A 69,505-nucleotide genomic window follows, 5' to 3' on the forward strand; every position below is an offset into this window, starting at 1 on the left:
TTAATTTTGATCAGTAAAAGATACTCTCTCTGTCCCTAAATAAGTGTTCGGCGAGCAAAACTAAGCTTTACAAAACATGTATATTTTTTATTAAAAATTTTACTTTTTTTTCATAATCTAATAGAACTCATTACTATCTATTGATTTGTGAAAAAAATTGATTTTTTTAACGAAACAAATGCATCTTTTTGAAGGCTGTAGACACCCCAATCTGGGCTTCCAGATTAGTTTACTTACGGTATTTGATTCCCCGATGATGAAACGGATCAAGAACACCCCGGGAATGTCGAATGTTTGAGCTTTAAGTGTTTGCAAAACCCTTGAACCTAACCTAGCCTAAGCCACTTCAAAAAACCAAAAACTCTACTGATGCGCGCCAGGGCGCACCATCCCGTGCCAAGGCGCAACCATCGCGCGCCAGGGCGCACCATCGCGCGACGGACTGACACCATCGCGCGATGGTCAAACTACCATGTGGTGGTCAACAGTCAAAGCTTGATCGTTGACCATCGCGCGCCAGACTGACTCCATCGCGCGATGGTCAAAGCTGTCCCCATCACCTTTATCAGCTGGGATGCTTAGCCACCAAGCAAACCTCAGCAGGCCTCGTGGATTGGCTGAACTCCTCTGCTTTCACCAACCAGATTCACCTCCATCCTTCTCTATATATATCCCCCTTTGTTTCTCTTTCAAAGGGTTCAAGAATTTCAAAAGAGTACACTTTGGGTCACCATCCTCCATTTTCACACCTCAACCTTTCAAGAACAAAGCTTGTTCTTTACTTCTACCACCCAAACTCCTCAATCAAGCCTTCAAACATCAAAGTTCAAACACCTTTCAAACTCAAAACCGAAGGTATAGCTTACCTTTGTTCTGTTTTCTGTTCTGATCTCTGAGGGGGGCTGGCAGGGCCAAGGCTGGTAATCAATACCAGTTCTGGTCCTAAAGCTGGCAAGGTTTCAAAAACCGTCATGGTAGGAACCAGCGCGCGATGGTCCCACTCTCTCGCGCGACACTCCGGTGCTGCATGCGATGGACCGCGTGGGGATTGGTGTCCTACTGTTTTATGCTTTATTTTGTGTATAGATCACTCTGTTGAGCATGTTAATAACCAGTTTACTGCTTTCCTTTGTTAGAAATTGCTAGCCGTAGTTCAATTTGCATGTCTTCTGTTTTGGAGTACTCCTGGGATCATTCTGGACCTGTCCCAGAACCCAGAAATGTGTAAACCAAACACTGGTCCGCGCCAGGGCGCACCATCGCGCGCCAGACTCACTTCGTCGCGCGACAGAGCGCCAGGGCGCATCCTCGCGCGCCAGAGTGACTACATCGCGTGATAGTATGCCTCTGACCAGTGAGTGGCCTTGCACGGGTAGCTTAGTTTTAGGTCATTATTTTGTCCCCACACTGTTTATGGGGTGTTTTATTAATTTGTAAGGCTTTACAGCCTTTAAACTGTATATTATGCTGCCTATAAACTGCGTGGTTTGTCCTGGGTGTGCACTGGTCCTTCCAGAGCCCAGATGGTTTGAGAATAAGGGCTGTGGGTTTAAGCTCACCGGCGCGCGCGTGTCTTGGAGTTGTGCGCGCAGGAGTGAACAGCATGTAGTGACTTATTCAGTGCATGCTGGTTTCTTCCTGTGCACGTCACTCCAAAACAGGGGCCTCGCAGTTTGTTTAAACTCCCACAGCAGTCTGTTCTCATCCTATACTAACTGCTCACTAATCTATGCCATATCTATCACATCCTGCAAACTGTTACAGTTTTAATCCCCGATTAACTGTTCCCTTGCCCTAATTGGCTAAAAATTGATTAATCAAACAGAATCGCAAACAAACATTTTCGCAAATGCCTAAGTAGAGACCGATCTCCGGATTGGGCGAGAGGGGTGCCATAAAACCCTTCCCCTCTCGTAACCTGGCTCCCGAATCCAGATATGGTTATGACGGACTGGTTCCTTAACTTTTTCAAACCAAACAGCGCGGCAAGTGCTTCGAAATACGGTTCCTTGGGTGTCGGACCTTCAAACCCGAGTAGCGACTCTGTATTTTCGCTCGTGCTTGCTTCCCCGCTCGCGCTCCCTCGATCTGGGCCCTTGCGTTTCGGAATCCGGAAATTCCGAAGGGCACGCTGCCCACAAAGGCTTAGTTTTCCGCGCCAGACACTTATTTAGGGACAGAGGGAGTAACAAACATATTTGAACCATTGATTGTTGAGATAAACGGTCCGAATCTATCATGTAGTGTGCACTGCAGGGAGTGCAACATAGGATTTCCAATTCCATTTTACCTTACCATGCGCATTCTGCCGATCATCCTTCGAAACAAAACGTATGATACTTCCGTGGAAGTGGAATTTACTTACAATGCTACAGTACACCCCTCCGTACTATATGCACCCTTATGACCAAATCAATAAAAATCGTAACTAAACCACTGAGGGGTGTAACCAATCCATTGAAAGGCGTAACGAAACTATTGAAAGACATAACAATTGAAGAAAGTGTTTGGTTACGTCTCTCCATGGTTTGGTTACGTCTTTTAATGGTTTGATTATGTCTTTCAATAGTTTGGTTACGTCCTTCAATGGTTTAATTACGACTTTCAATAGTTTAGTTATAAGAGTGCATATAATATGAAGTGTGTACCATAGCATTTCTAAATTACTTTAATCGATTTAGAGGGTGTTTGGTAAGGCCATTTTTGTATTTTCACATTCCTATTTTTTCATTTTGGCTATTTGGTTATTCATTTTCATTCTCCCAAAACTCATTCACACATTTTCACAAAAGAAGCGAGAATGGAAAAGGAGTTCAGGAGGTCCTTTTCCCATTTCATTCTAGCTAATCACCAGTTTTGCCCTCCCTTTATTTCCCAGATCTACACCACCTCTCACAGAATCTGCTTTTGGTTCTAGCTAACCACGGTTCTTCGATACTTGACCGAACTGCTTTTAGGTGTGAAGCTTGAAAAAGGCCATTAGTTTCGTGTTTGTGTTGAGAATAAACCAAAACAGTTCTTATATGAAACATTTGAAAAAGGTCTTCAATTTCGTGTTCAGAGTTTATTGGCCTTTGACAATAAAAACAATAATAAAGGTCAAGTGCAATTTGGTAAAAAATTAATTTATAATTTATTTTCATCAATCATTTATCAAATACTATTATTATTTTTAAATACATTTTGCATATATTTTCTAAATATTCCTACCATACTCAAAACACTTTCTGACTATAATCCAAAAAGCTAATGCTATGTTTGGTTTGATTTTCGAAATTTTTTTGAAAAATAATAGGGGTAATAAGTAGAGAGAGATAGATAGAGAAATGTTGAAAATAGAGAGAATCTAGGAAGAATTTTTTTTAAAATTCTTTTAAAAAAAAAAAAACAAAGCATAAAAAATTAAAAATTAAAAAGTAGGTTTCCAAACACCCCTTAAACCGCTACGGTAACATTGAAAGTGAAAGTACAATTTTGACCTAAAAGGTCGTTGCTGACACTAGTGCGGACCCCATGTAAACCGCGTTAGAAAAGATCCCCTCCGCGTACAAAACGCGTACAATTCAATTCCATGACATTTTCTTTCCTTTTGCTTTACGCCAACTTCACTGATTACCTTTTCTGTTTTATACGTAGTAAGTTTGGTCAAAAAGCAACATCACATGTGTTTTTTCCTTCGAATTCATCGGACTAAAAAAGAGTAAATTGCAGTTTCAGAAACCACATGCTATTTGTTAACTAGCACCATAAAGCAAATAAATGTTTGTTTTTTCATAAAATTTCATGTTTATGAAGATCAGATTTGCCAAAATTTTAGGCATTTGGAAAACTTCTCCGGTCTTTATCTTCAAAAACTCTGAAATTATTTGAGTTGCACGCATATTAATTCAGATCCGATTACATAAAAAATTGCATAGATTATTCGTTCTCTTCCCGCAAGAATAAACAACCGAGTGTTAATCCTGTTCCGCGAACTTTTTAAACCTTATTTTTTCAAAAAAAAAGTAATTTCAAGCTCAAAAATTATGTGTCAACGCAAATAATTTTTCTATTAATATGGATATTTTTTGATAGATCTCATTGAAATTTTGTAAATGGTACCAAAAAAAATCAAAACATTATTTTTTATTTTCATTATATTTAAATTTGAAATTATCTTATTTAAAAAAAAAGAGAAGGTATACAAAGTTAGGGGAACAGGCTTTGTCGCTCCCACCAAGAGTTTTCAAATAAATTCGGATCTCCACTCTTCGTCCATCCATCTCTCTCTCTCTTCTCGCTCTCTCTCTCCTTCCCTTTAATTAGGTTTTGTTGCTTTAGCCGAATTTGTAGCTGTTGAAGAGAAACCTACTCCAATTCGAAGCTTTCCAAGAGCTTTCACTTTTTCTGTGTTTGGTGGGAAAGAAGCGTGGGGGGTCCACACAAAATTACTCCTGTGTTCCACAGTGTTCCATTTCAAATTCGACGAACGTCCCATTGAACCTTCTTCTTCTCCATCTTCTTTTCCCGGCTGCTTTCATTAAACTTCCCAGCAGTTTCTCTCTCTTTTCTTTTGTATATCAATGAGCGGGGCGTAACGGCTCTTTCATTGTTTAACTGGAAATATTACTACGACGAGAATTAATAAGTTGATTTTTCGAACATGGAGAGCTTGCTAGATGAGAACTTTGGGGCTGTGAAGGCGAAGCACTCGTCGGAGGAGGCGTTGCAGAGATGGAGGGGCGTTGTTGGTTTGGTCAAGAACCCCAAGCGCAGGTTCCGTTTCACTGCCAATCTCTCCAAGCGTTACGAGGCCGCCGCCATGCGCCAATCTAATCAGGTTTCTCTCCTCTCGCTCTCCCTTGACAAGTCAATCGCAATCATGTACAAGCCTACAAAGGAATCCACTTCGTTAAATAGAAAGATAGGAAAACTAAACAGGATAGACAATTTACGTCAAAATAAGATAATCTCTATAATCGAGACATAGTCACATAGGCACAAACTGCAAAGGAGAGCCAACACACGGAGTTTGACCAGTAGAACCTGTCAACGACACAGAAATCAAGCCACCTAAGGGGGCAGAGATTCGTATCAACGCATAACAACTCGGCACCGTGATATAAATGCCGAAAATTAAAGAAATCATCGAAAGCACTCACACACAAGAACATATTGAGTTCATGTTGTTCATACAAGGTGGACAGTGGCTACAACCGATTCACCACGATGAGGAAGAATAAGAAATACATGAAATTGTCGTATCCCTAGATTATACAGCTCTGGTATACTGATATACCAATAGTACCTTATGCTTGAATTGGGGCTATGTTTCATGGAGTTTTTCAAATGAATAAAGTACTTCTATTAGATGCCAAAACATCGGATAAGGATCCGTGTCCTGCAGATTCAATTCGACATTCGACTAGCAAGCATGTTTTGGGATTAGATATGACTATGAACACAAGAATCTTACATTATGCATAAAATGCCTAAGGCATCTTTCAAACCATATTTGCCTCAGGATTTGAAAGTAAAGTACTTGAACCCATATCCTTGAGATAGCTTAGACACATCAGCACTTGAAGCCCATACTTGAGGCCATGGAATATGAATTCGGTGTGAAGTACTATCAAGCTCTACAGTCCCTAACCCACTCCCTCTCTTTTTTCCTCTTGTGCGTTGGGCGGGCGATTAGGATGCTGGTGGTTCTGTTGAACTTTTAACTTGTGTGCAAAGTTTGTATGTATTGATGTAAGGGATTTCAATTTCAAAGGAAAGATCGGTATAATGTTAGGTGAATTTTCTTGCTGTTTATTTGTCAATTTACGGATTCAAGTCATTGTAATTACTTCCCAATTAAATACCATGAAGCGAGAAAGACTTAAATATACCCTTCATGTTCCTCCATCTTGCTCTTTCACCCTAATTACTTTAGTTTGGATATCCAGTCTATTCTGAAATCTCCCGAGTATATGGTTTAGACATTGATAGATAGAAGAAAAAATATGTAAACCAGACTCTCAGTGGAATTCTTAATTTTTGTAAACATTTCGTTCCAGGATTTGTTCACTGGCGAGGTGGTTTTCACACTTCCCTTGCGTTGATGGACCCTCTCTTTTGTGTCTTTATTGATGTGACTTTACTGCATTTTCTCTCATGCGTGAGAAGTAAATTAAGTGGCAGAGGGCAGTTTTGAAATTTCACATCGTAAAGTCACAAAATTAAGAGAGTGCATTATTCCCATTTGAATACTTGAGCCTAGTAAAGCTTCATCTTTTGTTTCCTATAACATTGTTTGCTCACTTGGGGAGAAAAAAGAGAAAGAAAACATTGTGCGCACTTGACTCTTAGTTCCTTTTTGAGTTCCGTTGTTACAACAGAAATGTTGAAATTACTGTGCTGTTACACTAGTATTTTGACACTTCTAGACAATTGGGTAGTCCGTGTCTGACTTTCGACTTGTGTAACTATAGGAGAAATTGAGAGTTGCAGTTCTGGTTTCCAAAGCCGCAATTCAGTTCCTAAAAGGTGAGTTTATTCCACTTACTGCTAAAACTTGCCTGTAATGAAAGGTTTCTTGGAATTAACTGTCTTCTGGTCTATTTGCAGGTGTACAGCCAAGCGATTATGTTGTACCTGAGGAAGTTAAAGCTGCTGGTTTTGACATTTGTGGTGATGAACTGGGATCCCTTGTTGAAGGCCATGACCTAAAAAAGCTGGAATATCATGGTGGCGTAACTGGCATTGCGGATAAACTCTCCACATCAACCACCACTGGTCTTGCTACCGATGGTGACTTGCTGAATCGCAGACAGGAGATTTTTGGGATCAATAAATTCACTGAAAGTCAACAGCGCAGTTTCTGGGTATATGTTTGGGAAGCACTTCAAGACATGACTCTCATGATCCTGGGCGTGTGTGCATTCGTCTCTTTGATTGTTGGCTTAGCAACGGAAGGATGGCCTAAGGGGGCTCACGATGGTCTTGGAATCGTTGCAAGCATTCTGTTGGTTGTGTTTGTCACGGCAATAAGTGATTATCGCCAATCCCTACAGTTCAGAGATTTGGACAAAGAAAAGAAGAAGATTTCGATTCAAGTTACAAGGAATGGATATCGGCAGAAGATGTCGATATACGATTTGTTGCCTGGTGATATTGTACATCTCTCCATTGGTGACCAAGTCCCTGCGGATGGGCTGTTTGTTTCAGGATTTTCCGTGGTTATTGATGAATCGAGTTTGACCGGAGAGAGTGAGCCAGTGATGGTGACCGCTGAACATCCGTTTCTTCTATCAGGAACGAAGGTCCAAGATGGATCATGCAAGATGATGATAACCACTGTTGGAATGAGAACCCAATGGGGTAAGTTGATGGCAACACTCAGCGAAGGAGGAGATGATGAGACCCCACTGCAGGTTAAGCTAAATGGTGTGGCAACAATTATCGGTAAGATAGGACTTTTCTTTGCTATTGTGACTTTTGCAGTTTTGGTGCAAAAGATGTTTTCGCGCAAGCTGCTGGAGGGGACCCAATGGAGCTGGTGTGGTGATGACGCATTGGAAATGTTGGAATACTTTGCTATTGCTGTCACCATAGTTGTTGTTGCAGTTCCTGAGGGGCTTCCTCTTGCTGTGACATTGAGCCTTGCCTTTGCCATGAAGAAAATGATGAATGATAAGGCTCTGGTCCGCCACTTGGCTGCTTGTGAGACAATGGGGTCCGCCACTACTATTTGCAGTGACAAAACTGGGACACTGACTACAAACCACATGACAGTTGTGAAAGCTTGCATTTGTATGAATATCAAGGAAGTGAGCAAATCAGGTAATACTTCTAGTCTGTGCTCTGAAATCCCAGATGCCACTGTAAAACTTCTTTTACAGTCCATATTTAATAATACTGGTGGGGAAGTTGTGGTAAACAAAGAGGGAAAACGTGAGATATTGGGATCACCGACTGAGACTGCTTTGTTGGAGTTTGGATTGTCGTTGGGTGGTGATTTTCATACTGAGAGAAATGCAGCTAAACTTGTCAAAGTTGAGCCATTCAACTCTACCAAGAAACGAATGGGGGTTGTGTTGCAGCTTCCAAATGGAGGTCTGAGAGCCCATTGCAAAGGTGCTTCTGAAATAATATTAGCTGCCTGTGACAAGGTGGTAAATTCAGATGGCGAGGTTGTTCCCCTTGATGAAGCTTCTGTTAACCATCTGAAGGTTACAATAGATCAGTTTGCTAGTGAAGCTCTGAGGACTCTGTGTCTCGCTTATGTGGAACTGGAAAATGGGTTCTCTGCAGATAGTCCTATTCCACTTTCAGGATATACTTGCATAGGTATTGTGGGTATCAAGGATCCTGTTCGACCTGGTGTGAAGGAGTCGGTTGCACTTTGTCGCTCGGCTGGGGTTACTGTTCGTATGGTTACTGGGGACAATATAAATACTGCAAAAGCTATTGCTAGGGAATGTGGGATACTTACCGATGGGGGTATTGCCATTGAAGGTCCAGATTTTCGAGAGAAGAGTCTAGAGGAGTTGCATGAATTGATCCCCAAAATTCAGGTATTTTTTGGTTTTTAGTTTTGCATAATGTAGGAGTAAAGGAAAGGATTCCTTTGGCATGTGGCTGATAATTTTTGTAACTTTTGTAGGTAATGGCTCGATCTTCACCTCTAGACAAACATACCTTGGTAAAGCACTTGCGAACCACATTTGGTGAAGTTGTTGCAGTGACGGGAGATGGAACAAATGATGCCCCAGCACTTCACGAAGCAGATATTGGACTTGCAATGGGCATAGCTGGAACCGAGGTGAGCTATTAATATGATCACACTGTGTCTCAGTGATTACTGATTATACTAGCAATTCAACATAAAATGATGAATTACCTCATCGGTCCATATACTTTCATCTAAGTCGACCAAATAGTTTCTTACCTTTGGCATTAGGAGACTTATTTGCATTCGGCTCACCTCATGTGAGTATAAATGGATGTCCCTTCTGGTATTAGTTGCTTTTCACATTTTTGCGTAGCCTTTTTAGCCCACATAACCTAATTTGCCACGAGAGCTGCATATGGCTGCATGGAGTAACTCCATTTAAGTTTCAGAAATGATTTCTACAAACTGATTATTCATTTTATACTGTAATTGTTGACACATTACAATGCAACAAGAAGTGTGCAAAACGGCAAACAGCCGAATGTAAATCTTCTTTTGTGGTCATTATTGAGATCTTTTGAACGGTGCCAAAAAAAACAAAAAATTATTTGCGTAAATTATTTTTTAGTTTAAAAATGTGAAATAAGTACTTATTTTTTAAGAATGCAATGCGGAACGGGTACTCTATTAAAGATTATTGGGCTCATGATCAATCTCATCCACTTACCTGGATAGAAACCTCGATTCTCGACCTCAATTTTGTCTGTGTTCCATGGCTTTTGGCTAAGATCTTTGCACACTTTGAATAATGAAAGTTGATTTTTCAGAATAGAAGGCATAGAATAAGTACATGTATTTGAAGTTTGGCATTTTTGTCCAAAGACTCCAAACCACATAGTGATTGACCTTTACTATTTTCATTCCTACATATTGTGTCCGTAGAGGAGAAATTTGTGCAACTCATAGTTTGGCATATGTTGGAAAACTATGGTTACAAATTGGGAGAACAACCAGGATTGATGACCAAGAGATGCCACATAAGCCAAAAACTCTATGGGGAGAAGGGGAGGTTGGGTTTGTTGTTCAAATAACAAGGGCCTTAAAATTAGCGATTGAGCCAGGTTTCATTTGTGATAGAAATATTTTAGAAAAGTAGATGATGCAGACTAGCCATGCTTTCTAGTTGAATTCTAAGCAATCAAATAGCGGGAAATAAACAAAACTACGGAAACTCTTGACAGAAAATCAATGGATGCATTGTAGGACCATCAAGATAGTATTCGAAGTGAACTGATTAAACTGCATCAAGTGAAATCAAGACAGGAAATTTTGGGTCGTGGAGTTTTGGTAATTCCCAATGGATATAGTTGTGTTTCCTTAGAGATGGTCGCAAGCTTCGAGCTATATGAACAGAAAAGCAAAGACAAAGAGTACAAAGACAAATAGAGTGAGAAAACATATCGTAAGTGTTAAGATATATAGAACAATACTAGGCCTAGAGAGACCAGGATTACAAAATAATAATCTATACTGACATGATTTTCTTTATGCCTACTTCTTCAACTGTTGTGAGAAAAATGCCAAATATTTTACTAGTTTTAGTTCCTTTTATCAGGTGGCTAAGGAGAGTGCTGATGTCATAATTCTGGATGACAATTTCTCCACCATTGTGACCGTGGCCAAATGGGGTCGCTCAGTCTACGTGAACATTCAGAAATTTGTACAGTTCCAGTTGACTGTTAATGTGGTTGCGCTAATTGTTAACTTCTCTTCAGCTTGTCTAACAGGTAAGAAAGCATGCATACTTTTGACTGCTTGGTCCTTTTAGAAAAGAAAAAGGAACAGAAATCACGTTTCCATATATGCTTACATTTTGATGTCAACTGTGCTTTAGGGAGTGCCCCTCTCACGGCTGTTCAGCTCTTGTGGGTTAATATGATCATGGACACACTAGGAGCACTTGCCCTAGCAACTGAGCCACCCAATGATGAGTTAATGAAGCGACAACCCGTTGGAAGGAGAGGAAATTTCATTAGTAATGTTATGTGGAGGAATATCTTAGGGCAGTCCCTGTATCAGTTCCTGGTTATATGGTTTCTTCAGTCAAGCGGGAAAGCAATTTTTGGCCTTGATGGCAGCGGTTCCGATTTGGTCCTTAACACCCTTATTTTCAACTCGTTTGTCTTCTGTCAGGTAACTTCATAAGAACATAACTCTTTTTCCTTAAGGGCCCATTCGGTTTCCTTGTTTATTTGTCTATGTTCTTAAGAATAAGCAATCAGCAAAGATAAGAAAGTTTTTGGTGCACACTCTAGTTGCTAATTGCTTGTTTAATGGAAACCAACAACCGTGATGGAAAACGCAAAATATGGGACTTGTGATTTTTCTTGTACTTGCTTATTTATAACTTATAAGATATATAAGCTACAGGAAATAAACGGACCTAAATGTGTTTACTGGGATATCAAACTTACTAACCTGTTCTGATTTTGTTGTGAAGGTGTTTAACGAAATTAGTTCCCGAGAGATGGAGAAGATAAATGTTTTTGAAGGCATACTGGACAATTATGTTTTTGTGTGCGTTATCAGTGCAACGGTATTTTTCCAGATCATAATCGTTGAGTACTTGGGTGCATTTGCAAATACAACACCGCTCACGTTGGCACAATGGTTCCTTAGCATACTCGTTGGATTCTTAGGGATGCCAGTTGCAGCAGGCTTGAAGATGATACCTGTGAATACATGACTCCTAAACTTTTAGGAAAATAAGTTGGTTTTGTCCTTATTTGATTTTTTTTTTGGATTTGTTAGTTTTGCGCCAAACTCACAAAAGTTTGGCGCAAAACTAACAAATGCAACAAAAAAAAAAGAAGAAAAACTCAAATGAGGACAAAACCAACTTATTTTCTTAAAAGTTTAGGAGAACTCAGAGTGCTACTTTTTCAAATTAAAGCACAATCCTCAGTGACTGAACGTTCATGTATAGTTAGGTTGCAGAAGTAAAATCTGGTATTTGTTGATGTATTATAGTAGTCTAGGCCCCATGATGCTCCCTGTAGAAGTGGAGGAGACAAACTTCTTCTGCGTTTTCTTTTATTGAATTTTGTGATTAATTCATTTGTTTTATTCCTGTTGTTTGAATTCGTTTCCATGACGCTCCCTGTAGAAGTGGCGGAGACAAACTTCTTGATCTACTTTCTGCGTTTCTGATAGAGAATTTTGGGATTAATTCATTTGTTTTATTCCTGTTGTTTCAATTCGTTTTATTGTGGGTAAATGGTTCCACTGTAAGAGTTAAAACTATGTTTTAACCTGAGTTCATTGATTTGGCCAATCTGGACAATCGTGCTGTCTGAATATATACATTCCATTTTAATGTGGTTGGAATTTGGATACCAACTGGCCAGAATACCTGCAGCCTCACTAGGAAGTCAACTGTCTCTTGATCTCAGGTAGTGCTAAGCAGATGCTATAAAGTTTTGTGGTGTTATTCGATTTTATCTTAAAATCTCAGTTTTTTAAGGTTCAATTTGGATGTAACATAATCGAAGTTATATTAAGATGTGCAGGAGAGTTCAAGTGGTGGGTCAAGAACTGTGTTTCGGTAACCATGAGTAATATTTGGGTTTCGTAGATTCTCTTCGTATGTAGACTTCAGGGCCTTCTTGTTTACAGTTAATGCAAGTAGAAGCTTTTGGAGATCCGATTATGTGTAGGGCATTTTTGCCTACCAAGGGAAGGTACAAAATGGAGATTTTTGGTGAGAAATTCCAAGAGAACAAATAGCATACCAGGAGCGCCATTCTTTCCATTAGAACCAACACAAGGACGATCCCAGTTCCTCAAAGGAGTGGCTTATGAAGAAAATGTGTCGCGCAGTTGCAAACCGTCCTTTCAAGATACCCAACGGCTGATCTACGCTGTCTCCTTTTGAAATTTTGAAGCAAAGAATCCAAAATGGTCCTTTCAGAAGCTTGTAATGTTGAATGGGTGAAAGAGTGATGCTTGTGCTTATCAGCAGCCAAAAGTAGTAAAAAAGTAGTTGTCTGGAATTTTCTTAAAAGTGCGGCTGCTTGGCAAACTGTGGATTCTGTATTTGTTTTGACATGTCCGGAAGGACAAGCTAAGGAAAAGGTTATAATACGAGTAGTAAATGTGTGGGCCATGTTAGTTATACTATAAGTAGTAAATGTATTAGTGTGAGACATGTAATTTCGTAAATGTGAGTAGGAATCATGTGACGTAATAAATAGCGAGATATAGTAAATGTAGTTGAGATAAGTCATGTGATCTACTAATATCCCGAAGAGTTCTAGAAGCCTCCACGAGGCCTATAGATGAGGGATTTTGGGGCAAGAGACACATCTCTTCCCTCCCCATTCTAATCATTTTCTTCAGTAACATCAAGTCCTCTTTGTGTAAACCTTTCTTTCCTTGTTCTAGCAACTGTATTAGGCTCGTGTCTAGTACTATCTTGATCTTGTTTTCCTGCTTCGAGGCTGTACCTCCTTCGTGGTTGTCTTATAGAACTTATGACTTGGGATGAACTTTCTACAAGATTCTTTTTCATTCTCTAAAGGTAAAAAATGGTTTGGCTAATGGACATTGGTGTTTGTCAAAGAAAACACAGAAAATCGTCATTCTTTCCTTTTTGGTCTCCAATCACAGAACATAGCACAAAATGGCGCCTGTTTTAATGGGATTCCCTCATAAATGGACACATCCTTTAAAATATAGACACATCCTTGAGCAAAATATAATTTGGCATAGTGGTTATAATGACTTGAAATTATCACAAAACCCTCAAAAGGACCACAAAAACTCTTAATCACGTGTGTTTCCAAGACGAACATAAAAAAAAAAAGAAAAAAAAGAAAAGTATTTGATTGTTTTCCCTAGTGAAGTTCACTCGGACCCACTAGAGCCGACTGGTTCATTATTAAAATCTGGTTCGAAAACTTAATAAGCTTAACAAGTTTAACTTGTTTATTAGGCGAGTCGATCACTTTTTAATCATGTCAATCACAAGTTGAAATCGACCAACCTGAAAATTTTAAAACAGTATAAGCTGAACAGTGGAATAGTAGTTAGTTCGAGTTTGGTTAAAAAACGAAACGAACTTGTACTCGATTATAGCGTAATCCTCTCCCTCCGCCATTGGAGTAGAGTTTTCAGAGCTTGGCTACGAGAATTGCTCAGTGGTAGTGACCCTTTTGCTTCCAATACGCAAGGAACGTAAAGCCAATTTTCCAAGCCCTAAAATCATTAGAGGCGTTGCAAAAAAACGAGATCGACTATCTATGGCAGAATTCAGATATATCAGAAAAGGATCTCAGCTCACTCTTCGGTATGCCTCCACAACTGACTACCCATTTTTACTGTGACATTTGAATGAACTTTTACTGCGACATTTGAGCAGTCATGTGGCGTTCATCACTCTGCATATAGGAGATTTTTTATCTCTATTTCTTTCAGTCCGTTCTGGGAGCATCAGTGGTTGAAGGCAGGTTATATAGTTTTAGCATGGATAAACATAACATGGTATTTTGTTTTGGATAGTCCCATCATCATGATTTGCGTAACTTAATGGCTTTCCTGTTCGCTTGATGCAGGCCCTTTATTAATAATCCACTATTAGATAAACATGGACTTTGAAGCATGAAAAAACAAATTCTATAATACCGAGAGTAAAGAGATTTGCTGATAATCAATGTCAATATGAACAGAAAGGAAAGCTATAGCCTTATACGGCATCGGAACAATATATTCTCCTGAAAATGTATTTGAAACAAAACATACTGTTTTATCTGTGGTAATTTCTGTCAGAGTGCAAAAACCGAAGTTGTATTTTTCCTGATTGGCGATCCATGCTGGCTTGCTTTGTGTTGAAGCTCGACTACATTTGAGTCTCTTTCACGCGGTTGGATGGAACTATGCAGAGAATTGTTCTCATTTGTGTTTCTATTCGACACGAAGCCCTTAGTTCTATTCTGTCCCTTCATCCTTTTCTTCATTGGAAGCCAGACTTTTCTAAGGATGCTTATCCTTGTTTGGTGACAATGTGAGGCTCCTCTTTTAGCTATTTGCACTTCCTTACAACCCTACTCCTTTGATTAAGCTATAAATAAAAGAATGTAAACTAGCCATGAGACTGCATCAACGAAAATCCTTCTGAAACTGTGGGAATACGGAGTATATCTCTAGCAACACGACTATCCACGCGAGAAATTTGAGCTCTTCATATTGGCTTATTCTCATGGAGACGAGCTTTCCTCATCCGAACTGCTATAGCGTCTCACATTGTGTCTGTTTAGGACAGGCAATGATGCATTTGCAGGTATCCGAAAGGACCTACTGGCCCCGACTACTGTATGATCCTGCAGCCTCCCTACTTCCTTGCACACATTATCCAATATGGAGAGAAAGTCTCTCACAATCATAAAGATCCTAAGAGGATGGGCCTCTTCTTTAGCAGTATTGCCATGGAAATACTCAGTGACCTCTTTCACTAAGGATAAGGTCTTTTTTTCCTCTGCCTTTATCCTTGTAATTCCCTCATCAGCCTCTTTAAGAAACGTTTTCATCGATTGGAAGAATTTCCCTTGCATATTTGGCTTCTCATATTGCAAAACCACTCTTACTTTTTCAAGCCCATTTTCAAGCTTCGACAAGTAGCTGCTCAAAACCGCTGAATCCATCCCTGCTGCTTTTTTGACATTTCCCAGTTCCCTGCTTAAACCAGAAACAACTTGCAATCCTTGCTTCTTAAAATCGTCCTCCTTCGTTTTGGAATTGATTTTATTTGGGAGGTCTTCAGTTGTAGGATCAGAACCTCCACCTTCTGATCTGATAATCTCCTGGACCACAAAGTGGAGTAAAGTCGTTTTCCCATCTGTCCCCTTAATATCTGCTAGTTTTAAAAGTGTTTCGAGCTTGAAGGCTTTAGCATCACCACGGTTGGTGCCAACATTCATTCTGTTTCCTGTCCTGAGAACTGCTTCCAGGAGTTTTAGGAATAGCCTACTGCTCTTCAATTCCGCACATGCTTCCTGTCAAGTGTCATATATCATGAGCTACATATAAGGGAAAATTCCTACAGCACAATAAAATATCACGTTTACAAGTTTGTCTTTATTAGAGATTGCAGAATAACATAAACAACCAGTTTCTGGGAAAACATAGAGTGAAAGAAACAAGGCACTTTGATCGCAGAAACCTTATTAGTTTTCTGATTTCAGCAAAAGAATTTCGATGCAAAAGTACCTCTAGTGTTTGAAAGGTCTTCCTCAAGTACTTGATTTCTGTATCAAAGTTTGCTCTGTATAGCATGGCTTCAACTCTTTTAAAGGCAAATGGTATGTCAAGTATTGTCTTTAGAAATTTCTCTGCAGACCCTAATTTTGTGATGTCACCTTTGTATTCTCTCAGTTTTATCTCTTCTTCTTTGGTTGGAGCCATCTTCACCAATGTTTCCAAAAGCTCAGCTCCCAAGCCTTCTGGAGTGCCTGTTGCAAGCATATACAGCATTTGAGGATCATAATTCAAATTTCATGAGCAGATATTTTCTTCTACTGCTGCTTTTACATTCTTATTTGGGCTGGTTAAATATCTATGTATTGGCAGCAGTCATAATTTGTATACTGTGTCTGGAAGTGCTGATGACATTGGTAGCTGTTTTTTGAAGAGTGCGACTGCACTATGCCGGTTTATTAGCACAATTTATTTCTGGATTAGTTTCTTACAGTTTATAGAAGAGCATCGTTGTTGCTGTCTGCTTCTATGCAGAATGCTTTACTCCATTTGTAAAACGAAGAAGTATCACATAGATAGCAACTAAGATGAAAACATACAAAACATCCTCTATGCTATGTGTACTATGGGTCTGTAGGATTAATGACATTAGCAAGAATAATTCGAATTGAGGGATTGAATGCGTGTAACGTATAAGTTTAGCGAATACCTGAAAATAGCAGAAGGGAAATAATTGAAACAACAGTAAACGAGGAAATACAAGTAATTGAGGGATAGGTCTACTCACAAAGTCACATTCATTGTTACTAGTTCCAGCTGGATACAAAAGTGCACATTGTGCCAGTGTGAAACTAATCTGACTTGGATTTGAGAATCCCTTTGAAAAAATATATGTAGCTAGAACATTGTCCAACTTCTTTTTTTTTTTTTTTCAGTAACTGTACTTTTCATTGAACGCCCAAACAAAGAATACAAAACTCATCCACAAAGGAAATCCTACACTACTAGGTCAGGCAAGACCAAAAGCAGAACCAAAAAGGACTTTAAAACACCAGCAATTACAAATGAGGGGATCTCTAATTAAACAACTGATTCTTAACAGTTTTCCAATTACATGTTTCCAGAATGTACTTCTATTATGCTTGAAAGCATCTAGTTTAGGATCATAATGGTCATTTCTGTTTTGCATCTGAAAGAAGTAGGATCTAAGTTTGGAACAACATTGTGGATAATTTTTTAAGGGTATTTTGCCTATTTAAGTTCCAAATTTTTTTCCAGGTTTTGGCACCCAGGACCATGCATACTTCATAGATGAACATCACCAGAAGCTAGGGTGCCTTTATGCACTGCCAAGGAGCCTATCTGGTTAAGCCGCTATTCTGAGGGAAGCAAATGTATTGTTGCATCAAATGCTGATTGTCGAGGTCATGCCTCGGTTCCAAGTTTAAGACCCATGGATTCAGCAGATACCATGTAGCACTTCACCAGGTACATGATAGTGAATATAGGGCAAAAAATTAACTTGGAAAGGCTGAAGGGAATATAAACACCAAATAGTTTTTAGGCACACGAGGAGAAGAGAAGGACAACTGTTAGGGCTATAGACTAAAGAGAACAATAAGAGTGTCCAAGGTGCAATGATATGGTCCAACACTAATTCGACACAATGAAGTGAGGAACTTTGGACTTCTTCTCCTTCATGAAATGGCTGGTTCATGGGGAACTCATTGATCGATCCAATACCTCATGATGTGAACATGTATTTGACATGGAATCTGCTTTTAGTGAGAGAATGAAGCATTACAACAGTATGTAGCTGGGAGAAGAATGTAATTCCTAAATTGATATTCTAACATGAGATGATGAGAAGATAAGGCGCAAAATAACCTGTATGTTATAGTGTGATGACTCATTAACGAAGAGAGTGAATCACTGAATGAAAGTCGGTCTCTTATACTCTCTTTTAAGGATGATAAGCTATATATTTCTAAAGGCCCTGGGGTCCCTCAATGTTTTGAAAATGAAGACTTCTGGTTAACAGGGGCACCACACAACTGAAATTTTGTTGTCGTCGTTCAATTTGTCTTGTCTATTTAAGTCCAAGTTCTTCTATTTTCACGAGAACTGGACATGCAGAAACGCGGATCAAGGCTAATTTAATATTCTGAAACGCTTCAATTCCAATGTATGCAAGGCAAAACCCCTTGACGATTCATTAGGATGCTATGCTGAGATATTCTGGGGTCGAACTGATAGTCTACCATTGACATCTCTCGTAGTAATCTAAACACACTAACCTGCAAATACTACCCGTGCCAAAACAAAAGAAGCTATGCTACAAGTTAGGAACTAAAGACTCTTAACCTTGTGTTTCCCTCTACCCAAATCCCTTGCATCAAGAAGAAAGGAACTTGTTCTACTTTGCTTATTGCTCTCTCTCCTTTTGTTTCTAATGGTGATCAATCCTCCTACAAAACAGGACTCTGCATTACAACTCAGGCATGGGAAAGTAACAACGTACCGTCTAGAAGTGCTTCAGACACCTCATCTCTCGTCACATTCAGTGCTCGCAATAGAATAGCAATGTTCTGCGACTTCTTTGGGTCTAACACTCTGTTTTCATGCTCAACAGGAGGGAATACTGATCTTCTAGTCAACTCTTTCGGAGCTGAATTCACCGAATTACATCCAAAAAGACTCTCCATCATGTCCTCATTCAATCTACAAACATTCCAACAATTGTCTCTAAGAAAACAGGCAGCAGTGGTACACCACAGTTAGAACTTGTTATAAAGATGTAACACTAGTGGACTTACTGAAAGGAGCTCGACTTCAGCTGGTCCCACACCGTTGCTCGGCCGGAGGTGGCCCGGACTTTGTCCCAATGCAGAGGCTTCAACTTGGGTCTCGATCCCTCAGCATCAGCATCATCACCATCACCTCTCTCCAAAGAACCGGCACCTTCACTCTTACCAACTTCTTCAACAGGTCTTGTTTTCTCAACGCCATAATTCTCTTTCGAGTTTTGAATCCTCGATAATGACTTTCTCAATTCTTGCAGATGTACCAAGGGTACACCTGTTTCCGACCCTCCTACTTTCCGCTGCGTAGAGAGTGGAATCCGAGGCGGCGGTGGCGGTGGAGGCGGAGGCGGTGGTGGGATTTTAGAAGTTTGCCCAGATTGGGTTGTGATCGCCTGGAGACGTGCCATGTTAGGTGGCGGTGGCGGCGGAGCGAATTTCGGTCTTTTGGGAGAAAATGAAGTTGGTGTACCGTACGTGATTTGGGTCAATGGCTGAGCAGGCCGCGCTGGTGGCAGCGGTGGCGGAGGGGTAGGCTGCGGCGAGGACGATTGAAAAAGCCTCGACTTGGGTGAAGTTCTCTTAGAGTGAGGAACAACACAATTAGTATTAGTGTTGTTGCTCTTATAGCTCCACCGTGAACCGGACGTGAAAGACCCTTCGTCGTTGCTCACGACGGAGACGGAGGAGCCATGCGGCGTGTAAAACACCGTCTCCTCCTGACTCTCCTCATCCGATGATGATGACGACATCGGAGGAGGAGAGTGCAACGTCGGGAGAAGAGGAGGCTGTTTTGGCAACGGCGGAAGTGGCTGGAGGTCAGGACTCGGCCTATACCAATCCGATGATCTCTTCACTGACCTCAACTTCCTGTACGGCGACGACACGTTTTCTCCGTCTTTCTCCTCACTCAACGCCGTCCGGTTCGACGGCTCAACCGTCCCGATGTAGAGAAAAGTCGACGGCGGCGGGGTTGATGAATCTTCAACCCTCTGCGAATTGTCTCCCACAAGCTTTCGCGATTCATCGTGGGTTTTCGCTTTGTGCTTGTATACGAAGAATGCCAATGCCGACACCATCCCAAGCGTGACGATCCCAACTGATATCGCAATGGCAACTTTCTTGGTGGGCTTTGTGGGTTGTGCGGCAATTGAGCTTGCCGAGGCATTGGCGGCGGGCGGTGGCGGCGACGGCGGCTGTTGGGTTGGAGCCGGGTCTGACCCGTTGGGTAACTCGGGGAAGAATGGCTCGTCGGGGTTGGGGAATTCGGGCGCGGCCGGTGGGGGGGGTGGTGGTGGTGGATCGGCGGCCGTAGGTGGTGCGGTGCTGTCTGGAAAGAGAGGTTGGTGGAGAATTCTTCTGGGATTGTTTTGTTGTTGACCAGTGAAATCTTGAAGTGTTGTGGGGGTTGGAGAGGCTGTGGTGGGGTGTGGTGGGACTACTGTGAAGGACACGAGCAATGAAAGGAGAATGAAAAAGTGGTTCATATGATGAAGAGCTCTCATGGTTTTTCTGTCTGGGTTTTTGATCTTGTGTTTCTTTCTTTCACCCAATTCATCTCTGGGTTTTTGTTGGTCTGCAGAGTTCTCCAATTCTCCTCTCCTGCGAGAGACATAGAGAGAGAGAGAGTCTAGTGAGATAAAGGAAGCTTCTTTCTGCTGCAAGATCTGGATGCTCTGGTGGATGACATCAGCAGGAGCCGCATTTCCTTTTTCTTTTGTTTTAAGGGAAAATGATATTGTGGGAGCTTCTTTTATAAGTTCTTTAATTCGTTCTTCTTTGGATAATTATACTCCTCTATCTCAATTAATTTATCCAATTTCGATGTACAATTTTTCCAAATATTATTTATATTTACAATTGACTATTATTTTTTTACTCCCTTTGAACCGCCAAGATGGTCCAAAGATGTGCAATTTTGCAGATAGAAAAATAAACTATTTTTGTGCTTAACATGTTAAGTTTTTTACACCAAATTAAAGATCCACTTTTATGTCAAGAGATAATTTAAAAAATTATGCTCGGCAATGTTTTATTTTTAATTTAAAAACTACACCTCTTTACGTAGTTTCTTTGCAAGACGGGAGGAATATGAGTTTAAAGATTGTTTTGTATATAACTAATTGAGACTTGTCAAATAAGGTCCTTATTGCATATAAAAACTATTATCAATTGAAAAATATCACAATTTTTTAAGATGTCCGAAATAGTTAAGTGTCCAAAACACATGTTTAAATATTTAAATAACGGGGCGGTCCAAGAGACACCAAAAAAATACCTAAAAAAATACCTCATAGTTTTGGATCAAATTTTTATGATCCGAGCCGCTCAATGTGATCAGAATGTGATTTTAAAGGTACCGCCAAGAAATCAGCAAAAAAAATGACTCGGAATGGCTTGATCTGAGCAGCTTTTAGCTCAGATTTGATGAACGGTTCAATTAAAAACTATACAAAACAAGCACTTTCCGGTCATATTCTTTTCTAATTTCTCGCGAACACCCTTAAAATCACATTCTGCACACATTGAACGGTTCGGATCATAAAATTTTGATCAGAAATTATGAGATTGATATTTGTGATTTTTTTTAAGTGTTTTTTTATATTTTTTGGCTATTGCTTGAACTCATCCCCACGTGTTCTCTCTCTCTCTCCCCAACCCCCCCTATTCTCTCTCACACGCACACACACATTTGTACAGAATATTGATTGATACCCAAATACGGTAACCGTTTATTTTCGATCCTTAACGTTTTTTTTATGAAAAGAAGAAATCCAGCCACATAACCCCTGGTAACCTTGTCTTTTTTTCCTTTAGCACAGTATTGATCTAGGAAAGGCTAACTTGGCAGTGAGCATCTACTTTTCACCGGTGCTTTTAAGGAGAAGTGCACAATCATGACAAGGCAAGTGGCAAGCATTGCAAGACCACGTTCATGTCCTTTTTCGTCCAATTATTTTGATAAGTTTTTGGGTGCAAATAGGGTTTAAAAATGTACGAGCACGCATCCGAACCGTCCAAATGTACTTTGAGTAGTCAGAATTTTAGAGAGATAGAGAAATAGGAGAGAGAGTCGGCTAAGACGGAGAGAGAGTGTTCGGATCTTAACCATCCAATACACGTTTGAACGACTCTAATACGGACCGGATATCGCCACGTGGTACCCAATTTGAACCCAAAAAACTTCTCAATTATCTTACGCAAGTACTCTTACACAAGTAAATAGCTAGAAAGACTTCCGTTGCAACCAATGGTTTCGGTTGCGGATAAAAAAAAAACCAATGGTTTCGGTTGTGGCCTGCGGGGGACCATTACCAATATCATATTCAGTGCCGTCACCCAATTCTTGTATTTATTCTTAATCAGCGCGGAATAATTGTCCTTTTTGGTAGAAGCAGCACAATTTTGATTATTTTTTTTTCCCAATGGCTCAACATCTATAATATGAGAAGCTAAGCTTGTCAAAATGGTATTTTTATTTGCTTTCTTAGTGGAGGCGTGAGTTTGAGCCCCACGGGAGAAGCGATTGGTATCTAAGGCTATAGATAGCCTCTGAACTCTTTGTGAACTAACATTTTAACTATTAACTGCTCCAGATCATATGATGTATAAAGATGAATAAAAAAAATCTATAATATAATGGATGTATGATATGATATGATAAGATTAAACATATATAGTCATTTTTGTTGAGTGCATGAAAGCTTGTTTGAATTACGCTTCACTAACTATCAAGGATTTGAAGTTTCCAATCTTGTCGGAGGAGTGTAGGAGTAGCGCTCAAGACACGGGTTCGAGGACAGTGTCCTGAAACTGAGATAGAAGTGTAACTGATGATGATGAAACCCTAGGTTAGAAATATTTATCATAACATGGCGGCCGAGATAACTCTTGTACTCTCTTAATTCAATTCATAGTAAAAACTAATGACATGATCGTCACACACACGCACACGATTTACGAGTATAAAATAATAAAGAATCAACACAGAGATATACGTGATTCCCCAATACCAGGTACGTCCATGGGAGCGAGAGCGGCTGCTGTTCTTTTATTATCACAGTATGAAATAGGGTTTATAACATAGAGTATTTATACCGACTCTATTATAATCCTAATCTGGTATTTGGTCTGTATCCCAAAAATACCCCTGTACGAACTGTACAGTACCGCGGGGGCGTAACCCCCCACACCCCCCAATTACGGAACGCCTAGGCCTTCGGCCTATTCTACTTTCACTGGATCATTGGCGATGGGCTAGATGCCATCGCTCCGCTACGCTCCACTCGTTGCGCTTCGCTCCACTCGTTTTGCTCCACTCCGACATCTGGTCTTCTTTCTAAAACTCTTTAGTATCTCTTCATACTTTAACGTATGAGCCATAATTTTAACAATTAATGTGAATTGTGAATGTACAGGCATAGTTTTCAAAAAGTGCTGAAAGTACTAGGCCCCGTTCCAGAAACCTTCTTAAAAAATAAGTAGCTTATTTCACATTTTCAAACTAAAAAATAAAGTAAATAAAAAATAATTTTTCAATTTTTTTTGCATCGTATAAAAGATCTCATCGAGATCTTCCAAACAAGATCCATATTGCATATTTTTAGATTTCAATAAACCCATAATTTTTGAGCTTGAAATTGCCTTCTTAAAAAATAAGAACTTATTTTCGGTTCTGGAACGGAGCCAAATGAGTTTTTTTTCTTTTGTATTGTGTGAAGGAAAAAAAAAATTATTTAGTACTTTTAGCTCATTTGTAAAATTATGGCTCAATTACACAGTTACAAAATCATGCAAAATCTCCGTGTCTTGCGTTCTTTTTTGTTTTATATTCATCAAGCGTGGTGCTTTTTATTGGTTTGATCAATTTCTCAACCGTCAGCACCCTCATCATCAGACAATCCTCTGCACGACGCCAAATTCTTCAAAAAATGAAGAAGGGTCGGGCTGAATTGGGAAGAGAGGAAGATAATACTTACAGCCACAGGGATTAATGGAAAATGGAGAAAAACAGCTCCATACCTATTTAAGAAGGCAACGTCTGCAGGGTACCAGTTTCGTCCAATAGAAAAACGTCCAAACAAAATTAATTAAAGTTGATAGCAAACCGTTAACCACTTTGGTCGAAAGACTATTTCAGGCATAACTAGACGGTGCTTGACAAAACAAAAGTGTTTCGATTAAGTCGTTGTAGTTGTTCGATCAACTTAAACTTTTTCGTGTTTCTATATGAAAAGTCTTACAGTATGAACGACTCGGGTCATGAAAAGGTGGTGGCCCCGTAGTAGAAAAATTGCTAATGGATACAGCAGATAAGCTCCTGTCGTTGAATGATCACAAGGGGGAGTGTCAAAATGCAAGGGAATAAACAATCTACAGTAAGTTCATCCATACTACTTGCCTCACCATAGGCGCCAGAGCCATGACTTCAATGGCGGGTGAAGAGATAAATTTTTATTGGAATAAACATGCTCTTTATAGTAGTAGATTTTCTATTCCATTATATATGAGAAATTTTTCGGCGCAGGGTGGATACATTTCACGTGGTACCCGCTCGGCACATCCGGGCAGTTCAATACACTTTTGGACGGCTCGGATTGAAATCATCTCTCTCCTCTCTCCTCTCAACCCAAAACTCTCTCTCTCCAAATCTTAACTGTCCAAAAATGCAATACACGACTCGGATGCGCCAAGCGAGCACTACGTGGTACCCACTCGGCACTAAAAAAATTTACATGTAGATTCTATTGGAGTGGAGATGCTCCAATGGGGTTTTTGGGGGTGGAGATGCTCAAAAGCTCCTAAAACTATAAATAGTGCAATGAGTTTTGGTTTTAGTACACATAACCATTACTTTTAAAGAGGAGTTAATGACAAAAAAATAGCTATATATAACCCAAAAATACGTACCTAAAGAGGAACTTTCCAATATGCAAATCGCATGAAAGTTTTGCCGGGATACAAAACTAAAAAAAAAATTTCAAGGCAACATGAGGTTGATATATGCAATAAGAAGTATTTGAAGGAAATAAATTAAACTTAGGACGATGAAGCGGTCAACATATTTGAGATTATGTAGTCCTTTCGACTAAAGAATTTAAAAAGAATAAAACTGCAAACAGAAGTTAAAATAAAATCACATAAAAAACATGAAAGACAAATTAGTTTGAATTATTTTCTTCTTTAGTTTGAGATAAGACACTTCACTCCATTTAAGACAAATATAATAAGCTCTAAATACTCATTTTTCTTGCCTGCATCCACTTGTCGGTGGTTGGTACGCATTCTTAATTTCTTTCTTTTTTTTTGGTAATATAAAGTGTCCGAGTTAGCTTGCACGTATTTCGGGTTAATCCCTACAGCCCCTCTCGCAGCCATTTACAGCCCCTCCCACAAACATTTCATACACTTAAGCGTGTGAAAATAAGGCGACTCTAAGAATTATTAATAAGAAGAATCGAACCTGATATCTTAATTATTGGTACTCATTCATATTCTTGTAAATTTAGTAAAGAAAAAAGAAAATGTGGCCATTGTCAAACTTTAACGTTTTCCACTTATGTTTTCTTTCTCTTTGGTGGGATCTACCGACACCCCTCCCTCTCCCTCTCTCTCTCTCTCTCTCCCTCCTTGTCCTTGACGGGGACAAACGCACGTCCACCAGCAGCATATTTTAACAGGGGAGAAAGAAGGTTCTTGTTTCTTTGCAATTCATTAGACGCCCCGTGTAATTTGCATTATATGAGCCCTCATTTTGTCCTTCTGGTCCTGATAGCTCTAAAATGTTGATTTCATAAGATTTAATGAAAAATCAGATCATATTTAACTTTTCAAAAAATGATTGATCAGTACACTGATCAAGCCTGATCAATCATTTTTTCCCCCCTTCAAACAAGTGTGGCTCTATTGGAGGGCTATCTACATTTCTTTATAGTTGATCTTTAGGAAAAGTTTAGATCAATTCGTCAAATTGGGATCGTGGAAAACCCACATTTAAGAATTTTATGATCGCAGAGACAAGCTGTATGTATTTTGAAAGAACAACCCTGTTACAAGGGACAGAATATTGTGATTGTGGTCATTGTCATACTAATCATAACCTTACATGATTTAAGCAACTTGTTTGACTAATTAACAAAAGCTACGGTTCAACAGATTAAAAGAAAGTAACAAAAAAAAAAAAAAGGAAAAGGAAAAGGTGGCGTTCCGCTTTCTTTTTAAACCTTCTTTTTAAAAAACAAGATAATTTTAAGCTCAAATATAATGAAAATGAAAAATAATTTTTCAATTTTTTTTGCACCGTTTAAAATATCTCAATGAAATCTATCAAATAAGATCCATATTGGTAGAAAAATTATTTGCATAAACACATGTTTCTAAGTTTGAAATTACCTTTCTTTTCTGAAAGTTGTACAATTATATATATTGCATATATATAACTCACCAAACAAGTCTTGTCAGAAGGTACTACTAAATAAGTATATTCAAAAGGGCTGTGCTACGTGCACAAACTGCTGTGCACAGCAGCTGTGTACAGCAGCCTTTTCCTCCCGCCCCGGGTCGCACAAAGATGATCGGAGCCGCTCATTTTGTTCAAAATATGTCGTTTAAGGTCTCTGTAAAAAATGAGCTTCGTTCGATATCGTTAGAGGCGTTAACAAAACACCTAAAATCACTTCAGAATTTAGCCTAAATTCTAAAGTGATTTTGGGAATTCTGAAGTGATTTTGGGTGTTTTGTTAACGCCTCTAACGATATCGAACGAAGCTCATTTTTTACAGAGACCTTAAACGACATATTTTGAACAAAATGAGCGGCTCCGATCATCTTTGTGCGACCCGGGGCGGAAGGAAAAGACTGCTGTGCACAACAGTCTGTGCACGAATCATTTCTGTATTCAAAAATACTCTTGTGGCTAATTCCTAAGTTTAGAGTGCGTTTACTCTCGTACCACATGTCAAGTTATTTTCACTAATTAATAATTTGTTGATTAATGTGAATAACTTGTGAGTTGTGGCATTTACAGTATTTTACTAAGTTGTTAAAAAATGTTAGTGAAAACATGGCCATCAGAGAAAATTTATTGATTGTGTTAATAAATCTATAGTTTTTAAGATATTTTAAGAGAACACTAATGATTTAGCAAAATTATATTTTGGGGCACAAGTTCAGATATAGTTGTAGGTTCATTTTTGAGCAAGTACACCAATGATAGGTAAAATAACTAGTGAATAATATAACTTTTATACTTTAGATAGTCCCTTTTTCTTGTACCAACGCAGCAACGTAACTATCCATATCTCTATCATGCATGCCACATTTGAAAAGTCAAGTGAGAGACAGAATAACGTGGGGACAGATGAGTGATAAGATGGGTCCAGGGATTAAAAGTATTTGTTTACTCTTTGACTTGTGAACAGATGTTCGCCACAAGTACCGAAGGAGGGAAGCGAAATGTATAATAGATACCCAAGTACCTAATCTACTGCAGAAGATTTTCTACGATTTGCTTAGTTACTTTACCGAAATTCTCATTTTACCTACGCTGATGTTGTTGCTCTTAAATACTACTACTACTAGAATAAAGGTGAATTTGGTCAGTACAAGCGATCCTCCAGCTTTTTCCAAGTAATTCGATGCTAAACCTTGAACGCATCATTGCTCAAGTGCCTTCTTTTTATGTTTATTATTCTTCAGGAGAGAAACTTTTATGTAGCAGTTGCTCTTTACGGAGCTGAGCGATTTCAGCCGTCCGTTTCGTCATTGGACGGTCCGGATTAAAAATAATCCATTAACGGTAATAGATTATCTATTGCCGTTAATAGATTGTTTTTAATTCGGATCGTTCAAAATACTTTTGGACGCTCCGTAAACACTTGTTTATAGCTACTCTGTAAACAAGATTTTATGAGTCATCAAATAGTTGTATGTCTTTAGGGTCAACAGTGAGTTTCATTTGAGGGGAAAGTCTTTCCCTTCATTTAAAGGTGGATATGCCTTAGTCGTGCCTAAAAGTTGGGGATCTTAACGGTAGAATAATCAAGAAGCTATCAACAATTTACAATTTTAATTCATGTATTCCAGGCCAGCAAGTTAAGCATCTACTGGTTACCTTGCTTGAAGACCATGCATCCAATTCCAACCTTACCAAACAATTCTCATGCCCCAAAAAGTTATGAAACTGGTGCCATTCTGCAAAGCAACCTAGATTCCCAGCTGCTTCATCTTCTCCAGCTTAATTGTTCTTATTCCATTACTTTCGCACCATTGTGCTGGCCAGGGCTAGAAATTACTTGTAATATTTAACGCAGCCGTGATGTAATCTTACATGTTGCTCCATCTAATAATCAACTTTGGTGGACATTTGTTGATCCAATCTGTGTAGGTTTTCGATGTTTATGGATACCGTTAACCGGTATTTACCATTATAATCACTGCTTAATTACTCTTTGTTTGAATATGTTAATCCTATTCACTAACTTTAAGCTGCCTTTTATGGGTCTTTTTTTTTTTTTTTTCCTTCCATTGGAAGACATTTTGAGGTTGCACGGACTACTCTTTGAAGTCTAAAATCCGGACTGCAATAGAGCCGTACTCCCCGCCCCTCCAACAAAAAAAAAAGGGAAAAAGAAAAAAGAGAGTAAGTAACAGGAGCAATTAGAAGAGCTCCCATGATCGTTAAAGCATGCGATTATTATTACAAGTTATCATCAAAGATTAAAATTGTTTAATACTTTATGTTATTTAATTTAGTCGATGCCTTTAGCTATAAGGCTGGCAGCAAGAATATCAACGCAAATTATCGAGTTTCATCATCACATATATATTACAAGCAAATAGAATACGAAATAATTTGTAAATTGATTTCTACACTCCATTTTTTGATATTCACACTCCATTTTTTTTTGTTTTTTAGCAAAAATTCTACATACACTTTGAGCACTAAAATCTAAAAGAAAGAGTGTAGTTATCAAAAAAGAGAGTATAAAAATCAATTTCCAATCATTTTAAGCAATATTGTCACTTAATCTTAAACGCTACTACCAAACAGAATAATAAAAAGAAGAAGTCGGAATGAACAAATTGCTTTGCTATTCATGTCCTTTGTACCACCACGCTTGGCGTAAATGTTTTATAGTGGTTTGACGTTCGAGCGTAACAAAATTAATCAATACTACTCCCTTCCTCCGTCTCAAAATATTTGTCCGGTAGGCAAAACAGAGTCTTAAAAATAATTCATTTTTTGCCAGAAAAATTCAAATTTTTTTCAACAACTTTCTAGAAATCAATGAGTTTTGAATTTGTGAAAAAGTTCGAATTTTTTAAAATTCTTAAAAAAATTATACTATCATTTTTAAGATATCGGACTGGGCAAATATTTTGGTAAAAGCTAAGGTGTACTATTTTTAGGTAGGGAGTACCTAAAACGTGCAGTTGGGTCCAGCTAGCTAGCAATAATGTTTACTTACTTTCTGTACTACTCCGGAGTATAAATTTCCAAAGCCGAAACGACAAAGACTTGGGCCTAATGATGGGCCTTTGTTTACTGGACTAAGCCCATTTAATCGATAAAAAAACTAGTGACCGTTGTCAAACCTGCCAAAGGGCCCATGAGACCACAGAGAAGGTGAAACTAGGGCTGCAAACGAGCCGAGCCGAGCCGAGCCGAGCCGAGCCGAGTTTTAGAGTGTTCGAGCTCGGCTCGGCAAAAATTTAGTTGGTTCGAGCTCGGCTCGAGCTCGTGACGAGCTGCAGGACTCGATCTCGGTTCGATATGTATTTACGGAGCTCGAGCTCGGCTCGTTCGGCTCGTTTATGAAACAAATATATATAAATATATATATAAATAAATATAATATATGTAAAAAAAATATATATATAAATATATATATAAATATATTATATAATCGAGCTCGCGAGCCAATTCGAGCCGAGTTTCGACTAGCTCGAGCTCAGCTCGTTTATGAAACGAGCCCAGGACTCGAGCTCGAGCTCGGCTCGTTTTTGTCTTGAACCGAGCCGAGCCGAGCCGTTATCGAGCCGAGCTCCGAGCCGCTCGCGAGCGGCTCGGATCGTTTGCAGCCCTAGGTGAAACCAGAAAATTTGGTCTCCCCCAGCTTCCTCAATTTTAGTTACCACTACTTAAAGTTGTTAAAATGACACTCTTTTTTTCTTTTTTACACCCCAATACTTTGATGGCAGAGTTTGGAAATGACCGGACTTATCGATTAATTTATTAATGCGTGATTACTGTCAACTTTCCTTTTTCTCACCCAAGGAAATCCTAAATCATCATCATGTTCTTTAAACATATAGCACATACTTTGTCCCTTTATTCCACCATATTCATACATCCTGGAGTCCAAATACACCGGTGCTACGCCCTCACCATTCGTGTCGGTTATTAATGGTTTAGATTTTAAAAAAACTTTTTTAGGGAGAGTCTCTGAAAAAGTTTTTTTTTTTAAATTCGTACCGTCCAAATTATTATTCGACGGTAAAATTGAAAACGGTGGAAAGAGCAGTGACTGTTGAGCAGCGGACCTATACTTTTTGGTCCAAATAAAACAATATAAGGGGGGGGGGGGGGGGGGGGTGGGGGGCGCGTCCCTCTTTGGTTGGTTAGGGACAACCAAATCAAGTTTACTACTGTCACGGAAACCTTAAACCCACACAAATGGGTATCAACCTGGTTTTCTGTTTCTAATGGGTCCACAAGGCGGTTCAAGATCCGCCAGCACAAAGCATAAGTGGTCCCCAAGCAACCAAAGCTGATTTTTGTCGGCCCTCTTATTTGAAAACCTACAGCAATTTCTCCGTGGGCCCCAACGTCCTTTCTCTTTATTGGGCCTGGTGTTATTTACCGTTTCCACTCTCACCTGCTACCAAATGCAATTGGGAATTGACCAACTCATGGCCTTACTCTGGTCCAAGCAGAGAAAAACCAGCTGGACTTAACGGTGCAAAATTAACGTTAGGGTTCGTATCCTCTCCGATCCCGACCTCACATTTGGTATAATCAACGGTTCAGATTTATTTAAAAAAATTCATGGAGGAGGTTCATAAAAGTGTTTTTTAATAAATCTCAACTATTTATTGCAGAAATAGACGGTCCATGCATGGACTGTCTCGTCGAGTCCAAACCTTTAGACCGGAGAGGATTCATCTCTTTACCGCTATGCTTCTCCCTAGTCTTTGACCATGTTTTGCTTAACTTTTCGTACTTTTTGGAGGTTTTGTCCTTAACTATTCAAAAAAAAAAAAAACGCGTTTGTTAATTTTGCGTTAAACTTTTGTGGATTGTTGATAACGAAAGAAATCGAAAAAGTAAAAACAATTTACTTTTACCCCTAAAGTTTTTGAAATATCTAATTTTAAGCCAAAAAGCCAACTTTTTTGAAATTTTTTTTTTGAAAAGTGGTTATTTCGCAAAAAAATTATGTAAAAGTCATAATTTTTACTTTTCCGATTCTTCTTGAATTGAAAAACTAAAAAAGTGAGATGCAAAACTAACAAAAATAAATAAGGACAAAATAATAACAAAGTCCAAAAATTTCTTAGTGGAACAACACCTTCACTCCATTCTGTCATTCGTGGGGTAATTTACATTTGGCCCATCAAAGGTCTCCTTATATTAGAAATTTTGAGCCGTTATAGTGTTTTTTCCCGAATTTAGGGCCTATTTGAAACTTGAGAAAAAAAAAGGAAAGAAAATGAGAGTGTGGAGGGAGATTTATTCTCTATTTTGTTATTTTTTTTCTTGTTTTCTCCCAAACCAAATGAGGAAAAATTATTTTCCTTTCATTTCATTTCATTTCTTTTTCATAAGTTCCACACAAACCCTCAAGTATCGAATTGGGATGAACACGTGTCAATTTCAAAAGGTTGTCCATTTGATGAATGAAAAAGGCCCCAGGTAAGATTACTGCTCGCTCTACTTTATTTATTTTGGCAGGCAATATTCGTTTGCACGGGTTAGTGGAAGGATGTTAGAGTTAGCAATGAGAGTTCAGAAGCTATTCCTAGTCTTGGCCTCCAAAGGGCCTGCCCCTTATGGCCCTCGAATCTAAGACTTGTCACAAAGGGGAGACAAAGACTTACTAACTGCACAAAGCAGTGGTTGTCAGCTCGTTCTACTTGACACACCCAAGACAATTGGAGGAGAAAATTTTGTAAACTAAAATATCGTACTATTATTATAAAATCATGTAAATTATATCATGGTCCTTAAATCAGCCTTCACTTAAGTTTACATCCATGACAAATTGACAATATCCTGGGTCAAGTTCTTATTCTATAATTGTAAGAATATCCTACTTTACCCTTGTCTTTTTTTTGGTAAATATTTACCCAAAAAGTGTACTAACTGTGATAAAGTTATTACTACTTCCGAATTAATAGAGGTTTTCAATATTAATAGGGGTTTATGGAGTGCAAGTATATGAAACTCTGGCCTCCCATGTTTCCCTTTCCTATGATATTTCTGCTTCTCCTTATCGAGTCTTCCTTTAAATGTGAGAATCATAAAAACCCATTTCGGGGTTTTCTTAATTCCACCAGTTCTCCTACAAGAATCCCAGTTTCTTGAATTATTAGGATCGGGTGCAAGTAAGGAATAACTTTACAACTGAGGTGTAAAAAGAAGAAGAAAAAAAAAAAACTTCGGAAGCCGCAATACGAAACATGGCACAAACTTTGGGGGTGGGAGGGGAGTAGAATTTGGCCACCTCATTCGTTGTCATTGGGCTTCACGGTTCACTCTTCCCACACCCAAATGTTTTGTTCTTCCACGCGTCCCTATGACCCTTGGGAAAACTCTCACCTTTGTATTCTGACCTCTTTTCACCACTCCAGCTCGTAAAAGAAAGAATTTAAGTGGCCAAATAAAAGTGACTTGGGAGAGTAGAAAGGTAGTAAAAGAAGAAAAAGTGGTGAGGTGAAAGAAGTGGTGACTGGAGGGGTAACTTGGGAAAGTGCTATGATGTAAGTGCTATAATCAAAAAATAAAGTGCAGAAATCATTTTCACCAAAAAGGAGAGGAGATGAGAGAAGTGAAGAAGGTAAATATGAAATTCAGATTCCCCTTAAAAAATCGTAAATACTTATGTGCAATTTTTAAGTTTAAAAATAATAGGCTTACTGAAAAAAAAATGCAATGTGCAATATTTGTTCGATGAGATCTATCAAACACTGCAAAAAAAAATTAAAAAATTATTTTCGTAAGCCCATTATTTTTAAGCTTGAAAATAGATATTTATTTTTTAAGTACTTATTTGAGAAAGCGGAACGGGGTTAGAAGGATTTTCATAATAAATGTTTGGTTTGGGGTTTAAGAGAGATTTTGAGGTAATGTGTGGAGAGAGATAAATAAAAAAATGAAAGTAATAATTAGAAAGAAAACTTATTGAAAACCGTGCGCAAAGTAAAAAGGTTGGGTCTCTAGACCCAAAGCAAACACAAAATGACTATTTTTTTTTGTCACAGCGATATACATCAACGGGATTAGGGGAGTTATTGGGTTAGTCAACAAGTAATCCAGAAACTATTCATAGCCTTGAACCCCAAACGCTCCCCTCGTGAAGCTCGAACCATGGCCTCCATTGGAGAAGCCTATGCCGCACACCGAGACAGCTGGGTTTGGCAACACAGAATGACTATGGATCGTTGAGCTTTGTAACTCTTAATCGTATTTAATTACCAAAAAAAAAAAAAACTCTTAATTGTATTTACTAAAACAATCAGTTGATCGAACATCGGTATATACATGAATATAATTTATTTGCTACAAGTGAAGTGGACAATCACATGGTAACTGTTTATTTCTTAAATATTCGATCGAGCCTTCATCGTTTTATGCTAAACCTATGTTTTCCATGGCTTACGAACATCAAATTTTACATAATAAATTATTTGAATCATCAAATAAAAGCACAATTTTTTGGACACTTTATTTTTTGATAACCACAAGTGGAGTGTCAAAAAGTGCAGTGTCATTTTGCCTTGCTTCGTTGTCAGTGTTGGGATAGCTTTTGCGATAGAAATTTTTTATAGGCTTGCGTATTTTTTTATATTTTTAATCAATTTTTTTTAATTTTCAAACAAATTTTTTATTTTTTAATAAAAAAATCACTAAAAATGAAAAAACACAAATGACGAAACAGTCAAAAATTTGGACATAGAAATTTTGAGAGGAGAACCAAATAAGGTCATTTTCTCAAAAAAATTTATAACAAGTATTGTTTGTGTAAAATAATAGATCACAACAGAGAAATTCCCACACGAGAGAACATTACTCGCTCTATTCTAATTTGTTAGTTCTTTTTGAGGTTTTGTGCTATATTAAAATTGTTTATAGCTTTTAATGTTAAATGATTTTTGTAATTTTAAAAACTCTATTTAATAAAAGTAATTGAGATTTACCAAATCAAATTCATTTTACGTAAAAGGTGTTATGAAACATATATAATTTTGGGAAAAAAATTGAAATGGTTCATGTAGTTAAATGTTTGTGTCAACTTGGTCCCTCTAGTTGTAATTGGCTCAATTTATACTTTGTACTTTTCATTTTGTTCCAATTTGATCCAAATTGCTAACTGCCGTTAGTTCGCCGTTAGTCTTTTTAAGTAAAGATAAAAATAAGCCAATATAGACAAAACTAAGCCAATAAGTCAATTTTTTTGTATTTATTCAAAAAAATTGGATTTCAATGGCAATTTTTTACTTTTTAGGTCCCTCTCGTTATGACGAAATAATAATCCCGAAAAAATTGACAAAAAAACTAATAAATGCGAAAAAAAAATTGAATAAGGACAAAAAAATAAGTTACTTGGCTTATTTAGCCGAACAATCCATGAGTTTATGTAATATTTTGACTTTTGGACATAGTTCTTTATCATGTTGTGACTTTTGGATCTATATCATGTTGTGACTTTTGGACATGGTTCTACATGCATTTTCAGTACAATGTAGAAAAATAGGCATCTCAGTATTTGTCCACAAGTTGAACAGGTAGACAATACCAATGGTTATGTTGCCTCATGGCTGATCATGAAAATGATGAATTAGAGGGCAACTTTTTGCAGAAAACTATAACCAAATTTCTTCTCAGGTGCCTCCTTATCAATGGAGAATGGAAGAATGAGCTGTGTTTTGGTTCAGAGGTATATTAGGTAGGCTTGTGCAAAAAATTCGTCCACCCGCAACCCGACCCAACCCGAAGGGTCCCGGGTGGGGTTGAACATGTGCTTTAGACAGGCACGGGTTCATTTTCTATTAAAAATCAAATTTTGGTTCGGGGTCCGAGTTGGTGCGTTTCTTACCCGACCCGATCAATTCATAAAGATTAATTCAGTTTTTGGTCAAACCTGACCCGACATAAAGAATCGAGCTCGCGGACGGTTCTTACCCCTTTTCGGTTGGGTTTGTGAGCCTAAAACATTTGTTACCTGCCATGTCGGGTCGGGGGTCAAACCTGACCGCCCGACTCGTGCACACCCCTAAATTATTAGGGCAAGAGGGGAATGAGAAAATTACTGTTTTAACCCCAAAAAAGGGGCCATTTGATTTTACTGTTAACAGGACTAACGGTAGTTAGTAATTGGACCAAGTTGAAACAAAATGGAAAGTACAGAGTGTAAATCGAGCCAATTACAACTACAGGGACCAAGTTGACACAAACACTTAACTATATGGATCATTTCAGTTTTTTTCCCTATAATTTTCTATTTGATTAGAATATGGGTACCGAATAAGTAGGGTACCGAATAAGTGGGGTACCGAAAATGTACAAGGGTGTAAGAGGTGAATTAGGGGATGGTGCTTTACAGTGGTGTGCGTAGAACTGTGCTGCACACCATCGAGCCGTCGGATCGTGCATCCAACGGCTCAGATTTCATCTTGGCAATGAACAGCTCTCGATAGTTGGTTGTCGAGATGAGATCTAAGCCGTCGGATGCACGATTTGATGGCTTGGAGGTGCGGTGTTGTGCACCTCATGACATAAAACACCAATCTGAAGTCCGTAAGAAGTCCACTTTTGGATCCCACACAAATAATCTAAACCATTTAGGCCCTATTCCGTTAATGTTCTTATTTTTTACTCATTCTGTCTCAATTTAATAGTCTTTCGTTCTATTCTAATTGGATAAAAAATTAGTTATATCTTTAAATCAGTAATGAATTTTATATTCAATATGAATCTTGTTTGATACATTTCGATTAGTTCTATAATACAATATTTTTAAAATCACATAAAATATTATAAATTACAAAATATAATTAATTGAAAAGTGATATGAGCTTCTAAAAGGACTACTAAATTGAGACAGAGGGAGTAAAATACTTATTTTTCGTTTTGTGATATATGTCATTCTCTCACAATACATCACATTTAATTAAAAAAACAAGTACTTATTTTAGTTAGTGAAACATACTCTCAATAATTTTAAAATAATTTTTCGAGTAATTCTAAAAAAAAATTCAATTGGATATGTGTAAGTTTTCGATAAAACCTTCAAATTTTTCATTCGAAATTTAGTATTCCTAAATTATAAATGAAATTTGTAAGATTGGATCAACAACTTACATATATTCAATTATCACTAAAATATTTATTTTAAATATAATAAACCATTTGAATTATTCCTATTGGACCAGATGTGCCGTTGTACATTTTCGTTACCTTATTTAGTCAGTATGCCTTACATTTTTGTTAGTGATGGCCATTTCGGCCAATTCATCTGAATCCGATTTGTTATCCGTCCCGAACGGATGGGATATTTAGAAATTTTTTCTGATATTGGAGCAGATTCAGATCTCTTCAAAAAAAAAAAAATCGGGAATCGAATCATATTCGGAGATTTTTTTTCGAGTAAGTCTACACATCCCAATCCTCTCTCCCGATTTTATCCCGACGCTAACGAGGCAGACGTCAGCAACTAAAAAAAAAAAAATGCTGAAATTTTAATTTTGGAACCAAACCCGACCATTTCGGCATTTCCTCTTCCCCCAAACCACCATCTGCCAAACGAGCAGAGAGACGGAGTGAGGAGGACGACCACCGGCAACATCCACCCCACCACAGGCGACTCCCACAAGCCTCACCCTTCACTTTCGGCGACCATCATCAGTTTCACCCTCCACTTCCGGCGACCACCACCAGCAAGAAAAATCTCCTGGGCCCAACAACGACATCACCACCGGCGCCCTTTCCGACAACCAAGGTCTCATTTTCTCTCTGTCTGGGTTGTTGATGACCCCTACGATTTCAGTCAATTCCAACCATTAATTTCTCTGTAACTTGTTCAAAGCCAAAAAAATTAGGGCTTTTGAAATTGGGGATTTTTTGTTCGAACCCTAACTATAAGATTTCTGCTTTCTATATGCATCAACAGTCAAAGATTTTTGCTTCCGATATGCAAATTTTTGGTTCGGCCATCATCATTGTATTCAGTTGGGCATGAAAATTTGAAATTTTTGGTCCGGTCATCATCTAGTTCTAGCATGAAATAAGTTGATCATATCTCCCTTGTTTTGGTTCTTTTTAGTATGAATTTCCTATATATTCCGCGAAGGCCGTGCGATTTCGAATGCGACATCCCAGGTCTCCTATTGGAATAGGAAGTGATTCAGGAGATGAATTTGACGCTGGTAATGAGTCCACTGACAGCCCTTTCATATGGACATATACTTCACTAGAATTCCCAATGGCTCAGGTGAGTTTAACAATTCATGAGAGTGGCTTACATTTCTTTGGTAAGGTAAGACAAAAGACTGGGAGGAAGTCAAAGGGAGAAGAAAGAGGGAAAGGTTAAGACAGCTTCACCTTGGTGTTCTTTGAGGAAAGCAAAGGAGGAGAAAGGAAAAGATTAGGGTTAAATCTCTGGGGAAATTTTGAAGTGATTTATATTTTATTTTTCCTTCAACTTTCTCATCTTTTAACAATACCCACATGCAATTATCGAAACGGATAATGTTAAAACTGAAGTAACTCCTTTATGCTAGCCTTATTAGTAGAGAAAAGGCTTCTTCGCCATCTGCGTGAAGGTTTGGACGGTTATCTTCCCCCTTCGTGTATAAATATTCTTCACTAATGTACATTCTGTATGGCATGGTCTTTGTTGCAGCATAAGTTAACATGTCTTACCATTGTAAAAGGTTATATCACACTGGGAAACTGATGTTATGTTAGCTTCAACCAAACTGAAAATAATATCATGAAGATGCTATGTTTGGAATGAGCTGCAGTGTTATTTAGTTCTATTCCTCCATATTCCTATTGTCTGTTACTATTTAGTGCCTTATTTCAAAACTAATTAGCTTGAGATGGCTTTCTCATGGATATTAGGAGAATTGACTGCAAAAGTTCAAGCTTCCAGAACCTGTTCTTTGAATAGGTGGAATTGTGCAAGTAGAGCTGTTGGGTAGGGTGCAGAAATAAGAAATGGACAGTTTATACTACATATGGTTAGTTTGTCAAATTTTGGGTTGACCTATATCCTTGATGTTGCTTTGATTTTGATGTTCCTACTCTGCATGTGTGCTGCTGAATTTGTTGCTTGTCCCTTTGTCATTTTCAGTTTACTGGGGCTACCACTTTATTGCTCATGCATCAAATGCGTCTTATCAGCATTGGCAGCAGATGGGTGGAGTAAGCATTGGAGATCCAATAGCTGTGGAACTGCTCGAGGGCATGGAATGCTATAAGATGGAAAGAGAAGAAGGTTTCTGCAACTCAAACAAAGAAGTAAAGATGCTGAATCATTTGGTGGCAAAGAAGAGTAAAATGATTTGATAGCAAAAAAAATGGAGATGTAATTAGTAGGCCTATTTGTCCTACAATTGAAATACTAGAATGTAGTCTATTTTTGTTTTGCAAATGAGGTTTAAACCATTAGAGAGGAGAATGTAATCTTATTTATTTGGATGTGAATGATAATTAGCATGAGAATGACTATCTGGAACTATACGGTTTATGCTTTTTGTTGTGAATGGACAACTTGACACTTGATTTTGGCTTGTGAATGGTGATTTAACATGAGAAATGTCTGCCGTGGGCTTGTGCATAACTTGATGTTATTCTTGTTGTACTGACTAAGACGCGAGACGTCGGGCTAGGACCAAATATAGGGGAGACTCTGCCGAATTTTTTTTCAGAACTTACCTTTGGGATTTGGTTTTACATTCTACCAAGTCTATACTTGACTAAAAACCATACTTCCATGTGCTATAAACTAGCATTACTTCCATACTTGTTGGTGCTAAAAATCATACTTCCATTTTACATTCATACTTCCATGTGCTTCTAGTTACAATTTCAGAATGAACCAACAACCAAAAAAAAAAAGCAGCATTATACTAGAAATCTATCATCCATATATGCTTAAACTAAAAACTTATCATCCACAAGACCAAGACCAAAGGTACCAATAGTAGCATTAAACTTAAAACTACAAACAAACATTAACTAGGACACGGAGCCGTGTCCGGCACGCTTGCGATACGTATCAAGAGTTCTATTGCATACCAGATATTCCATTTCATACAACATTAGAAAAATAACAAAGTGCCAGATTCACACCATGAAGAATATAACTTTCCCGGGCTATATTCATGATTGTGCTCCAAGGCAACCCGATTTAACCTCCACTTTCCATCCGGGCATATAGCAAAATTAAGGCGAGCCGGACACTCAATTTTTGTTTGTGGCCGTGGTTTGACCGGATTGGTTGTATTGACCTTTGCCTTTCTACCGTGACAACATTGAAAAGTAACATTTCTCAAGTTTTCATCTCTTTCCTTCTTGTTAGTTCTTTTAGCCACAGCACACCCATTTTCTTTAGCATATCTTGAGTAATATAGATAGGCATCATTTGGTGTGTCGAATATCATTCCCTCCTTTGGTTGCTCAACACTATCTTCAAAATTTTCTATTTCCTCCTTTCCATCTTCATTAGTACATATCTCATCACACTCTTTTTTAGAAGAACCACTCGATACCTCTTCTTCATCTCCATTGTATCCACTCCATACCTCATTTTTCTCATTAGTATCTATCTCATCTCGATTCGATGATCGAGGAAGCATTGTCGAAGGAACAGAATCTGACGACATCGGAAACATCACCTACATGTTCAACAATTTACTAAGGTTGATAAGTATTATCACAAGATAGGACACCAAATCAATAAAGACTTCATGAGATAAAAAAAGAGGGCCAAGTCATGCATCATTTTGATGACAAAATTAATTTTTTCACCAATAGGCATCTATAATTTCAGTTAAACAACATCTCTAATTTCAGTTAGACAAGAAACCCTAACTTCAGTACATGCATTTTTTCATCTTTCAAACCATTTAGCATACAATTGGACTGTACTGCAGTTACTCAAGGAACAAATTAAACTACTCTCAAAACAGAACTTATCATAATCAAAACGTTAATCATCATTGTAGTCATTACAATTCTAGATCAAGCATGGAACTTACACACTTTTTACCTACTCCAAAAAGAACCAAAACAAGGGAGATATGATCAACTTATTTCATGTTAGAACTAGACGATGACCGGACCAACAATTTCAAATGTTCATGCCCAACTGAATATAATGATCATATTAAAAAAAAAACTGAATATAATGATGATGGCCAAACCAAAAATTTGCATATCGGAAGCAGAAATCTTTGACTGTTGATACATATAGGAAGCAGAAATCTTATAGTTAGGGTTCGAACAAAAAATTCCCAATTTCAAAAGCCCTAATTTTTTTGGCTTTGAACAAGTTACAGAGAAATTAAAGGCTGAAATTGACTGAAATCGTAGGGGTCATCGACAACCCAGAGAGAGAGAAAACAAGACCTTGGTTGTCGGTAACGGTGCCGATGGCGGTGTCATTGCTGGGCCCAGGAGATTTTTCCTACTGGTGGTGGCCGCCGGAAGTGGAGGGTGAGGCTGGCGGGAGTCGCCGGTGGTAGTGGATCTCGTTGTAAAAGGTTTTATCACACTGGCTTTCAACAATACCATTCTAAACCCTTTTCGTTCTGTTTGGAGGGAAAATTAAAATTTGAGCGTGCTTTTTTTTTTTTTCAGTTGCTGATGCCTGCCACGTCACCATCGGGAACAAAATCGGGACAAATGGTCCGGATGGGTAGACTTACTCTTTTTTTTCCGTTGTTACCGAACTCGTGTAACGTTTTGCTTCTCAGACATTGTGCTGCCACGCCACGTGACTATGAGTTTTACTGTTACTAGAAAACAAAGCACAGTCTCAGCTCAAAGGTACAACAGTCTGAAGATGAATTCCAGAGACTGCACCAAATGGAAATCTTCTCCACGAATTAGGCAATATTAAAAACTTCTGGCTGCTCCAAAACTTGCTTTGCACTCCAATACTTGCCTTCACACTTCATTAAACTCCCTCCCACAGTGGTAGGACTACTGTCAAAGATTAGATAAAAGCTGATAGTGATCTTTCTCTACATTCAACTCTGCTAGTACTCCAAATCAAATGAAGAAGATGGTGTGCCTTTCTCTCCTCTTCTTCCTCTCTCTCCTCAATCTCACTGGTAAGTTAAGAAAACACAAACCAAAAACACTCCCATCATTCCCTTCAGTTTTCATCGTTTGGGTTTCCTCTGTTTTTCTTTTTCATTTTCTTTCTTTTTCTGTTTTCTGTTCTTTTTCTACAGGTGGGAGTCAAGAATCTGTCGAACACTTGCCTCTCCACGACCCATCTCCAGCGGTCCTCCAATCCCTATCCCACACTGGAACCCCAATTGCTGTCTCCGTGGGTACTGAACACTTGAACGAGGTCTCAAACAGTGTGGTTTCAGCCGAAAACTGGCTGAAAACCCACGTCCTATCCCACTACCCAGCCACGAAAATCACCACCATTGTTGTTGGAAACACTGTTTTCTGCAACAGAAACCGACACCAAGAAATGGGTTTGGTCCTTCCTTCCGTTAAAAACATTTTCCACTCCCTCACAAGGTGGGGTTTGGAGAGAGACATCAAAGTCTCCGCTTCTCTCTCCTCCGACTGCTTCAACCCTTCCTCTGCCACATACAAGGACGGCTTGTCTCACATTTTCATCAAACCCCTCCTCGCCTTTCTGGAAAACACAAACTCAACTTACTCGATAAACCCACCTCCTGATTTTTACCCTTCGCCGGAAGACACACTGACCCTAGTCTCATCCCACACAGAATCCATGAAAAACATTGGGGTTTTTAACCTAAACAAGATCAATGTGCTGATTGAAACCCCAAGAGATGCAAAATCCATCAGCAGGAAGCTCTCATTCATGGATTCCAACGTGGTTGAGCCTTTCCCGGCTAGACCAACCCCATTAGGCCCAGCCCAATCCCCCACTGGCTACTCTGTTCCAGCATTTGTGGCCAAAAGCCCTCACCCTCCCTTAATCGGCACGTCTTCTTCTCCGCCGCCGTTTTCACTTCCCTCTGCACCGAAACTGGCTCCGGTTTTCGCCCCGTCGCATCCTCCGTATGGGTTTAATTTGCCGCCGCCGTGTAACCCCGTACCTCCGCCCGCGTTGGGGGCGGTGAGTACTGCGGTTTGGTGCGTGGCTAAGCCCAATGTGCCGGCGGAGACGTTGCAGGGGGCAATGGATTATGCTTGTGGTGATGGTGGGGCGGATTGCAGTGCGATTAAGCCGCAGGGGAGTTGTTATGCTCCTGATACTGTTGTGGCCCATGCTTCTTATGCTTTCAACAGTTACTGGCAGAAGAACAAGAGGAATGGTGGGACTTGTAGTTTTGGTGGCACTGCTATGATCATCAATGCCGACCCAAGTAAGCCTTCTTTTTCTCCTCATTTTGGGTACTTTAAACACACAATCATATATGATATATAAGTTCACTTTTGGGGTCATTTTCGTGGTTCAGATTAGGTCTTGTATTTGTGCTAATTTTGTACTATCGTTTAAGTTCATTTAGACAAAGGGTTAGCTGGGAAATCAGGGGTCAATACTAGTTAAAAGAGGACATTGATTTCCTATATTATATGAGCTTTGTCGTGTGGGTTATTTCTTCCCTTTTTGAAATCTAACTTGTATTGAATTTTGGTTGTTGGGCTTGTTTGTGTATGTTGTTAAATTTTCTACATGTTAGATTGTCAAGGTTAGATGCGGCTCTTAGCCCATGTGGTTGTACTCCTTGGCTTCCAAGAGAGAGGTCTGGGGGTGGAGTCTACATAGAGACGTCGAACCCCCTTTGGTTGTTAATCCACTAATTCCCCTCTAACAGTCCACCAATGTATACAATATTGGAAAAAAAAAAAAAAGGATTGTCAAGGTTGAGTTGATGTAATTATGGAGCTTCTTGAGTGGGTTACTTCGTCCCTTTTGGGATTCTAAGTTGTGTTGTGTTGGATTGAGGTTGCTGGGCTTCTCTGTATATGTTGTTAAATTTTCGACATGTTAGATTATCAAGGTTGAGGTAATTCTCGTTGGAGTAAAATTATCTCCTACCTTTGACCAAGAAAGAAAGGTTTTGTTAAACTGAAGGCTCTATTAAATCAAAAGGTTAGGGCCGCTGATTTTGCCACTCCCTTTTTTGTTAACACCACTCCCTTGCAAATGTATTTTTGCACCAAAAATACACTTGCAGGGGAGTGGTATTAACGAAAAAGGGAGTGGCAAAATCATTTTCCATTTTCCAAGGTTAGATGGGGAGTTTGCATTTGACAAAGTTTGAAAACTCGAACTACTTAATATCTGTATTTTTTTGAGCCATTAGGGCAAGGAGTTGCCAAGGGTTGAACCTGGTCACCCTTGTACATTCTCTACCAAGAGGTCAAGGCGTATTGAGTTGAACAGAGTACCTTTCTTGCCACTATAATTTTGAAATGGACACTGAAACGCCCATCAAAAGTAAGTAAATAGATCCGAAACATATAAAATGCGGTTAATCATGCCGTGGTCTGTGGACCAAGCTATTATTGCAAAAATTGGTGGATATAACCAACTATTGTTAAGAATCTCATCATTGGACCAAAAACAAGCAAGGGATACCACAACGAGAAAGTGTACCTAATGAAAAGAAATTTTTGTAATCTAAGGCAAGAGTTGATTACTATTGGTTTCTTGTATGCATGCATTTCGTTGTCAGTCTATTTCTTTCTGGACGGGGCTATTTCTTGGGGTACTTTGTATTGAGTTTGATTTAGTTGTTAGTGACTTGACATAATTGATGTTGCATGTGCCTTGCAATCCTTTGAATACAAATCTCCTACCGTTTAGCATCAAAAAAAGGAAAGACAAAAGAAGAGCCTGGACCTCTCACCTTATGCCTCGAGTCATGGCTCCTTGACCTGTTATTAGGCCAGTCTCAGATGGCTATGGTGATATTTTTGTTTCCTCGCGTTCATTGTAAATCTGGTATTTTCCATCTCAATCATTTCAGTGGAAATCCCCAGGATGTTGAAGTGTTTTGGTGGTTCACATTAGTTCTTGTGTTTGTGCTTTGGATGCTTTAGGTCTAAGTTGTAAGGTAGAAGACCAAACTCCAAAATCAAATGGTTACATGGGTCTGATGAGGTTCTTGTTACAAAGTTAATCTAACATTTTCCGTGCGCTGTTTGTTTCGCTACTTTTTCCTCAGCAACCAAACGGAGAAACTGATGTTGGACGTTGTTTGTAACAGATTTGTGTTCTTTTGGCAGGTTTTCGACACTGCCGGTTCATTCTTACCTAGTCAAAGCAATGGAAGCGGTGATTACTTTCCCTACATTCAGAAATTTAAGTTTACAATCTTGTAGTGAATCTAGTTTTTGTTGTCCTCTTTACTGCTGTTGCTATAATAGAGAGCAAACATGTTGAAGGCAGTCAAGTAGGAATCCTAAATACCTGCTTATCGAAAAGAAAGAAAAACCCTCTTTTGACTTGTGGTATGTATATTTTTAAGCTCTTTTGGTTAGAGCTACTGCTAATATTTATATCCACCACCCTTCCTGGATGAGTTGTGCTGTTAATTATGATACTGCTGTGATTTGCATTTCTGAAAACTTGAAACTGATGGAGAAGCCTATAAGTAGAATTCCTAAAAGCGATCTAGGGATTTTTCGGCCGAGTGACATATATCTCAATATTCGATATTTGTTGTTCAAGGATATGGTTAATCATATTGCTTAAAAATAGCCTAGGGGTTTAAGCTATGTTGAACAAATGGAAACAGCCGCGGAGCTATGTGGAGGGGAAAAAGTAGCGGAGCAACTGCATGCAAAGTTGTGTTCTTAAATTTTTCGTCATTCTTTTGTTAGAGAAAATGTATTATCAAACCACCACTGGCTTGCTGCAGCCACATCTACACCTATATTTTCTAAGACAAATGTGGTAGGATCAACTAATAGTAGCATCCGGTCGATATGGTTTTGTTTGTAGATAACTATCTATACACTAAGTCCTGCAATGGATAGCTCGAATCATCCTAGTAGGAGGAGAACTGGACTTACACCTATGGAATATTATACTGTGCAGTCCATATGAGACTTTGTCGAGAAACTATGACCTTTGAAGAAAGTGAGATCAAAGGTATATTAGAAGACACTCAGTAGAGAATCAAATTGCATATCTGCAACAATCACCTTATGCTTCGGTTGCAAAGAAGGTAAAAAAAAAAAAATTACATGCTGGGGATATTACCAATTGGCACTAATACATGCTTGCCATATTTTAGTTAGCAGGCTACCATCAGGTTCTAAGAAAAATAAAACTAATTAGACAACTTTGCTCTTAAACCATCCGTGGGCACGCATAGGAGTGGATGTAGATGTAGCAAGCCAGCGCTGGTTTGATATTGCGTATGGTTTTAACTTGAGAGAAAAACCAAAAAGTCTAGGAACACAAGTTTTGGTTCCTTGCATTTCTTGTATTCTTGGTAAACTTTCGATGATCTCAGCCCATAGTAGCATATTTGTTGCAAAGTTTGTTTAACTTAGGTCTAATTTGATTACAAAACATCTTCTGTCCTACTTTGATTATTCTATTTCTGGATTCATGTTATTTTCAAATTACTTGATCTCTTAAGTTTTATTGTTTTATTCTTCCATTATATCCAGATTAATTATTTCAACTTCTTATTCGCTCAAGCATGCATGCATCTCATCAATAGAAAAAAAAAATCACCAAACCTTGCCATTATGCTTTTTTGGTCGAGTTTATATTCTTGTGCAGGATATTAATCTGTATATATGTCATTTTGTTACCGTATATCTTATAGACCCATACTGGCACATGTGCGTATATACAACACGATTGACAATACAAGAGAAAAGAAGGAAATATTCTCTCCAGATATTGTCTGGTTGCTTTCTTCTGTTTTTCTTATTGCTACCCCAAAATCCGTGATATGCATTTCACTATGCGAGTTTTTATCAGAGAATAAGTTATATAGACCAATTACACTTAAAACTTCTCACCAGAAGTTGGTAATAAACTTAAGTACTGCGCATTGTGCGTTAGCACGGAAGCCATATAATTTGTGAATGCAGGTGTCTCCTAGCGAAGTTTTCTGTGGTGGAAGTTAGACATGATCATCAAGAGGCGAACAAATGTGCAGATCTATTGGCTAAGGAAGCTCTTAGCAAGTTGTCGGGTTTTTAATTTGTTTACCGTTGCACTTGCACCTTTTATTTTGTTATTTCGATTGCAAGAAGACTTTGTAGGGGTTAAATACCCCAGGGCTTAGACTTATTGTTACTTCGTAATTGAATGTTTCGCTTTCAGTACCCCCCAAAAAAAAAACCAGCACCAGCAAATCAGAAGCTACAGATACAGCCACCCACGCAGCAACTTTCACTAGGACACTTCAGCCTTGATCAAGCCACTTTGTTCCAACCTCCATTGTCCCAAAAGAAAAGGCAGCTACATCAACCAGATACAAAAATCAGTAAGCTGGCTGCAGAAAAACACTGAGAAACAAACATTTCCCACAACTCTGCTCAAATCACCCCCATGATCATTCAAATATCTCAGATATCAGAGAAATGGTGAAAAACAGCAGATTCAGATGGCGGCAAAGAAAACATGGTAGAACTACCAAACTCAATGTACTTCGAAATTGCAGATGCACATATCCAACACAATTTTCATCCCAACAGTACCCTTTGAATACGAGCTTACCACACCTTACATCACCATTTTTAGAGCCTGAAAATGAAACATAGTATCATTATAGGATATTCCCCTTGACATCATTATAGCAGCAAATGATCCACAAAGACTCCAAGCAATTACCTCAAAAGTACCACATGCTAACCTAGCATGTAGAAGCTCAGCAGTTTCTATCCTTCCCCACCATGCTAACCTAGCTAGCAAAAGAGTACTGGATTTTAAGAGCAGCGGCTAGGGTTGGACCACAGTATATCGATCCATGCTCTATTTCCTTGTTTCCTATTCTACTTCTCTGCACCTATACAGTAATTTTTTTTTGATAATCTAAAGGGTGGGAGAGGGCAACCAGTGTAGCAACTCCCCTTGGGCGTGACCATAGGGGCTCTCTACCCGCCAATGGAATGTCCAATTCGAGCCATAACTACCGTCCACAAGGACGGGCCGTCACCACAGCACCACTTTAGTGTACAGCTAGTGAAAAGTCCCCCCTTTAGTCCGCAGACGGGTTTCGAGCACCTGCCGGCACTCGAGCCTCCGTCTACGTTAAGGGAAGTAGTGGCCCTCACCAACTGAGCTACCACCTCGGTGGTTGCACCTATATAGTAATGACTTGAACAGAAAACAAACTAGATGAATGTGCCTTCCAACTCAGACTGTACTGATGTTTAAAAGATTTGGTGGAGACGATTTGAAGTTTGAATCCCCACTTTCTTTAGCCAAAAGGCCATGGCATTTTATGATCATTATGGGTTGATATTATGGTTCGTTCTAAAATGTCAATTAATTCGTAATCTTGTAATCAAAATAACGCCAACAAATACATACATAAACCCAGAAGGTCGCCATTCGTATTGTGTTTGGTATTAGTAATCCATTATTCATACTTGTATTTAGCTGAAAAATGATAAAGTATAATTATTTCTAGCTTAACGTGCCATAGCAATTGTACAACAAAAGGAAATAAATGAGTTCACCTACGTACCATTGTTATAATTTGAAACCTATCGCAATAGGTTGTTCACCTACTCTTTAAACCAACGAATGCTAACCTCGTATGACTCCAAAGAAACACAAAAAGTAGTCAACATTTTCACATGCTTTCGTACGTCTTTACAAACTTGATTTTCAATTCATCATCAAGCGATGATCCTGTTGCGAATTTACAAAATACTAGTAAATTAAAGACAGCAGAGCTCGCTCCTTTATTTTTATAAACTTTTTGATGAAACGTACACACGGCTCGTTTTCTGTTTTGAAAAATCTCAAGCCAACCTGGTTCTGTTAAGGAAATAAAATCTCACATTGCTTAGCAATGGAATGAGTGATCACTTAATAACATTTGAGATCTTTCCACTCATTGTCAATTGATTTTAAGATGGTTATAAGGTTTTCACATGTTTGTCCTTTTTTTTGGCCTACTTGACGTCCATGATTGCAGTCATTGCACAACACTTTGAGTCGTTGTGTTTCTCTATATATATTTACGAGAGAGAGAGAGAGAGAGAGAGAGAGAGAGAGAGAGAGAGAAGTTTATACTTTGCTACGTACATTTCAATTTAACATAACTATACAGCAAATATGAAGTTTCTTTTACTGCTAGTGGTTGTTCTGTGTTTCGGCCAAGTGTCTGTGGCATCAGTGGTAAAGAAGAACCATGTACAAGAAAAAACTTACATAGTCCACATGGCGAAATCCCAAATGCCGTCGAGTTTCCGCGACGACAGTACTCTATGGTACCGATCATCGCTCAAATCGGTGTCCAACTCAGCCGAGATGCTCTACAAGTACAACAATGTTGTGCATGGGTTCTCGACGAGGTTGACACCGGACGAAGCCCAGTCGATGAAAACACAACCCGGGGTTGTCTCCGTGTTGGACGAAGTGAAGTACGAGCTTCAGACGACTCGGACGCCTGAGTTCCTCGGCCTTTACCAGAGCACTGATTTGCTCCCCGGCTCCGACTCGGTGAGTGATGTTATCATCGGAGTGTTGGATACCGGCGTCTGGCCAGAAAGCAAGAGCTTCAACGACAGCGGAATGGGGCCTGTTCCTAGGAGTTGGAAGGGGGTATGTGAGTCTGGCACCAATTTCACTTCATCCAACTGTAATCGCAAGCTGATTGGAGCAAGGTATATGTATCATAGAAAATTAGAAGTATGCATTCGGGGGGTGTTATGGTGACTTCCTTTTCTCATTCCCAATTTTGCCTTTTTCACATTATCAGTGTTTGACAGCTCATTTTGTAAATGTGTTTTGAAAAACACATTTTGAGTACCTACTTTTCATTATTGAGTTTTGCTGTTTTGGGTGTTTGGCACCTCATTTTCAAAATGAAATTTGGCAGGATGATTTCACTCATTTTGCTTAAGGAGGGGAGAAGTGAAAACCTGATCCAGACGAGCTTTTTGCATTATTGGATTATCCCATTTTTTGTTAGATTACGAAAATACCCCCACTTATGTGTTGGAACTAGTGGTAGTATAAGGAGTACATTTTGTTTGTTCTTTTTTTCTTCTTCTTTCAATTGGCACTTCTAATTGTTTCTTCATACAGTAATAAAGTTTGTGCGCTTTTTTGTTGTTGTTATTTTTGTTATTATTTTAGTGATTCCTTAACTTAATCGTTCTCTTATTTCTATGAAAGTACTTACATGGTAATATTTAATTATTTTCAATTACCAAGTAAAAAATTCAAGACTGGAAAAATTTAGTTGCCAAAAACTATATAAATTTAAATATAAATTTAAATTAGTAAAAAGCATTACTCATACATCTTTAATACACTAGCAAACAACAAAGGGCAACATGGTAAAATTAAGCCAAATTTATTTTCATCATATATCTTCTAAACACTATTCCTCTTGCGAAATACATTCTGTATATATTTATCCAAACATCTACCAGGATTCAAAATATATTATGATCATAATTCAAAAAGCCAAAAAGCTAAAAATCAAAAATCAAAAAGTAAACTTCCAAAACACTTTATCAAATTCAAACAACATTCTCACCAAAAAACTAATAAAAAATCAAAAAATCAAAAAATTAAAAATAAAAAGTCAAAAAGTAGGCACTCTCAAACACCGTCTCTATTTGTCTCGAGTTGTAGTAATAGCTTTTCACTTTTCTAAAGTGTTTTCAAAGTTGGATTCATATTTTTTATTTTTTAGATACTCTCGTCAGGTAACTCAAAAAGTTGATGGATTTTTAACTATGTAAGAGCAACAATATCAGCATCGGTAAAGAAAGATTTTCGGTAAAGTAACTAAGCAAAACTTAGAAAATCATGCTGCAGCGGATTAGGTAAACAAGAAGCGATTTTACCTCTGCCAAAAATCTTTGCTACAAGTACCAAACTCCTATTCACAAGTTATCCGGTCAAATAGACAAATACGGAGTACTATTGTTTCTCTCTCTCTCTCGGGCTCCTGCTTGGCACTTCTTTTTCTTCACCTTCTCTTTTCCATCTGCTGGTCGAGGAGAAATGGGTTGAACAGCTCTACGATCTCAAAACATGATCTCCACGTCCTTGGTGGGTTTGAGGTTTGATTTATGGGTTCAATTTGTGGGTTTGACAGTGGTTTCGGAGAGAGAAAGAGAGAGACTTGTGGGTTTTTTGATTTCGTGATCTAAATCCAGACGCCTCTGAAATTCCCCCCTGCTCCCTCCAGCATCAAGATTCATGAACCAGATGATCTAGTAGAAAAAGAATTTGGCTTGGACTTAAAACTTGCGCTCTGATTTTATTGCTCAAAAAATGATAAAAGAAAAAAAAGAAGATGAAAATGTATATTTATTAGATATTAAGTAAAATAAATAGTATTGATGTAGTTGTAAAAGAAAAAATTGATAGATAAAATAAAATTGTAAACTATTCACAAGGTATTTTATCTAACGGTGTAATTGCTCTAATACATCTACAATAGGTATTTCTCTAAAGGCTATGAAGTCTTCATTGGTCCAATCAACGAAACACTGCAATCAAAATCGCCAAGAGACGACATCGGTCACGGGACACACACATCAACCACAGCAGCCGGCTCATCCGTCGCCGGTGTCAGCCTATTCGGCTATGCCCCCGGAACCGCGCGGGGAATGGCCTCGCGTGCGAGGGTCGCAGTGTACAAGGTGTGCTGGCTCCTCGGCTGCGTCGCCTCCGACATATTAGCAGGGATGGACAAAGCCATCGAGGAGAGGGTCGATGTCATCTCCCTATCTATCGGTGCCTTTGCGCTTCCGTATTACATAGACACGATTGCAATCGGAGCCTTCGCCGCAATGGAGAACGGAATATTCGTCTCTTGCGCTGCCGGTAACTTGGGTCCCTATCCAGCTACTCTCCTCAACGTTGCGCCGTGGATCACCACCGTCGGTGCTAGTACCTTGGACCGTGATTTCCCGGCATACGTTAGTCTCGGAAACGGAGTGAAATTCTTCGGTGCGTCAATCTACAAAGGTCCCTCGTTGCCGAAGAACATGCTACCCTTCGTTTATGCTGGAAACGCGAGTAATTGGATGGACGGAAATCTTTGTGGAGTGGGCTCCTTGATGCCTGAAAAAGTTCGTGGTAAAATTGTGCTTTGCGAAGGTTGGATACTTAACAGGGCAGAGAGTGGGATAGCGGTGAAAGAAGCTGGTGGGTTTGGGATGGTTTTTGTCAACTTGGTGGCTGACACGAGGGAACAAATAGCAATAGCCGATCAACTGCCGGCTACGACGGTGGGAAAGACGGCCGGCGACAAAATAAAGAGTTACCTGTTTTCAGATCCCAATCCGAGGGCCACGATTGTTTTCGAGGGAACCGAACTGGGGATCAAGCCGTCGCCGGTAGTTGCGGGATTCAGTTCAAGGGGGCCGAACCCGATTACGCCGGAAGTACTCAAGCCTGACCTGATGGCGCCCGGCGTTAACATCATTGCGGGTTGGTCAGGAAAAGCGGGACCCACACAGGCTGCATCAGACGACAGGCGCGTGGAGTTCAGCATAGTCTCTGGCACTTCGATGGCGTGCGCCCATGTCAGTGGCCTCGCCGCGTTGCTCAAGGGGGCCCACCCGCAGTGGAGCCCCGCTGCGATTCGCTCGGCCCTAATGACCACTGCATACACGACGTACAAAGAAGACGGCCAACCCTTTTTAGATGGTGCCGATGAAAAGCCGTCTACGCCATTCGGTCACGGCGCTGGGCAAGTGGACCCTGTAAAAGCACTCGACCCTGGACTCGTCTACGATTTGGACGTTCTTGATTACTTGAGCTTCCTATGTGCCTTAAATTACACCGCATCGGAGATTAACAGAGTAACCAGGAGTAACTTCACTTGTGACCCAAAAGTCAAATACAGTGTTACTAATGTCAACTATCCTTCCTTCGCTATACCTCTCCAAAGTGGTGGCAGCGGCAACGGGTCTACAATACTGAAATATACAAGAACACTTACGAATGTTGGACCAGCGGCGACCTACAATGTGTTTGTTAATATGCAAAATGAGTCGGTTAAGATTATAGTCGAGCCGAGTTCGTTAACTTTTAGTCAAGTGAATGATAAGATGTCGTATACGGTGCAGTTTACTGTTAGTTCACTGCCAATATTGAATTCATTTAGCTATGGAAGTATCAAGTGGTGTGACGGAAAGCACGTTGTTAGAAGTTCGATTGTGATTAGCTGGAGATGATCAATTGGAGTAGGAAAGGGATTGTGATTAGGTTGGTGCTTTGCTCCATCGAAGAGGCATTGATCGATGTTTTTTTTAAGCTATCGTTCTAATGTTTATAAACCTTTATCTTGTACTCCTACTTCGTGGATGTGTTCCATTCCAACAATCCATGTTGAAGAGTCACCAACACTGACAGATCGAGGAAGTTCTGAAACTAGAAAGAAACATTTCAATATTGTTCTTTTGGTCAAAATTTCTACCTCATAAGTTTTGTTGTTTCCCTTGTGTTCTATATGTGGTTATGATGTTTTTTGTTTTTTCAGAACTCTAGATGCAGCTTCTCTTTGATTGATTTCAAATTCAAGTGATCCTTTAGAAGATTTGAGCTACTAGCTAGGGGTGTCCCAGCAAAGCAGGGTTGTAACAAAACAATAATTCCATGGCAGGAGAACGACTGAATTTTTTCGTATCTTGGTTGTACTTTCGAGTTATGTCGATGCGAATTGTGGACAAAATGTATTTGCCTTGTTGGGATGTTATGTAGCTCAATGTATGAATCATATTGAAAGATTTTGAAATTTCCCACCCTGAAGTTGTCTTGGTTAGCTATGTGGTTTTTTAAAAATTTGTTTGGTTGTATATAGATAACCAAAAACCGAAGATGATCGAAGCAAAAACTTTTTTCCAAGCATTTTTTAAAATGCAGGTAAAGACCTCGCCGAAATGGAGTATCTTGCCAGCCTAGGACTCATTCCTGGGGTTTTGCTAACCGCCGCAATTACAAAAACGCAGCTATAATTTTGACTGGCGTTTTTAAAATGCAGGGAATTTTTTCCGACACCATTGTTGCTTTTTCGGCGTTATTTAGGCCTTTGTGTCGGGAAACTCTGTTTTCTTCTAGTAGAAAGACTCTTATGGGGTATGATCAATTATGGTTAGATTAGGTGAGGTGGTGTAGTGATGTGCTTATTTGTTGGATATATTATTTTGAACAAGTTATAATTTTAGTTAACTTATTTTGTAAATTTATTGGATGCAGCTAGCGTTCGTTCTCTTTCATGCATCATTCGATTTTATTTCACGATTTCACACTTTACTCCGTGGTCATTATATATATTTTTTGTTCAAAGAAAACTATTATTGTGGTGGCTTTACTGGCATAATTCTATTTTGCAAATATATTGCTTAGTTATTTATCAAAGAAAATAACCATGCCATTTCAAAATATAGAAGACTTTGTGCACACTACCGTACGTCGCATAGGTCGCCGCTTTTTTTTTTTGTGTGTGGAAAATTTCATTCAGAAAAGTCAAATGACAGTAGCATGTGGTGGTGTTATGGAGCTCCAATTAATGAATGGGGTTCTTTTCCTTTTAGGACTGAACTAAAATGGCGGTGGCTGTTTAGGTCATAATTCTGGATTGGCTATTCAGCTAGTGGCGCCTTTTTGGACAACATTGATGGAGTAAAGTGCTACAGCCCAATGTCTAAAGTGGCCCGAGCTGGACCACCCAGTCCAAAACACTTTCAATGGTCCCAAAAAGTGGCAAAAAGGCAACCATTGAAAAACTACCACTCCACTAGATTCCTTTACAACCATTTGGCGTCCTAAATACTCAATTTCACAATATTTAATTATGTTTTGGTTCAACAAAAAAACAAATATAAGAAGATATTTTAAATAATTGTAGGACTAATTTTTTTTCACTAATGGATATCTAAACAAACCCAATTAATCCAGTCGGTACGTACAAATTTTTTTTTTTTTCAAAATCTATTCTTGGGTTAAAAAGGTGTACCATGGAGTTTCTCCACCACAAATCTCCTGATTAATATGTACTGGTAATCAGCTCTAAATAAATTCACCTTATTTATTTGGTTATTTCTTTGTATTTTATTTTTCCTCAACCGGCTTAATTATGAATTTTTTTTGAAAGGCAAACAAAAAAAATTTAATCTTTGAAATTGCTACAAGGATTAAAAGGAAAAGGGAAATGATGACAATGTATCCCTAAGCTAAGAACGATCATGTGCTCATTTGAGACCGAAACCTGATATTAGAAATAAGCCAACCAATGAAACACTAGTCATTGGCAAGCTCGCACCTAATGGGCGAAGCCCAAGACACCCGAAGGGATAGCCCGCACGCTTAATGGGTCAAGCCAACTAGTTTATGATTCAGCCATAGGGTATCAAAATAATAGAGGATGCAATGTCACAAAGAAAATGAGAAACGTCTTTTCTTCCTTTTATCGATCATTTGTCCATTTCATTAAAATGTGTTACATGCATAGCATAATAGTACAGTCCACAGGCCCGAGTCAATGGAAAATTTATTTGGTGTTACTAAGACACCGTCGTCACGTGGTGTCTCAAACACCCTTATTCGTCACACGCGTTTTGCGGGACCAAGTACCAAGTGTATGAACTCTATGGAAATGTGTGGTGAATAGAGGTACATGTTGAGGCATGCACTGTATGGTGGTGCCTAAAGACGGCTGAATAAATTACTCATCAGTCGGGAAAATTATTCGGTGGTGCTACTGCATGCATGCAGCTGTAATTTTCAACGAGGAAAAGCAATATCTGAGAATATTAATTACTTCCGACATTAATCTGCATCACCATTGCCTTTACAAAAGTGACAAGGAAATCCCTTCACGAAGATGGTGATGCAGGGAGGGGTAGGACCACGTTGTTGTTGTTGTTGATGTTGGTGTTGCTATCAGAAAAATAATTTGCCAGTTGCAATTGCTGTAGGACCATGGTGAGAAGGATCTTTTGTCTGCCTTATCACTTTCAAATTTCAATTATACAAAACTGGGAGTTTTATGATTAATTGTGACCCACTAAACTTTTCATTTAATACATGCTCTTTAATTGAATAGTCGAGTTGCCTAACCAACCATACATCTCGCCTTGGCGTGTACTGAGTCACATTTAAATTAGAAATCCAGGTGACATGTGTTGATAAAAATTGATAAATGTGTTAGCACTCATGTTTTGCTATTTCTTTCAATCTCCATAGGAAACTAATAAAAAACAAGTACTTTTTGCCAGATGAGTTTTGAGGAAAAAAAAAAAAACTAGTCGGGAAAGTTAGAGATGTGAGTCCCACAACTTTCTTGCTAAATGAACATCCAAAAAATGCAGAGATGTTAGACATCCCGTACTATCTTTTCATCTCCTTGCAACTGAACGAGGCCAGAGCCCAATATAGTTGAATGTGACCTGAGATGCTCATCAAAACTGAGTCTCTTGGCGTCATACTACTCACTTTTTAACTTCTAAGGTTGTGTTTGATTTTGAAATTTGTAGAGGAGAACGAAAAGGGAGAAGACAAACCCAAATGAAGTAGAAGTTAACACTACATCCTTAAATATGTAAACATGCACTGAACCTTGTTACATGGTTCCTCGAAATAAAAAAAAAAGAAAAAGAAAAAGAAATTAGAACGAGGCATCGTTCCATTTTAAGGATGCTTTGTAGAATAATAAGCTTTTGCATTCAAGTTGGGACTTGGAATATCTAATCGAAAAAGTTGGGGACTTAATTGGAATCAGAGACTCAGGGTTTGTCCTGTTTAATTTATGGTCCTCGACAAAATGTAAACTTTTATTAGGACCTGATGAGATTCCTGGCCATGTGTTGTGTAGTTAACAGTACTAATTAGCCAACCATGCTACTTGCACATATCTTGCACACACATTTTTGTGAGGCCCATATCGGGGTTCCACATGATCTAAACCGCTCATCTTTTTTTAAATATTTTTTGGAGGGTTCCTATAAAAAATCAGCTCCAACGGATATCGGTCCGCTCATCTTTTTTTAAATATTTTTTTGAAGGGTTCCTATAAAAAATCAGTTTTAACGGATATCAGTAAGGGACCCCAAAAAAATGTATGTACAAGATATGTGAAAAACATACATATGTGTGTAAATCATTACTGCTAATTAGCAGCCTCTTCTTTCTGCTAAATCTTAGACTAATTTTCTTTTTTATCTTTCTGTTTTGATTGTTGGTTGAACTTATGATGCAGAGAAGAGAAGCGTGTATTTTGTATTATGACATCTTAGGTAGCATCATGCGATTAGTGTCGATCATCACGTATTTCACTTTCTTTTTTTTTGCCAAACGATAACAGATAATATTATAAGGAAAATGATATTGGCACTCCAAAAATTGATGCAGACACTTCAAAAAACACCAAATCCACTTTCCTTTGTTTTTTTGGAGTGTCTGCATCAATTTTTGGAGTGCCAATATCATTTTCCTATTATAACTCCAAGGAAAGATTACATCAAGATGAAAATTTGTCCACAAAGGACCAAGTAACCAATACGGCATAGATTCATCCCACAGACTATACCCCAAACCAACTAAACATTTTCCTGCGGAAACAAGAAACAATCCAACTAGGAGAAACCCAATCGAGAGAAAGGTTCACGGCAAGAAACCGGAGAGAAACCTCCACAAAAGGAAGAAGAACAAGCAAAAGATCGCAAACAATCAAGAAAAGGAAAAAAAAAACCTCGCCATCATCATCCACCAACAAAGATCTCCAACTCCGGCGACCCAATCATGCATGAAAAGCTCCGCACCCACAGCCGCGCATCTGAACCCTCCACCAGATGAGTCACCGGCGAACAACGACTATGGAAGAGGTTTGACGGTAGAGGAACCGGGAAGGCCAAGGCATCGGGAGACATGAGGGGAGGATGAGGTGGAGAGTGATGAAAGGAGGGGAAAATAGATTCCGATCAGAGGCTGACGGAGAAAAAACAAACTTCATAGAGGAGATCGCCCCCGCGCCCCCCCCCCCCCCCAATGTTAGGGTGGAAGCCCTAGGGGGAGGGAGGAAGAGGTGCGCTAGGGTTAGAGAGAGAGAGATAGCAAAAATTGTAATCTTTGGTAACCGCTACTATAAAACTCACGTATTTCACTTCAACCATAGGTTTTCTAGATCAAATCGTCCATGCTAGAAGATTCCTGAAAAAAAAATTACCATTGTACAACTCGTCGATCAAACTTTCTTTCCCAAATAGGTTAAGACAGTCAGGCCTGCATCAACTTAAGATAACTGGATGGATTAAGTATCAAATTAATTATCTCTCACGCATATTGTATGATCAATTAGTGGAGGGTATTAAGGCAATGTGATAAGATGATGCCTTTTCAAAATTGGGTATTTTCCTTTTTGAGTAGGAAGAAAATTATAAGAACAAGTAACGGACTGGATAAGGTTGGGTACATGTTAATTGTTTGGGTTCAAAGTTCATAAAAACCAAATACTAGCCATATATATATGTATCCCACACCACCCAAATGTTGGCTATGTGTCTTGCTAAAGTAAACAATTCGCAAAATCGTCTCTTAGTAGTAATTTAAAAAAAAAAAATTCAAGTCATTCACGGATGCTGATCGATGTCGTATGCATCAAGGTCTACAAAGTCAATAGTTAGGATCACATTTTCAAATTTCTTCGGAATAAGACCCGAATTGAAGGCACGACAGGCCCCCATTTCCTCTTTTGGAAAGTCCATAGCATCAATTGACCCTTCTGCTCCTATAATGTGCCTCCGCCCCCATTTCCAGTTATCGATTATGGATTGGAGATTTCTTTTTCTTCTATGACCCCTTTTCGACTCGACATACTAATGCCTACTTCCCTAGATGGGGATTCCATTTATCCTAAACAATAGCATCAATCCGACCAATTAATTCTCATTCATAGAATCATGTACAAGATTGTAATCAAATTTCTGTCAGATTAATTGAACAGTCACCTTTCTTCAGGAATCAACCAGCCTTTTGAATAAATCTTGCAGATCCAACTTTAGAGGAGTATATACCAAAATCACGGGAGTGATTTTCGCACCCCCAAATTGTAAACCAAATTTTCAAGGGGAGTGTCAAAATCAACTCTATATTGATTTTTGCACTCCCCAAAGTTAACAGTTTGGGAAGAGCGAAAATAAACTTTGTTGATTTTTGCACTCCCAAGAAAAGTGCGATTAACAATTTGGGAAGTGCGAAAATCACTCCCCTATAATCAGCACCAATTTAGTGCAAATTAAGATTTTTTAATTTTTTTTTATAGTTAGATGTCTGGGCCACCTCTCGACTAATTTCGGGCACTAAAATCAACGGCCAGCCAAACCCTTTAGTGGCTCCACGGTTTGTAATGTTTGACCTCCATAGAATTCGAACATGTGATCTCGGTGAAGAAATTCGAACATTTGACCTCATGCTCACTTGGCCAAATTCATTGGAATTAGTGCAAAGTAAGATTAATCATTATCATGGGTATGTGTGAGTAAAGGGTAATACGATGCATATGTATACAATTGGAGTTGTGCACCATTTTTAATTGGTTTTTGGTTCCATTGGGAGAAGGGGATTGGAGCAGGGGCATGTGAAGGTGAAGGAATAAAAATAATATAATTGGATAAGAGAAAAGGGATGTGGTCACTATTTGTCCACTAGGGGAGATGTTCATCATTGTGATTGGACGACTCTATAAATTAAACATAATGGTATGGTCGTACCATACTCTTTGCAACCCCTGTTATTAAGATTCATCTCCTCCTATGATCCATTCAATTTTCCGTGGGCATCAATTGTCGAGTAACAGGTCGTTTGCCGACTAGATTAGTTTTTGAAAGATACAGAGTATAAGTGGAGATATGATAAGATAATGAATATACATAGGGAGAATGTGATATAAATTGTTTGTTTTAGTAATTTATAGAAGAGATAAATGTACATGCTTGGTTTGTTTCGGGTGGATATAGGCAGATATAGAATTAAAAGAGGACGGTGACATTTTTATAATTAAGAAGGCAGATATGAGAGCGGATATAATGACACCACCTCTCCCCCTATCCTTATTATATCCGTCTGTGGGCAGATCCGGTGTTTATATCCGGATGACAAACATCGGATATAAGACGTCCTTCAGATATAATATCCAGCGTGATGGCATATCTGCCCCCTATATCCAGTTGGCAAACGGGCATTGGTTGGTATATAAGTTTGCTCCTCACACAATTGACCAGGGTTCGATTCTTAGAGTTAGACCACAAAAAAAGTTGACTCAAATACCCTCGACCACCAAAAAGAAAAAAGTATGGTCCTCTAGTAGATCTTGGCTTTTTTCAAGGACAAAGGCGTGGTGTAGTACGTAGTTGTAATTGGGGCACCACTCCCTTTACCGATAAAATCTAATACATGTGTCATATGACTTCATGCACCATGAAAATGAAAATGAAAATGAAAATGAAAATGAAAATGAAAATGAAAATGAGGGAAGTTATTTAACTCTGTATTAAAGCGAGAGACGAGGGTTGTATTTTGAGGAGAATTAGACGGCTTGATTTTGGGATTCAATACCTAATACCTAAGGGACCATTTTCACTTTTGAAGTAATTAAACAAATTATGTATTGGATCAATTAATAAAGGTGACCTAAGTTGTGTACTTGCTTATTTTAGACTCAACCTGATAATACTAGTGTACAAATCACGATGCTGGACGCGATTTGGGGATGGCTTCGTACGTAGTCAAGATTTGGGACCTATAGATTTGCTCTATCTCCTACGTCTTAAATTCGAAATTTCAAAACTACTAATAACTTTTATGGGGCGAGTTCATACAGAATTTTGCTTCAACTTTAATCGGATCTCCAGGCATGAGCAGTGGCAATGGTATGGAAGCTAGCTAGAACATTTAAGTTGGCAAAAATTATGCTAGTATAAATAACTTGGGAGCTTGGAACACCGACGGAGCTAGAAATTTTTATCAATGGGGTGTTTGGGATAAGTTGATAATTACAGTTGGGTCAAAGTTCTACTAGATAAATTTTATACCTGGAATAATAATTAAAATTTTACAATGTAGGTGGGGTCAATTGACCATGGTTGGGAATATAATTAATGCAACGAATAGATTGATATGCGAGCTTTTACAGAGAATAATTTCCTCTCTAATTGACAATACCAAGCATTGGTAAAAGCAAATCCACGAGGCTGGCCCGATGGCCAAGCCCTGATACTTATGAATAAATTTTTTTTTTAAATTTCTGGTTTTATATCAATTATTTTGGGGTTAGTCCATACGAAACTTAATTTGTTCTAATAACTTTATATGGGATCTCTCTCGCTAGTGAACGGTGTGATTGTTTCCCATGATTAATTGGGATGGTCGTAAACTAGCTAGGACACCTGATTATAAAAGGAAGAAAAAGGGCATCGGTGACGAGGGTGGAAACATTACTCCATTAAATTAACCAAGCTGACACATACCACAATGCTTAAACAAGTAGTAGTACACTCCATTACACAAGTGGGGTTGGCTTTGGCTGGGGTTTGAGTCCCAACTCCCAAGTGCGAGTCATGAGTGAGAGCCATGTGACACCCACAGTGTGGTCCAGGCCACATGACTCTACACGGCATTTTCACAAGAGAAAATCAGAGGACAACTTTTTCCCCACTTTTTGTACTAATTAATTAATATGGTTGGAAAACAAAAAAGAATAATAGCAGCAGCAGCAAACGAACAAATTAATAAATTGTAGTACCAGCATCAAAGTAAGAGAAGGGAAAGGATGGGTCGTTTTCTTGCGCACGGGGGATGTTTCTTTCTATCTACTTTTACTAGTATAATAACCATGTACTAACTGGGTTAATTTGTAGTATCTGGTGAAGGGATGAAAAAATTATTCAGAGTCTGGCAGGGGCATGCCTAATGCTAACAACTTCCTTTGCTAGAAGGGCTGCGACCTGGGCGGGGTGCGGAAGGGTTCGGAATCCGACCAACTTCACATTTTAGTTCGGCATTCTATAGTAAATTGCTTGGATTTATTCATGTCCGCGTTTAGCTGGACGTGTTTGAACTCTAGCTTGATTGACTCGAGTTTATTTTCTGAACTCGGGTTAAGCCTAAAGTACTATTGGAGAATTTAAAATGGAATACGTTTTTTGTGCGATAGAGAGAATGTTTTTACGTCTTATTTAAAATTGCATAACCTTGAAAGTAGGAGTAGCTATTTACATGAAATGCATGCCGGCACAAAAAATAACTATGAGCCATGAGGTATTTGGAACAATTCACCAAATCAATTAGTAGTATTTGTTTGCATAAAAACACCCTTAGGGTGAGCTACAAAGGACTAATAATTCTTTTTCTATATAACTCACATCACATCAATTTTTCTATATGATCCATATAGTTTACCATATGACCAGTTTTATGGAGAAAAAACTATCCATAGCGTTTTTGAATTATTTGTCAGAAAACCCCCCTTAAATACCTGTGTATATAAAATTCTAGATAAAAAGCGGATACGATGATTTTGATAATTTTATCAAGTGAGGTTAATTTACACAAAATCACCTTCTTTTAACTCAAGAGAGGAATTTTACTTACTACTAGTATATAAATTGGTTAAAAACCGTATAGCTAACACTAAAATAAAAAATAATTAATAAAAAATATTCAGAATTAACAAAAAAGAGAGAGAGCGTATTTTGGGGTTTACCGTATACCCCTATTCGTAACCCCACCAAAATAATGTGTAACTCTATATACCATAAAAATGTGTTCATTAATTAATAAATAAATAATATTCATACTATACATAAAAAAAATATGCGTACCATGCACTAAAAGTATGCGTATGATACTCCAAAACTATGGTTATCACATACTTTCAAGATGTACCATTGCATAACTAACCAAAAAAATCTAAAAAGTTTTAAAAAAAAAAATGCATGACATTTCATTTCTATGGTAGACCCGTGTGTGCCATAGCTTTCTCCTAAAAAGAAAGTATTGAACCAAAAAGGAGGGAACAAAAATGAACGGTAATAGTTCATTAGTAAAACTCAATGTTTTGTTTTTCCAACCATGCAGTTGGCTCTGGGAGAATATGCTTAGGTTGGACATTGCAATTACGGCTCTGGGAGAATATGCTTAGGTTGGACATTGCAATTACGGCTCATGAGGGCCTTGCAATCGGATAGAAAGACTGTAGTCAATAGTCTCACTTCTTCTTAATTTATTGTAAATGACCAAGTAAATTCTTCGGTAGCCTCTAGGTATGGAAAGTAGTTTATGTGGAATTCGGACATGCTGCCTCGTAAAGGGCAAACACTTTCTCCGTATTACTTTTTCATGAGCACTTGGCCAAGCCCCTCAGAGTTTAAAAAAAAAAAGTTTTTTTTTTCTTTTTTGAATTTAAAGAAGGTTGTTTACTGTTATTTATTATCTTTTTTGAATTTTTTTCCAATTGGTGGTCATTTTTAATTATTTATAATTTCTCTCGTTGAGATGGATAATTAATCTTAAAATTTTTAACTAAAAGGTAAATAAAAATTTACAAAACATTAAGAAAATCAACTGTTTTTGAGAATTACTCCATTCGTCCAAATTGAATGACAATTTTTGATATTCATGCCAATTTTAATTTTTTATATATTTCAATATGAATCTCAAAAAATATGCAATATAGATCTTGTTTGAAAGTTCTCGATTAATTTTATTATACAAAATTTTCAAACTCATGAAAAACATTATAGATTGAAAGATATATACAATGAAAAATAGAACAAATTTTAAAAATTGTCATTCTTTTTGGAATGAAGGAAATACTATTGTAGGAGAAACTTCCTCAAAGCTTTCTACTATATTTTTGATTGAGTGAATGAACTGGAAAGTATGTGTTTCTCGATCATACGACTATAATCTTCTATTAACCTAACAACTGCAGATATAATTTAATCTCTTCTATAATTAGCAGCCTCCACAAAATAAAGTGTTCAGACCATAGTTAACGGTTTAAGGTTTGACTCTACCCACCAAAGTAACACACTTCTTGCCCATCGCACCTTAGAAAAATACCCCTACGGAGAAAATTAAATGTGAAAATGAATGCCGTGGTGCACATGCAATTTTCCATTAAAGTCTAGGCATAGGAAAAAGCCGAAAAGGCAGAGGAGAGGGAAGAAAAAGAAAAAGAAAAAGAAAAAGAAAAAGAAAGGGGACTCGTAGTATATTGTTGGGGGGTGGGGGCGGTGGGTGCTGATTCTAAAGAGATGAGACTGTGGGAACATTCTGAAGGGAGCTTGGCTTTTTGCGTGAACATGGTGTCGCTGGAGTGGCTGGCATAGATTAGGGACAACTCATCTTTTGGATAGTGAGAGGTTTTCCCTCTTTCCTGTGTGTTCTTTTGTTTGTTGGTTGCTTTCTTCTGCATTCGCCCTTTGGTACTTCCTGGTGGTGTGGTGGGGTTCTCTGTTGTTTCTGTCGCTCTGATGATTTTACATACCCCCCCTCTCTCTCTCTCTCTTGCATCCTGCTCATTGCTTTCCCTTTCCAGCCGGTTTTCGCCCTCTGGTTTTGAAGGTCGGACCCTCTTCTTTTCCTCTGATCTTTAACGGGTTTGTTTCAGATTTTCAAGTTTTGCTTTGTTGTTTATATTATTGCGGGTTTTGATTCTTGTGAATATTCAAATCTGGGTATTTTTACAAAATCTTAATCCTGTGACAAAAATGGATTTGTTCTTTCTGATTTAAGACCATTTTCTCTTTTTTGAGCTTCTGTTCATCACTATGCATCTGTTCGTGTGTTTATGACTTTGGAAGGTGTTCTAGACTTATGTTTTTGAGCAATTTTCTCAGAATCAATGTTCTATTGGTTAAGTTCTTCGAAACAATGCTGTTGGTAACAGCGTTGGCATGGTCATCTATGCAAATTGTTCTAGATTGTCTACAAATTTGGTAGTCCACTCAACTTATACCAAGGTTGATCTTTTCAATGGCAGGTCAATTTCCACTGGTGATGGAGGATTTGCAACGGTGCTTGGGTTACTGAAATCTTGTGAGTAATTATAGGAATTTGGGGGGGGGGGGGGACTCGACTGTAGTGAGGAAAAAGGATAATAAAATAAAGAAATAAGGGGTGTCAGTGGGCAAGTGGGGGTGTCGTCTCTTCTCTCTTGGTTTGAGCAATTAATATCGGTGGGTGTGACTCTGCTTGTTTTGTCTCCTGTTTTGAGCCTTTCTGCCCGGACTCCGTGGGCTCTGCTACCGAGCTAGGAAGCAAAACCCTTCTTCTTTTTATCTTTCTCTCTTTCCCCTTTCGTGTGATTACATTTCGTAACAAATCACACCACTCCCCTTATTCTCTCTCTCTCTCTCTCTCTCTCTATTCACTTGCCTTGTTTTCTGGGAAAGATTCGGCCATACGAGGACTCAACACTTTCTTTCCCTTTGATCCAGAGTTTCCTTCATTTTCTTGAACTCCAGGAAAAAAATTCACATTTTCAGGAGTTCAATACAAGTTCCCTCTTGGTTTTGATTTGTGGCTGTGAGGGTGGAAGTGCTGGAGTTTGTTGAAGTTGGGGATTTAGATCTTTGAGGGGAGACGAATCTTTAAGTATCCAAAATGAAGTTTATGAAACTTGGATCAAAGCCGGATTCATTCCAGACTGATGGTGACAATATAAGGTCAGTCTCAGATCCCTTTTACGTTCTTTTCAAAAAACAGATCTTTTTTCTTGAACAGTATGTGCTGTTTTTTCTTTGCATTGTAACTATGTTTGGTTGTGTTTTTGCTGCGGTGTTGTCATTGACTAGTATCCATAATAGCCTATTTTGAAGGCTTTGTTTGGGTGGATTTCTTTGTGTGTCTTATCTTTTGAGATTTTCTTGTTATGAATGTGTAGTTTGGGTATTAATTTTATGCCTAACAGCTTATGTAGCAGGCATAAATTGTGTTAAATACTATATGTGCAAATTGTTGTTCCTTTATAGGGCAACAGGAGAATGGAATTTCTGCTCTTCTATTTTGGCGAGAGTTGATTTCGGTTTGGTTTATTTGATTTGGCATTCAAGTGAGTATATTTCATCAGATGTACTGTTCCATTGCAAAGATAAGAAGGAAATATTGGTTTTTACTCTGATTAGGAAGCGTCAATGGTGGTGGGTTTGTGTTTAACCACAAACCTGTCATACCAATATTACCATCTATAAACATTATTCTCGATTTGTTAGAATTAGAAGAATTGAAAGTGAAAGACATTGATTGGGTATGTTTCTCATGAAGTCCAAGCTTAGCTAATTTGGCAACACTAGTTTTTGACTCTTTGCCAATTTTAAAATAGAAAACTATATAGTAAATCTGTATCGTGACTATTGTCTCTTGTCAAGCTTACCGTTGCTCCATCTTCTACTAGTATAACTTAGGCGTTGTATGAAAATGATGTCTATTGGAGGATGGCATAACATTCACGGTTGGTTGATGGTCTATTTTGGTTGCTGTTACTTGGCTACACTTCTTGTGGAGATACTTTTTCAACTTGGATGTGTATCTCTCATTTTCACAGAAGCCTTATAGGGTATAACGGAGTCATGTTTTTCTCATTCCCCTGGAAATAAATTTATTGTCACTATTCTATTTCACTCTATTCACTGAAGCCTTTCAAGGTGAGGGAAGAATGTACCAAAAATATGGTTTTATGATGCAGAATTTTTCGTCCATTTTATTGAATCCATTTCTTGCCAAGCTTTTTTGCTTAGGTTTTCTCTGCAGTTTTAGGCATTTTTTGATTTGTTTATGAGGTTTGGTGTTGTTTGGGTTATTGGTGGGTGTTTTTTCTTTTGTTCCTGTTGTTTGGTTGGCGTCTTGCCTTCCTCTAGCTTTTTGGGTCTCGGGTAGCGCTTAGCCGTTATGCCCTTGGTCCGTTTAATCTTTGTGCATGTTCCTTCTTCAAATATTAATAAATTTCTTTTGCCCAGCAAAAAAAAAAAAATGGTACTCCTACCCACTTCTGAGTTTTCTAAGAATTTCCTATGTATGTCAGCTGACTTGAGGAAATCTTTTATGTGCAGGTATGTAGCAACTGAGTTGGCTACTGACGCAGTCATTAACGTGGGGGATGTAAAATTTTATTTGCACAAGGTTTGTACTGATGCATCCCTGCAAAGAGTGCAATCTATTGAGTACATAGCTTACCGCATTTTGAGCATTATGTTTCTAAAACTGAAAAACGCTTGCAATAGACGAACAGATTAGAAATAGGAAATAGGAACTCATGCCAATCTTATCTGCTTCGCACAACAGAAATCTAATGGTCAGAGTAATGATGGATGATTGTCTGATAGACATTGATTGTGGCTTTAAGGGTTCAATTCCAGGTAAACAATCCAAATAGTATCTGTTAGAAGCTCGAACTGAATTCTAGGTGAAGTAATACATATTGTATCTGGTAGCAGCTCAATGTGGCCAATAAAAAATGAGGCTGAGTGGATCCAACAGCAAAATGAAATGATTAATCATGATTCCCCAAATCTAGTATAATTTTGTGTTTGTGTATCCTTCAGTGGGATGTTTCTAATACTAGCAAAATGCTTCACATTGTGTAGTTCCCTCTCTTGTCGAAGAGTGCCCGCTTGCAGAAACTGGTTGCGCTCTCAAACGACGAAAACCTTGACGAAATGTGCATTGACGACATTCCTGGTGGACCTGCAGCCTTTGAAGTGTGTGCCAAATTCTGTTATGGCATGACAGTGACCCTGAATGCGTACAACGTGGTCGCCACTCGTTGTGCGGCAGAATATCTTGAGATGTACGAAACCGTTGAAAAAGGAAACCTCGTTTACAAGATCGATGTTTTCCTCAATTCAAGCATATTCCGGAGTTGGAAAGATTCAATCATTGTTCTTCAAACCACAAAGTCCCTTCTCCCATGGACAGAGGAGCTGAAGGTAGTTAGCCACTGCTTAGACTCCATAGCCTCTAAAGCTTCCGTCGATACATCAAGAGTGGAATGGTCCTATACATATAACCGTAAGAAACTCCCAACTGAAAATGGAAATGATCCGCAATGGAATGGAGTGAGAAAACAGCCAATGGTCCCAAAGGACTGGTGGGTGGAGGACCTATGTGACCTTCAAATAGATTTATACAAACGGGTCATTACCACGATTAAAACAAAGGGGAAAGTTTCTGGCGATGTGGTTGGAGAAGCGTTGAAGGCGTACGCCCTCCGAAGGTTACCAGGGTTCAGTAAAGGTATGATAAAAGGTGGTGATGTAATAAAGAACCGGTCGGTGGTTGAAACCATAATTTGGTTGCTGCCCACAGAGAAAAACAGTGTTTCTTGTAGTTTCTTACTTAGATTGGTACAAGCTGTTATTGCTTTAGATTGCGGAGAAATGGGAAGAAAGGAGGTGGTGAGGAGAATTGGTCAGCAGTTAGAGGAGGCCACAGTGGGTGACCTTTTTATTCGAACTCCAGCTGGGGAAACAACTTTGTTTGAAATTGCCGTAGTTCAAAATCTAGTAGAGGAGTTTATAAAGCAGGAGAAGGACTCTGTGACTGATTTTCAGGAGGAAATTGAATTCCAGGAGATTCAAAGTCCTGCATTTGTTTCAGATGCCTCCAAGGTGAAAGTGGCTAAGCTGGTTGATGGCTACCTTGCTGAAATCAGCAGGGATCCAAATTTACTTCTTTCAAAATTTGTAGATCTCGCACAAATGGTATCAGAGTTGGCAAGACCATCCCATGATGGTCTTTACCGTGCCATTGACATGTATCTTAAGGTGAATCCTTACTTTCTCTCTCTTATTTTTAGCTTGAAGCCTTGAACCATGTGGCCGAATATGTTTTTATTATTATTTTTTTTCTGTTTTTGTTTTTGTCAGCAGAATTGACTTGAGCAAAACAAAAGTCAACAAAATATGTGTTTTATGGTAAATAAACAATGAGTTGATTTTAGTAGAAAGCGTTTTCTGGATCAATACTATCAAACAACCAGTAACACTTAAATCACAATGACCTCCCCGCCACGCTACACTGCTGCCACCACCAGCACCCACCAGCCACTAGCTCCATCATTTTCATGATTGCAACCAAACCAAAGACACTAAAACATTTTCAACCGATAGTATTTTGCATTGGAAAATGTTTTTCTTAGGGTAAAAGATCTTCAGCTAAAAATGCGTTAGTTGGCAGAGCAAGGAGCCTTTGCAAATATGGAACTCATCCGTTTTGTTCAATCAAACCATCTGTAACTTAGGCTACATTTAGTTTCTTGTGCTCTTTTTCTTCCAGAACCTTCATAAATTGCCTTTCCTTTACTGTCAAATTCATATCTCCGAGATGTTCAACTATTTATTGATTGTGGAACAGGAACATCCGGGGATAAGCAAGAGCGAGAGAAAAAGAATATGCAAGCTGATGGACTGCAAGAAGCTGTCGGCAGATGCCTGCAAGCATGCCGTTCAAAACGAACGTCTGCCCATGAGAGTCGTCGTTCAGGTTCTCTTCTTCGAGCAGGTCAGGACCACCACATCCTCCTCCTCTGGCGGTTGCACCACCCCCGACTTACCCGGGTCCCTCAGGGCTCTACTCCCAACTGGTTCCCATGGGAGCTCAAGATCCGCCACAACCAACACAGAAGATGACTGGGATGCTATTCCAACGGCAGAGGAGCTCAAGTCTTTGAGAGGGGAACTTGCCACCCTAAGGTTAAGTAACGATGTTGCGAAAACGAATGCAGAGAAAATTGCAGCTAGTAAAGTGAAAGGCATGATGATGTCAAAGAAAATATTTTCGAAGCTGTGGTCGAGTAAAGAGAGGCATAGCGAGAATAGCAGCTCTGAGACATCGGATAGTCCCGCTTCTACTAATGCAGAAGAAACCAAGTCCACCCCTTCTAGAAGTAGGAGGCATTCTTAGTAACAAATGCTGCAATGAGGAATTTGGGGGCTGGGTAAGTTTGTAAAGTTGTAGCATCTGTTGACATTAGGATGTTAGAAGAACCTGCTGACGTGAATGCATTGAGCTTTGGGATGGAAGAAGATGCACAATCCTCCTATGATTTTCAAGCGAGAGTATCGCATGTGGTTGTAAAGAAGAAAATATTGGGGATGTGGGTTTTTTTTTTTTGGTTGGTAAGTCTTGGCTGTTATTTTAGCTAGTTCCTTCCCCAGTAGGTAGGAGGTAATACTCAACTGTTATTGAACTTTCTGTGT

General features: G+C 38.7%; 7 protein-coding genes and 1 long non-coding RNA gene across 13 annotated transcripts in view; 6 read left to right on the forward strand and 2 right to left on the reverse strand.

The window, feature by feature from the left end:
* Positions 1-3,767: 3,767 nt before the first annotated feature.
* On the forward strand, positions 3,768-11,880 carry LOC131299290 (calcium-transporting ATPase 2, plasma membrane-type-like). The gene is made up of 7 exons (XM_058324931.1): positions 3,768-4,819; positions 6,456-6,510; positions 6,592-8,540; positions 8,630-8,788; positions 10,254-10,425; positions 10,533-10,831; positions 11,139-11,880. The coding sequence occupies exons 1-7, from the start codon at positions 4,643-4,645 to the stop codon at positions 11,382-11,384; spliced, it is 3,057 nt and encodes a 1,018-aa protein (XP_058180914.1). The 5' UTR covers positions 3,768-4,642; the 3' UTR covers positions 11,385-11,880.
* Positions 11,881-13,635: 1,755 nt separating this feature from the next.
* On the forward strand, positions 13,636-18,897 carry LOC131336523 (uncharacterized). Its single transcript, XR_009202857.1, has 3 exons — positions 13,636-13,985; positions 16,067-17,377; positions 18,522-18,897. It is a non-coding gene; the product is annotated as an uncharacterized LOC131336523 (long non-coding RNA).
* Positions 14,289-20,463, reverse strand: LOC131336522 (formin-like protein 6). Its single transcript, XM_058372398.1, has 4 exons — positions 18,706-20,463; positions 18,411-18,610; positions 15,902-16,143; positions 14,289-15,687 (listed from the first exon to the last, which is right to left on the reverse strand). The coding sequence occupies exons 1-4, from the start codon at positions 20,193-20,195 to the stop codon at positions 14,893-14,895; spliced, it is 2,727 nt and encodes a 908-aa protein (XP_058228381.1). The 5' UTR covers positions 20,196-20,463; the 3' UTR covers positions 14,289-14,892.
* Positions 20,464-26,997: 6,534 nt separating this feature from the next.
* LOC131298532 (uncharacterized) lies at positions 26,998-38,632 on the forward strand. Its single transcript, XM_058324015.1, has 6 exons — positions 26,998-27,022; positions 27,111-27,286; positions 27,388-27,460; positions 36,703-36,911; positions 37,236-37,403; positions 38,036-38,632. Exons 1-6 carry the CDS (start codon positions 26,998-27,000, stop codon positions 38,042-38,044), a joined length of 660 nt encoding a protein of 219 aa, XP_058179998.1. The 3' UTR covers positions 38,045-38,632.
* Positions 38,633-39,237: 605 nt separating this feature from the next.
* On the reverse strand, positions 39,238-40,711 carry LOC131298533 (protein FAR1-RELATED SEQUENCE 6-like). The gene is made up of 2 exons (XM_058324016.1): positions 40,547-40,711; positions 39,238-39,813 (listed from the first exon to the last, which is right to left on the reverse strand). Exons 1-2 carry the CDS (start codon positions 40,709-40,711, stop codon positions 39,238-39,240), a joined length of 741 nt encoding a protein of 246 aa, XP_058179999.1.
* Positions 40,712-40,969: 258 nt separating this feature from the next.
* On the forward strand, positions 40,970-44,661 carry LOC131299118 (glucan endo-1,3-beta-glucosidase 13). The gene is made up of 3 exons (XM_058324696.1): positions 40,970-41,253; positions 41,377-42,498; positions 44,369-44,661. Exons 1-3 carry the CDS (start codon positions 41,196-41,198, stop codon positions 44,398-44,400), a joined length of 1,212 nt encoding a protein of 403 aa, XP_058180679.1. The 5' UTR covers positions 40,970-41,195; the 3' UTR covers positions 44,401-44,661.
* A 3,651-nt stretch (positions 44,662-48,312) lies between these two features.
* LOC131299114 (subtilisin-like protease SBT1.7) lies at positions 48,313-53,056 on the forward strand. Of its 2 annotated transcripts, XM_058324687.1 has the most exons (3): positions 48,349-48,946; positions 50,743-52,517; positions 52,792-53,056. In XM_058324687.1, the coding sequence occupies exons 1-2, from the start codon at positions 48,396-48,398 to the stop codon at positions 52,484-52,486; spliced, it is 2,295 nt and encodes a 764-aa protein (XP_058180670.1). In that variant the 5' UTR covers positions 48,349-48,395; the 3' UTR covers positions 52,487-52,517; positions 52,792-53,056. The 2 variants fall into 2 exon arrangements, with proteins under 2 accessions (XP_058180671.1, XP_058180670.1); XM_058324688.1 differs by lacking the exon at positions 52,792-53,056 and having other exon boundaries at positions 48,313-48,946; positions 50,743-52,721.
* A 10,404-nt stretch (positions 53,057-63,460) lies between these two features.
* Positions 63,461-69,505, forward strand: part of LOC131299116 (BTB/POZ domain-containing protein NPY2-like) — a 6,132-nt gene continuing 87 nt past the window's right edge. Inside the window, exons 1-6 of one of the 5 annotated variants that reach the window (XM_058324693.1) lie at positions 63,546-63,872; positions 64,291-64,486; positions 64,796-64,975; positions 66,359-66,428; positions 66,893-68,071; positions 68,661-69,505. The exon at positions 68,661-69,505 is cut by the window's right edge and continues 87 nt beyond it. In XM_058324693.1, coding sequence (XP_058180676.1) covers positions 64,914-64,975; positions 66,359-66,428; positions 66,893-68,071; positions 68,661-69,209 — 1,860 coding nt within the window. In that variant the 5' untranslated portion in view covers positions 63,546-63,872; positions 64,291-64,486; positions 64,796-64,913 and the 3' untranslated portion in view covers positions 69,210-69,505. Of the gene's footprint in view, positions 63,908-64,290; positions 64,976-66,358; positions 66,429-66,892; positions 68,072-68,660 lie in introns of all 5 variants that reach the window. The other 4 variants (XM_058324694.1, XM_058324695.1, XM_058324692.1 and 1 more) reach the window with 4 other exon arrangements.

This window comes from Rhododendron vialii, chromosome 8a, assembly GCF_030253575.1.
Source record: "Rhododendron vialii isolate Sample 1 chromosome 8a, ASM3025357v1".
Classification (NCBI taxonomy): Eukaryota; Viridiplantae; Streptophyta; class Magnoliopsida; order Ericales; family Ericaceae; genus Rhododendron; species Rhododendron vialii.

Coding starts and splice junctions, on each gene's coding strand:
- LOC131299290 (XM_058324931.1), top strand. CDS start 4,643: ATGGAGAGCTTGCTAGATGAGAACTTTGGGGCTGTGAAGGCGAAGCAC. Junction 4,820..6,455: donor CCATGCGCCAATCTAATCAG/GTTTCTCTCCTC, acceptor GTGTAACTATAG/GAGAAATTGAGAGTTGCAGT. Junction 8,541..8,629: donor AATTGATCCCCAAAATTCAG/GTATTTTTTGGT, acceptor TAACTTTTGTAG/GTAATGGCTCGATCTTCACC.
- LOC131336522 (XM_058372398.1), bottom strand. CDS start 20,195: ATGAGAGCTCTTCATCATATGAACCACTTTTTCATTCTCCTTTCATTG. Junction 18,611..18,705: donor CTGAAGTCGAGCTCCTTTCA/GTAAGTCCACTA, acceptor GAATGTTTGTAG/ATTGAATGAGGACATGATGG. Junction 15,688..15,901: donor AGACCTTTCAAACACTAGAG/GTACTTTTGCAT, acceptor GACACTTGACAG/GAAGCATGTGCGGAATTGAA.
- LOC131298532 (XM_058324015.1), top strand. CDS start 26,998: ATGCATGCCACATTTGAAAAGTCAA. Junction 27,023..27,110: donor TGCCACATTTGAAAAGTCAA/GTGAGAGACAGA, acceptor ACTTGTGAACAG/ATGTTCGCCACAAGTACCGA. Junction 27,461..36,702: donor GTCCGTTTCGTCATTGGACG/GTCCGGATTAAA, acceptor CTTCCCCCAAAC/CACCATCTGCCAAACGAGCA.
- LOC131298533 (XM_058324016.1), bottom strand. CDS start 40,711: ATGGTATTGTTGAAAGCCAGTGTGATAAAACCTTTTACAACGAGATCC. Junction 39,814..40,546: donor CACCGTTACCGACAACCAAG/GTCTTGTTTTCT, acceptor TTGAACATGTAG/GTGATGTTTCCGATGTCGTC.
- LOC131299118 (XM_058324696.1), top strand. CDS start 41,196: ATGAAGAAGATGGTGTGCCTTTCTCTCCTCTTCTTCCTCTCTCTCCTC. Junction 41,254..41,376: donor CTCTCTCCTCAATCTCACTG/GTAAGTTAAGAA, acceptor CTTTTTCTACAG/GTGGGAGTCAAGAATCTGTC. Junction 42,499..44,368: donor GATCATCAATGCCGACCCAA/GTAAGCCTTCTT, acceptor TTCTTTTGGCAG/GTTTTCGACACTGCCGGTTC.
- LOC131299114 (XM_058324688.1), top strand. CDS start 48,396: ATGAAGTTTCTTTTACTGCTAGTGGTTGTTCTGTGTTTCGGCCAAGTG. Junction 48,947..50,742: donor CGCAAGCTGATTGGAGCAAG/GTATATGTATCA, acceptor CATCTACAATAG/GTATTTCTCTAAAGGCTATG.